The sequence below is a fragment of the Podarcis muralis genome, chromosome 9 (assembly GCF_964188315.1).
Source record: "Podarcis muralis chromosome 9, rPodMur119.hap1.1, whole genome shotgun sequence".
Lineage (NCBI taxonomy): Eukaryota > Metazoa > Chordata > Lepidosauria > Squamata > Lacertidae > Podarcis > Podarcis muralis.
This window is the reverse complement of record NC_135663.1, coordinates 9,666,482-9,738,312: the sequence shown is the minus strand read 5'-3', so window position 1 is coordinate 9,738,312 and position 71,831 is coordinate 9,666,482. Positions and strand designations below refer to the sequence as shown.

Sequence of the window (71,831 nt, the reverse complement as noted above, 5' to 3'; positions counted from 1 at the left end):
GCAGCACCCCTCAGGGCCTGTGTGTACGTGAGTGTGGAGTTTCTATTTTTTAAAAAAATAATTTTTATTAATTTTCCATTTAAACATATATAATCCCATCGTGATTATCCACTTTACTTCTTTGGCTCTTTAGAGCCTAGCGACTTCCTTCCCTCCCACCTCTTGGCTTTCAAAAATAACCTTTATATCACAGCATTATATATATATTTTCCATGTCTAATATAACTCATTACAAAATACCTCAAAATTTAAACAAATGTAGAAAGGTAAAAAAATTCCGCATTACAAATCTTCAGATAACCCTACTAGTGTTGTTAATTGCTTACAATGATCTTTCAAATATTGTGTAAATTTACTCCAGTCTTTTTGGGATTCTTGATCGTGCTAGTTTGGGATTTTTCCTGTCAGCTTTGCCAGTTCCGCAAAGTCCACCATTTTTATCTTCCACTCTTCTTTCATTGGTACTTCTTTTTGTTTCCATTTTTTGGGGCTAAAAGGGTTCTTGTCGCTGTTGTTGCATACATGAACAGTCTTTTATCTTTTTGGGGGGTATCTCTTTGCCTCCTATACCCAGTAAAAAGGCTTCTGGTTTTTTGTTTTTTTTAAACAAAAGTGTTTTAAAACATTTTCTTTAACTCATTATATATCATTTCCCAGAAAGCCTTTACCTCTGTCCAAGTCCACACATATGGTAAAAAATACCTTCCTTTTCTTTACATTTCCAACACTCATTAGATCTTGTCGTTAGCAAGTTTTGATGGTGTTAAATACCATCTATACCTCATTTTCAACACATTTTCTTTAAGTGCACTGCATGCAGTAAAATCAATACCTTCATTCCACAGCCTTTCCCAAGATTCTAACTGAATATTATATCCAAAATCTTTAGCCCATTGTATCATCACCGTGTTTGTGTGTGTAGTTTCTAGATCCAGAAAAGAAAAGAGGTGCTTTTCCTCCTTCCCGCGTTCCTGAAAACTCTGTCCGAGGTGCTATGCTATTGCTATGTTATCTTGAGGGTGGTGGTTCTGGAAAGCAGGAAAAGCAAGGATGCCCACCTGCCCCCTCTTCCCATCTCTTGCCTATTTTTGCTACTTGGAAACTTGGAGGGCAGGAAAAGGGTGTTTGGTGAAGCAGTGGGTGAAAGGAAGTTTGTCACTGGAGGCTCAGGGATTGGGCTCAGAAGGTCCCTGAAGGGGAGGGGGACAGGCTGATGAAATTCAGATTTATTGAGAAAACCCCCCAATCTATTCTTCAATAGCGTATGTGAGAACAGCCTTTCCGAGTCAAGCTAATTCAAGCAGAGATGTTGTGTGTGTTAGGGATCTTGATAACACCCACAGCATTCGTTTAAAGCACATTCAAAGCCCATCGTTTCTCCCAAAGAATTCTGGGAACTGTAGTTTGCCCTTACGGAGCTAAGATTCCCAGCACCCTCAATAAACTATAGGTCTCAGGATCCCTTGGGGGGAAGCCACACACTTTAAATGTGCTTTAAGTGCATGATGTGGGTGTGACCCATTACTGATAGAAAGGCAGTTCCCTAAATTTGCAGCTATTCTGCTGCTGGGATGAGATCTGAAAGCATCTAGTTCTGTTGATATTGGAGGAAAATGTATTTTTTATGTGAAAAAATTAAGTTTTAATTCAATATTTGTTCTGTGGATCTTGTTTATCATGACTAAGTGACTCCGAATCTTCTAAAAGTATTTGCTTTATGCAGTAACTAAAAGACGTTTTATAGGTTAACTGACTTATTACGGCATGCATTTTTACATAGCATTGCTTACCCAAGCAGCAAATGTTGTCAGTCTGTTAACATCAAATGGCTCCAAAGCCTGTCTGTCTGCACTAGGCAAGGAGTTGTTTTGGAAGTGCATGACATGTTCACGGAATGTGAGTGGTTCATTTTACAGCGAAGAATTCAAAGGTCTCCCAAGTTCCTCTCTGTACTTTGCCAAAGGACCCAATGGTTGCTCAGACCCTCTGTGACATCAGGGAAGCTAAGCCAATGTCATCCTGAAGGGCTGCGATGGACCTACTAGCTAAACCTGTTGCCGACATCTGAGCAGCACTGAGTAATCAGGTGAAATGTTGCTTAATTTATTCTCTTTCAAAACAACAAACAAACCTATGGTCACGTAAAGCATACCCAATAAACACACGAGACATAACCGGCTGTGTTCTTAGATAAATAAGGTATACTATTCATGTATCAAATCATAAATTTTAACAGAAGTAACTCGTAAAGTTCAACAAACGAACAAAGCCGAAGACCCAGTGGATCAGATCATTCTCTAGTCAGTTCATGCATAAGGTCCATCTGTGTAATAGTGTCTATTCCACCTGTCTGTTCATAAGGTCCAAACAATCCACATGAAAGGTTATAGCAGTTCCACAGAATCCTTTCACAGAGTCCAAGACAAGGATTTCCGGAATATTGGCCTTGTTTCGCCGTCCTGGGCTTCACCAGTACTTAAAGCTCAGATGTGATATTACAGGACAGTGGATCTTATGGCATAGTAGTAGATCCACTGGGTCTTGTTTGTTGAACTTTATGAGTTACTTCCATTAAAATTTATGATTTGATACATGAATAGTATACCTTATTTATCCAAGAACACAGCCGGTTATGTCTTGTGTGTTAATTTATTCTCTTTGCAGCGACTCTGCAGGATTTTGGTTTCCCTGGCCATGGAACTCAGAGAGGGTCCAGAGAGGGCTAGAGGAGTGCTCTCTGATAGTGGAAGACTGACTTCTACTTCAGAGTTTGTCTTGGTTTCTCGCTAGGAGAATGAGCTCTGATGAGCTTGAGAATTTCCCTCCCTTCTCTAGTCCATAGGTGGTCTTCAGCTAAGTCATACTCAGAGAAGGCTCATTGTAATGACCATGACTAAGTTAGAGTCACTAATTTCAACAGGTCAACTTTGAGTAAAACTTAGTTGGCTACCACCCTTGGTGCTGAGATGTCTAGACACATCACGTGAAAATGGCTTCAGAGAAACCTCTTTGGAGAAATAACATCTGAGGACAGTTCAGTGCCACCCCTGCTCCTTTGACTTTGCTCAGAACTTCAGATTGTGTGTTTATATTTGAAGGCAAGAGACAAATTATTTTCCTTAACCGGCGCTTCTCAAGCAACTCCCTTTTCATGTCTGTGAAATGGAAGCTATCTTAACTAGGAGATGAGCTGGTCAGTTAGCTTAAATTCTTTGGGTCAATAAGAATTATTTTTTTTAAAAAAAACCTCATCCACAAAGTATTATAGTTCGCTACCTTCAATAACTTTATATTAGGAAGGAATGAAATGCTAGGCATTCTAAATATGAATGATGGGTCTTTGAAGCTGTCCTTAGGCATAGGCTGACACATATCAGCAGAAGGAAAAAGGGCTTCTGAGAGTTATTAGGTTCTTTCATAATCTGCGTGCTTCATAAAACAATCTGGAGAAGATGGTTAGAAGCCATGCTGCTCTTAACAACAGGAATCTTCAGCCTTTGGAGAGCTGGCCAGTTCTTTTGATCTCTGTATCAGGCCACGCGATCACATGGTACACCTCTTGATGGGTTATTCCACATCTTTCTGCAGAGAGCTAGGCCACGTTTGTCCAAGGATTAGGGGGTTAGGCTAAGGGTTATGGTCAGGGCTCCCCCCCTCAGCCTCAGCACCAGCACCTCTCAGGTGGGCACCATTGCCATGATAAGAGAGCAAGGGAGGCGTTTGTGGCAAGTTCTGGCATCTCCTTTCTCTAGAAAAATAGAACTGATTATGGTATTGGTTAGGTGTAGACTTTGGGTTAAAGGTAAAGGGACCCCTGACCATTAGGTCCAGTTGTGGCCGACCCTGGGGTTGCGGCACTCATCTCGCTTTATTGGCCAGGGGAGCTGGCATACAGCTTCCGGGTCATGTGGCCAGCATGACTAAGCCGCTTCTGGCAAACCAGAGCAGCACACGGAAACGCTGTTTACCTTCCCGCCAGAGTGGTACCTTTTTATCTACTTGTACTTTGACATGCTTTCGAACTGCTAGGTTGGCAGGAGCAGGGACCGAGCAACGGGAGCTCACCCCGTCGCGGGGATTCAAACCGACAGCCTTGTGATCGGCAAGCCCTAGACTCTGTGGTTTAACCCACAGCGTCACCCGCGTCCTTGGACTTTGGGTTAGGATAGGCTTAAATTTATAAACAACAAGAACGACACAGCTGGGAGAAGGATAGGTCAGAGACTTTTCACCCAACACACACACACACACACACACACACACACACACACACACCTTAAAAATGTGATCTCCCCACCATGTCTTGGTTCCTAACATATTGTTGCATGCCACCCCAATCTCCCAGTGGTGAGTGGTGCCAGGGGTTCCAGGCACTTACCCAGGGTTCAGTTCCCTTGGAATGAGGGACAGTGGAGACTGGGGTGTTTTTATGATGTATGGTTTATCTACACATATATACAACCCGAGCCTACAATGGAGGGGCTCTGTCATGGACTGGTTGGATGCAGAGGAAAGGTGGGAGGAACTAGCTGGGGAACCACCAAGGGAAGAAAGCACAGATCTTGGGGAGTGGTGGTGGGACAATGATGAGTGGTGGTGGGAGAAGAGGGAGAAGACTGGGAGGAGGAGGTGTTGGAAGCTGAGGAGGTAACAGGGCTTAGTGAGCTGGGAGAGTCTGTGGCAGAGAGAAGTCCAGTATCAGAGGCAGAAGCTGAAGCAGGCGAGGGAGGGGAGGAAGGTCAAGAGGCAGAGATGAGTCTGGCTGGTGAAGAGTCACAAGTGTCTCCCCTTCTGCTGCAACAAGCTCCCCTTTCCACTGACTCCCAGAACCAGGAGAGGCATGAAAAAGGTGGAGCAAAGACAGAGGGCACACAAACGCAGTCCCTGGTTACTTGGAAGACCTTGAGAGCCTCAGACCCAGTGCTGGATTTACGGAGAAGCTAAACAAGCTATAGCTTAGGGCCCCACTCTCTTGGGGGCCCCCAAAAAAATTAAAGGAAAAAAACCTGGCTGTACGTTTCCAAAATATAAGATAAAAAACAAATAAAATAAAACCTACATACAGCAACAGTGTTTTGTGTTGTGTAGGCTCCTGTGATGTAAGTAATGGGCCCTGCCTGCTAGCCTGCTCCCTAAAGTATCACGGGTTTGCTCATTTCTATATATAGGGTGCCTACATTCCGCATGTGCAAATGGCTTTAGATACCTATTAGGTCCATAAATTACCATATTCAACACACAAAAAAGAGCGACAATTTGTTGCTGACAAAGGACAGCTGGACATATAAAGGGCCCCATTGCCTTCAGTAGCTTAGGGCCTCATCAAACCTAAATCTGGCCCTGCTCAGACTATAGAGGCAGAACATAGCCTTCATGGCTAGTAGCCATTGATAGACTTACCTTGAATTTGTCTAACACTCTTCTAACGCCACCCAAGTTGGTGGCCATCACTACTTCTTGTGGGAACAAATTCCATAATTCCATGGTTCTCTAATCTGGACTTGAGCTCAACAGCTTGCTCCCCTCCAGTAACTAGTATTCCGAAGCATCCTGCCTCCAACAGTGAAGAGAGAACTGAGCCATTTCCCCCAACATTTGGACATCCTGCCATAGCATCATGGAAACAGCAGTCTGCACACTTCCTCAGCATGCTCTGAGCCAGACTTTTCCTTTCAATATCTAGCTCCATGACCCGTGATATCTTAGAAGCCCAAGGAGCTGACTGTAAGGTGACATTTAACTTGATAGCTCGGCCTTTGCTATTAATAAAACATAACATTACTTCAGTGGTGCAAATCCTGTTCCTTCAGATCATCCCAACCCACTACAAAAATAGAAGAAGAAAAAGGTTGGGGGTTGGGGGTTGGGGGGTGGGAGACAGACTATAAAGAGAAGGTGCCAAAAAAAAGCTTACGCCAGTGTTTGCTGTCAAACAAAACTTTGTGCCAGACGTCCCCAATCGAAACATTACAAGATCACAAGGCTTCTTTTTTCAGGAGAGCCTCTGAATGAGGCACCTAAGCACCAGTATTATGCCCAGGTGGGTCACAATGGGAGATAAATTGAATTCTGTTTGCATTTAAAGGTGTATCAACCAAATCTGCACCTTCCAAAATAATATGCAACACTGAAATGCAGCGATCCTTCAGAATTCGTGTGTTTCTGAATTTTGCAGTTAAGTTCTCTGGCCAAGTAATCCGAACAAGCAACAACAATTTATACCCCGTCTATCTACCTGGGTTTCCCCAGCCACTCTGGACGGCTTCCAACAGAATATTAATAATAAGAAGAATAAAGCGATAAAACATCAAACATTAAAAACTACCCTAAACAGGGCTGCCTTCAGATATCTTCTAAAAGTCAGATAGTTGTTTATTTCCTTGAAATTTGATGGGAGGGCATTCCACAGGGTGGGCACCACTACCAAGAAGGCCCTCTGCCTGGTTCCCTGTAACTTTGTTTCTCTCAGTGAGGGAACTGCCAGAAGGCCCTTGGCGCTGGACCTCAGTGTCCGGACAGAATGATGGGGGTGGAGACGCTCCTTCAGGGACACTGGGCCGAGGCCATTTAGGCCTTTAGAGGTCAGTAACAACACTTTGAATTGTGCATACAATTAAGCATACATTAGGGTGATGTGTCCACAACAATGCATCTGTTGGTGAAAGTAACATGCCCAACTGCATTGTGTTAGAGAATATTGCTTTGCAAAACTGAGCTGGATTAAACTGCTGTACTAGCAGAAGCCAGTGCTCTCCTTCCTGCACACCTCCCACAAATCTACTCTGGGGGGTTGGGAGAAACCCCCAGAACAGGGCATGGTGAGGGGGAGGAGCAGGAAGACACTTCTATCCTCACAGCACCCCGGTGAAGTAGATTCGGCTGAGATATAGTGACGGGTCCAACCACATCCAGTGGGCATCATGGCTGAGTGGGGATTTGAACTCAGGTCTCTCCAAAGTTAGAGCAGTGTTCTGTCAGGCAAATGTTTGAAGGGATTTGCACTACCCTGTTGTAAAAGGAAAAACTCAACACTGTACTGAGACTCAATCAGCACGAGAATTTCTGCTTGCCTAATGAGCATAGCTGTCAACTTTTCCCTTTTCTTGCGAGGAATCCTATTCGGAATAAGGGAATTTCCCTTAAAAAATGGGAAACGTTGACAGCTATGCCAACGAGATGAGGGGAGTTTGGCAGGTTCCCTCCTGCCTATTGGAGGAAGAGGGAAATATAGACTTAATGAACCAAGGCTTGTTGTTGTTGTTTAGTCGTTTAGTCGTGTCCGACTCTTCGTGACCCCATGGACCAGAGCACGCCAGGCACTCCTGTCTTCCACTGCCTCCCCTTCATGGATCATTGCCTTGCCATGGCGAAGGGGCTTGAACAACTCAGAGAAGCTATGAGCTACGCCGTGCAGGGCCACCCAAGATAGACAGGTCATAGTGGAGAGTTTTGACCAAACGTGATCCACCTGGAGCAGGAACTGGCAAGCCACTCCAGTATCCCTGCCAAGAAAACTCCATGGACAAAGACAACAGGCATATAAAAACCAAGGCTTATTTCCATCTATATACTAATAGAAAAGCCACCTTCAGGCTGCCCATTCTTCTGAAGCTCAAATGCAACCATCCACACTGAAGAAGAAGATATCTGCAGGCACGGTGGGGAGACTGGACCCCGAGGGTGGCAAGACAACAGCTTTAGGAAAAAGCTCTAAGAACAAACCCTCCCAAAATGTCCAACAAGAACTGAGCATGCTCAGTGGCCACAAGATGTTGGGTATGTGTTGGGCTGATGGTGGAGACCATGGTTGGTGTGCTAAACTGGAATACTTCACCGTGCAACATTTTGTTGCAGTTCCTACTTGTACCATGGAAAGAAAAGTGACCCAGGGGGTAGGCAGGGCTGTTGCTGCCCCCCAACTTGGCCTGTTGGGAAGCCTAGGGCAGTCACACATCTATTACTATGTGCACAGTGACTGGTTGACATAGGGAGCTGAGTGATGGCAATATTAAGAGGAAGCTTTGCTGAATGGAACAGTTCAGGGATGTCAAAAGTTTCACCTGTAGGTTTCTGCCTGTTCTAGTGCTGTTAAGGGCAGAACGCCTCTATCCACTAGAGACAATAAAAGGCTATTTAAGGAAATATCCCTTTAAAAGAACGAAAAAAGCAAGCCTTAGTTAAAAACCAGCTGCATTTATAGGTCTAAGCAAGTTAATGTTTGATGCATTGATAAACCAAGCTATTCTTCCCACACTTTGAACCGCCCTTTGGTGATATGAGACCGGGATGGAAAGAACATTATTTTAATAAATGATGGAGGTGTTGTTTACTTAGAAACGACAAATGGCATTTTCTCTTTCTCCCTCTCTCTGTTCACGCAATCCTCACTTCCCATGTGATGCCTTCTGGTCTCTGAGAAACTCTACTGACATGGACGCTGCGTAAAAAGGCCGTGATCTCAAGTCAAGATTCTATGCCAGCAATAAATGCTTCCATTCAGATGTCGTGCCCACTCAGCTGGCGGTTATTGATGAGAATTTGAAAAGCAGCTGAAAGATACATGAGCAAGAATCACACTGAATGCAACTGCAAATTTATCACCTGCTTCCCATGTGATTTTTTATTTTTTTATTTTTTTGCATAACTGCCTAGCCTGAACTGTGATGTTAGAGCAGTTAAAACCAATGCCTTCAAGGAACCATGGGTGCCAACTTGAATAAACTTGCCCATCAACTTTGGGCCCCCGGCCCCCTCAAATATTTTATTGGGGGGCCGAAGACCCCTTGGCCCCTAGGATTTGGCTCCTATGGTTCCAAATGTCACATTTTTCACTTAAAGATTAATCTGTAGGGATCAGATAAATGTCAGCCCCCAAAGAAAAAAAGGTTAAAAAGTAAGAAAATGTGGTCAGGAATGCTTGGAGGAAAGGAATCAAAATGCTCTTATTAAAGTATCAAGGTCTCCGAGAACATGCTGTTCAGAAGCTTATACAAAACACTGCACCTAGGCGTTTTTTTGTTTAAAAACACACACCCCCAACTTCAGAACAAATTAAGAAAATCTGTTTTTCCCCCACAGCCATGGGAAAGGGATAAACTAGGGACAAAGAGATGAGTTCTCTAAAAAATCAGTTGCTTCTAAAAGTTGACACATTATGCTGTAATATTTGCACCCCCCCCCCGCAAAAAAACCCCCATACAAGTTAATTTGAAGGCATAGCTTAAACTCTCCAGCACACCCTCACAATCCCCTGTTCTCACATCAGATTTCCAAGGAGAAAAAACAAAAGTTTTTTTCCCCCTGAGTCTAAACTATAGCTCTCTGCATCTTTTCTCAGTCTGCCTCAGACTGCTAGTCTATTCTTTTCACACAGAGATCCAGCTTGGCTTCCCCATCCTTTACTGTCCGCCTCTTTGATTGTTCTGTCCCAAGAAGAAATTGGCCAGCTCTATAGTTCCCATGGCAAGATATCACCCCTAATTTTGCCCAACAAAGGGAAATACTTGCTAGGCCAGGCCAGGGCTACCAAGATATATGGGCCCATGCTGTACTTCTCCCAGCTGATCCTGTTTGTGCCTGGAGATCCTGTATGTCTCTCAGGGATTTCCTTATGATTCCACTCTCCTTTGAAATGTCCCATGCAATTTCTTTTCCTCCTGGCCTGAGGACTGGGTTTATGAGGTCAATGGAATCATTCAGCCAGGACTTGAAAGGAGTTTTTGGTAGAACATTACCTTGGCGCCCCTGCTATAATCCTGTAGCGCTTTTCAAATACCTTCTTCCTATATTGCATATCTGAGAATCATAGAATTAGGAGGGACCTGTCAGCCCCCACTTGCCAATACAGGAAATTCACTTCTACAGCATTCCAGATAGGTTGAACATCCAGATTCTGCCTTTAAAAAGGGTTCTTTGCCATTTCCACTCCTCTTGCTTTCAAATCAGAAGGTCTTTTTTATTGTGCATTCATAAGAAAAGTGAAGTTGGAATGCACTGGAATGTAGACAGGTAACACCTTCTTTGATGCAACATCATCTAAGCACCGTGCAAGCAAATCAGAATGATTGTTCAATAAACAGGTTGTCTGGAAGTGCTTTCAAAAACTGGGGAAAGTGGCCCTGATCCAAATTGTTGCTGTGCATGCCCTGTTCTATCACTCCTTCCATAAATTAGAACTTATGCACAGCTAGCATGGTCCACTATGAGCTTTATCCACAATGTCGGCTTTATTCAAGCTGGTAACATTGACCATGGGCAACGACATATTGAAAGCAGATGTTCAGTGACCTCAAGAACACTCCCTGAGTCTTAGGACTCAGCTACATTAGCCAAAAAATGCATTATAGACATGCAACACCAGATGGTGCTGTAGAGCACAAAACATTTCTATGCGATTTTACGTAGAGTTTTTTTCTTTTGTTATAATGATTTAATTTATTACTTATTTTTAGTGCCCCCCCCCCCGTGTGTCAATTCACCCCTACATGCCCTTTGGCAACTTCTAATCTATTTGCTCTTTTGGTCTCCATCTCAATCTCTGAGCTCTTAGCCGCCTCCTCCTCTCTTGATGCAATTGACTCTGATGTCAGAGTGGAATTTTGCAGAGGTTTTACAGTTTCTTGCATAGGAGCCAACTCCCAGGGGCCAAGGACTCTTTGTCGCCTCCATAAAATATTTGAGGGAGGAGGCAAAGTTGATGGGCATTGCCATTCAAATGGTGTGTGCATGCCGTATCGTGTGATACAATAGAACATTGCGCTATAAAGTGTTATATACCATAAAAAACAATGCAATTGTTTTTCCAGTACCACAAAAAAAAGGAGCATTGCTGGTAAACAGAATATATTGAGACTATGCCTAACAGACTCCAGAGCACAGCAAAGCATGCAGGACAAAACCTGCCCTACTGTTAGGCAGAGAGAGGTGAGCCAGACACTCTCCATAATGAATTCAAGCAGTGGGTCAGATTTTTTCTAAGCTTTCCTTTTGCCCCAAACAGAAGAGACAGGAGGCCAGAGGAAGACTAGAGTTGTGACCTGCAGCTGTTATTTCACAGATAGTGCAATGTTGCCATCTGCAGGCTAAAACAATAATAATACACATTTCTTTATGAAATAAAACTAGGTTTATTGAGGCTTTGGTGGACTAGAGATCTCTTCAAGAATCCTAGGAATCTGATATTCTAGTGCAAGCCCTTACTGAAAACTTAGGTTTTGTTTTAGGGTTGTCACCCACTGCAACCCATTTCACTACACTGGGGGAAACTGTGGCCAGATGATTTGTGTCCTTCTCTCTCTACTGTCTGGGACATGGGTGGCACTGTGGTCTAAACCACAGAGCCTAGGGCTTGCCAATCAGAAGATCGGTGGTTCAAATCCCCGTGATGGGGTGAGCTCCCGTTGCTCAGTCCCTGCTCCTGCAAACCTAGCAGTTCGAAAGCACATCAAAGTGCAAGTAGATAAATAGGTACCACTCCGGCAGGAAGGTAAATGGCGTTTCCGTGCACTGCTCTGGTTCGCCAGAAGTGACTTAGTGATGCCGGCCACATGACCCGGAAGCTGTACGCTGGCTCCCTCGGCCAATAAAGCGAGATGAGCGCCACAACCCCAGAGTTGGTCACGACTGGACCTACTGGTCAGGGGTCCCTTTACCTTTACCTTTTTACCTCTCTACTGTCCAGCTATTTGGAAGAGTACCTCCGTGACCTCCCCCCTCTCTCACAAACCTATATCTCATCTTTCCTCCAAGGAGCTCTAGGTGGTGTACATACCTATCCTCCTACCCATTTTACCCTGCTCCTCCTACCTCCTACCCTGTGAGGTAGGTGAGCGACTGTCCCAAGGTCACCTAGTGAGCTTGATGGCTGAACGAGAATTTAAACCCTGGTCTCCATGGTCCTGGTTCAGCACTCAAAACGCTAGACCACACTGTCTCTTCTTTTTGTGGTTGTCTTTAAATGGACTTGGACCACACAGTCCTCCAAACAGGGTATTCCTTCAAATAGGGACCTGGTGCTAGACTGAGGCCTGTCTGTCTTTGCATGCAGTACATGGGGCTCAGCTTCTGCCAACAGCAGCAACTTTGACTCAACTTAGCTCTGCCTCTTGCGTCCCAAAAGCTTACAGATTCCTCAAACCATGGGAATGGCTAAATAGAGACGTGTTTCATAATAAGGGCTGAGCTCCTTTTCCAATGCTGATTTGTATGGTACAAGTCAACACATATTAAGTACCTTTAGTCTGAGCTGATTAACCTTATGGACCCAGATATACAAACAATGTGAGTGGGAAGGTCTGTTGCCCCTCCTTCCTCCCTGGTTCATTTTCTGCTGGCTGGTCTTCTAGCTTTGCCTTACATAGATGTTGGGAAGTCTTCCAGAACTCAGAGGGCCTATTCCGTTTTCCTTGTGGCATATTGAGATACATCTCATATCTCAAAACCTGCCCTGCATTCTGAAGTTTGATATTTGGGATTCGCTTACCTCTGAAATTTACATGCTACCAGAAAGATTGTCTCCTGAAATCTGCCTCTGATGAAAGGGGACTTCAGTTTGGGACAGTATGTTAGCTCAGGAGGTGTGCATCAGATTAGCTCTTCAAATCAGAATCCACAAAGAACAAGTTCCACAAGCATGCCTATTTCTTCTTGAGGTTAGATTGGTAGCTGCTTGGAGCAGGGCCTTTTCAGTGGTGGCTTCAATTACCCCTATGTACTGTGGACACTCCTGCTCCTGTTGATTTTTAGAAAAAGTTTGAGGATGTCTTTTTAATTTTATTTAATGTGAACACATGCATTAGGCTCAACCTTTCCCCCAGGTCTCTGGAAATGTAGCAAAAAGAACACATCTTACCTCTAGCACATATAAAATGTGTGTGGAAGATTAGTAGGCCAGGCACTGAACAATAGATATTAAAGTACATATGATGGTCACCATTTTCATTTGAGGTGTTCTCCTTGAGGTAGGTCTGCCTGGCTACATCGCCTACTGGGCTTTGTTGTCCTATGAATTTTCTATTTTTATTTTGACAGGGTTTCGAATCTGTTGTCTAGCATGATTCTACTTTTGCCACCACTCCTTTTCTGGCTCAGTTCCCTTGTCTGCAAAATGGGCGTTTTTTGTGTGATGCTGAATCACAACTGCAAAGCATTTTACCCTCTGAAGCAAAAGAGCTATACAAACAACGTAAGTAGAATTCGTAAATTATAATGAATGGGATTATTTTTCTTATCATTTTTAGGTGTGTGCTTAGAAAACTTTTTTTTTAAGGCTCTCCCCCCCCCCCCCACCTGTATTGAAACAATCACAAGGCTGGAAATAGGAATACAGCTTTTATTAAGATGCCAATATGCCCTAATCAGGTTTCTAGAAAACTAGACAAAGAGATGTGTTCAGAGGTCAGCAGTGTTGACTCAGCAAAATCTAGGGTCTGTGTGCAATCTGAAGTCACAGAAAGTCTTTTCTCGCTGCATCTGCAAATATGAAAAAGAACGTTTCTTTCATGGGTATGGGAAAGGGATTAATTAATTAGCAAAGATATGCTTGTGGAGTGTTAGCACTGGATACATTTATGCAGAGAAATACATGATCAGCCTAAAGGATTTGCCATGCTACACTTTTAATTCTCAGTCACTTGCAATAGCACAGGTGTAGCATCCTGTCATGAATGAGCCAGCTCCCAGTGAATGCTTGCAGCCAAATGAAGAAAGCAGCCAGGAACAGAGAGGGTTAACTGCCATGCAGGACGAACGTCGGCTAGTGCCAACTCCCCTGCCCCGGTGGGGAGCTGGCCGGAACCCAACCAATGCTCTCGGGAAGAGCCAATTGGCGTGGACAGAGAAGGAAGCAGTTTGTCAGAACGAGATGAGATGGGAGCTGAGCCAATCGCTTTTAAGACTAGGCTAAGGGTAGGGCTGTTAGACAGAAAACAAAGCAAAAGGTGCAAAGTGAGAAAGTTCAATATCTTCTGTAACCGGAAGAGATCTTCAGAAGGGTCATCTTGATCGATGATGGAGGAGGCTGTGTTAAAGCCATTTGAAGCTATCTGTTTGTTTTGACAATAAATCATCCTTTTTAATTAACTACGCTCACTGTGTTATCAAGCTGGGGACTGGACTCCTGACACATCCCAAAGAGATGTTTGTGAAATAAAAACTTCTCAGTGCATACATAGGCACAACACCATACCCTGCATCACACACAGAGTCTATTTTTGCTTTCGTACCTACCTGAGTCTTCCCCACTCCAGAAGACACAAATCATATTCTCACAATTAGTCCTGGGCCAAGCAGTCATCACCGGTGCATGTATAAGCCACTTCACTTTGAACCTGAAAATAGGGGGGGGGGGGATGTTTCAAAACTCTATTTTCTAGGGTTGCCATATTTCAAAAAGTGAAAATCCAGAAACAAAAAGTCGTTGAACTCTTTTTTGGGGGCAAAGCTGTTGCAAAATCTCAGAAGAGAATGAAGTTTTTATTTTTTATGAAATTTGCCAAAATTTAGACTTATGACATCGGTTGCCATACATCTGGACATACATTTCCTGGACATTTCAGCAATGTCTCCAGTAGGTCCTAGAAACCAGAAATCCAAGGGCTGCTTCCTTGAATTGCTGAGCTGGAGAGACGGCTCCTTACCTTCAACCCGCAATACGATGGAGGTGCGTTCAAATGGCAGCAGGTGGATGCAAACGTAGACCTTTGCTCGACCAGCCCAGAAATGGTATCTTCAGAGGCACTGGGAAGTGCCTTGTGGTAGTGCTCTCTTAGCCTGCAGAATGGGCATAATATCTGACTTAAGAAGGCCTTGCATATTGCAATTTCAGGGGGGGGGGGATGACTCATTCAATATGTGTTTCATGAGGCACTACTAAGCCAATGGACTATACTGCTACATAGTGGATGTTTTTTAATGTAAATTTAGAAACCCAGAGGATGACTGGCAGGTTCCCACCAAATCTGATTTTACTTGGTTCTGATCACATGTGAATATTCATTTCTATTAGCCTACTTTGCATCTATGAAAACAAGATTCCCTTTTTCTTGACTGATCTTGGGTTGAACCTTTTAATGTTCCGAAGTAATATCTACCTATCCATTAGAGAGCTAGAATAGCATGTCACCAACTGGTCCTTTGTTTCGTTGCATCATAATTTTTTTTGATTATTCCGGAAAATATTGAGAAGCAATACGGCTGTGTCGCTAGCACTTTGTATGGAACCCCACCTCCAAATCGAATCCTTAACATCTACATTGCCCATCCTGGCTAATAAAAGCAAGCCGGGAAGGGCTGGGCGATGGGCTCTGCGGGGTGGTGAATGCTTCCCTCTGTGAGGGAACATTCCCAGATCCGCTGAAAGAGGCGGTCATTAAACCGCTTCTTAAAAAACCATCTTTAGACCCGGCCAGTATGGCCAACTATCGCCCAGTCTCAAATCTTCCATTCTTGGGCAAGGTGATTGAGCGTGTGGTTGCTGAACAACTCCAGGCACGCCTGGAGGATGCGGACCATTTGGATCCCTTCCAATCGGGGTTCAGGCCTCATCATGGGACTGAAACTGCCTTGGTTGCACTGGTTGATGATCTCCGGCGAGCTAGGGACAAAGGTGAGAGCTGTTTCCTAGTTCTGCTGGATCTCTCAGCGGCCTTTGATACAATCGACCATAACATCCTTCTGGACCGTCTAGAGGGGTTGGGAGCTGGGGGCACTGTTATACAGTGGTTCCGCTCCTTCCTCCTGGGCCGTGTTCAGAAAGTGGTGGTGGGGGATGAGTGTTCAGACCCTTGGGCCCTCACTTGTGGGGTACCTCAGGGTTCCGTCCTCTCCCCCATGCTTTTTAACATCTATATGAAGCCGCTGGGAGAGATCATCAGGGGGTTTGGACTGGGTGTCCATCAATATGCAGATGATACCCAGCTCTACCTCTCTTTCAAATCAGAGCCAGTGAAGGCGGTGAAGGTCCTGTGTGAGTGCCTGGAGGCGGTTGGAGGATGGATGGCGGCTAATGGGTTGAAGTTGAATCCTGACAAGACAGAAGTACTGTTTTTGGGGGACAGGGGGCGGGCTGGTGTGGAGGACTCCCTGGTCCTGAATGGGGTAACTGTGCCCCTGAAGGACCAGGTGCGTAGCCTGGGAGTCATTTTGGACTCACAGCTGTCCATGGAGGCGCAGGTCAATTCTGTATCCAGGGCAGCTGTCTACCAACTCCACCTGGTACGCAGGCTGAGACCCTACCTGCCCGCGGACTGTCTCGCCAGAGTGGTGCATGCTCTAGTTATCTCCCGCTTGGACTACTGCAATGCGCTCTACGTGGGGCTACCTTTGAAGGTGACTCGGAAACTACAGCTAATCCAGAATGCGGCAGCTAGACTGGTGACTGGGGGCAGCCTCCGAGACCACATAACACCGGTCTTGAAAGACCTACATTGGCTCCCAGTACGTTTCCGAGCACAATTCAAAGTGTTGGTGTTGACCTTTAAAGCCCTAAATGGCCTCGGCCCAGTATACCTGAAGGAGCGTCTCCACCCCCATCGTTCTGCCCGGACGCTGAGGTCCAGCGCCGAGGGCCTTCTGGCGGTTCCCTCATTGCGAGAAGCAAAGCTACAGGGAACCAGGCAGAGGGCCTTTTCGGTAGTGGCGCCTGCCCTGTGGAATGCCCTCCCATCAGATTTCAAAACGATAAACAACTACCTGACATTCAGAAGACATCTTAAGGCAGCCCTGTTCAGGGAAGTTTTTAATGTATGATATTTTAGTGGGGTTTTTGGTTTCTATGGAAGCCGCCCAGAGTGGCTGGGGAAACCCAGCCAGATGGGCGGGGTACAAATAATAAATTATTATTATTATTATTATTATTACATTGGGTTGGGGAACATTTTACAACCCAAGAGCAACTATGTTTTGGGTGGGGGGGGCACATGCCAATGATCAGAAGAGAGAGAGGTAAAGTGGGTGGAGCAATGGATATAATTTTTTACCTTTGTGCACTAGAGTAGTTTCTAACATGCCACCTCTCTACCCTTCATCCCGACAAGCAGGAAACATAATCAGGCACATCCCAACCATGCAAAAGCACTCAAGGGCAGTGAAAAGCAGAGTCAGAATTGGTGTGGCTGATGGAGAGGCATGAGGGCCTGACAGGGAGACTTGGAGGGTGGCCATTGTCAATTGGGATTGAAGTTCTTCACCCCAATCTACAAGGTGAATTAAAATCTTAAGAAATACAGCTAAGCCTATACAGTCATACCTCTTGTTACGTTTGCTTCATGATACGTTTTTTTCAGGTTGCATTCCGTGGTGACCCAGAAGTACCGGAAAGGGTTATTTTTGGGTTTCGCCACTCGTGCATGTGCAGACGCGCAAAATGATGTCACACGCATGCTCAGAAGCGGCGAATCGTGACCCGCACAGATGCAGGTTGCGTTCCTTTCAGGTTGCGAACGGGGCTCCGGAACGGATCCTGTTCGCAACCAGAGGTACCACTGTAAATTACATGGGGGTTACAGTATATTCTGGGGATCATGCCTAAAGCCAATATTGCTTATACAGTTGTACCTTGGTTCTCAAACTTAATCCGTTCCGGAAGTCCGTTTGACTCCCGAAACGTTTGAAAACCAAGGCGCGGCTTCCAATTGGTGCAGGCACCCCAGAAACAATAGCCTACAGCTGCACCGGAAGTTTGGGTCCCAAAAATGTTTGAACACTTACTTCTGGGTTTTCGGCGTTCGGGAGCCGATTTGTTTGTCAACTAAGCTGTTCGATAACCAAGGTTCTACTGTAGTCATAACACACTGGGTTCAATGGTGGCTGGGATCGCCAAAGTCATTTTCCCCAGAACCCAGACCGCTTTCTGCCTCCTATTTATTTATTTATGCCGCGTGCATAACACTGAATGCCCACAAATTTCGGGCTTACTATACAACCACTCCTTATCTAGAAGGTAGCGCTCACCTCTTCTTGAAATCCAGGAAATTATGAGTTGTGTAAGCTCCGCACATTTCGTTTCCTTTCGAAAGCAAATCAAATAACTTTGTCGGTGGTTTCTGGAGTTCACAAGGAAAAATGTAGAACGGCAGTCATATTAAGCAGTATATAAGTGCTTTTTAAACAATAATGAAATTCTGCGATGCTGATGCCACCAGTGAAAAAACCTGTCTCCATGTCACAGCAAGTCAATAATAATCAGGCCGTGTCTAAACTAACTGGGTTCCATTTGCAGTACTAGTTGTTTTAGCATTCCCAGGGATGGGGAACATGTGGTCATACAGTCATTTGTCGGACTACAGTTACCATCATCCTTGACCATGCTGGCTGGGGCTGATGGGGGTTAGAGTCCAACATCTAGAAGCCCACATTGCCCTCATATTTTTAATTTTTTTTTAATGTGAAATGGGGAGCGGAAAGGGTTTTGTTTAGGGCAATTTTTCATGTTAATATGCCATGCATATTCTGGAGAGCCTATGGAGACAGAATATTGCTTGTAACTGGCCCAAGGTAATGCACTGAGATTCACAGTTGTGCGGGGCTTTATCACTGAAATAAAAAATTTAAGGTCATATATATACATATTCATAAATGTACCTACCAACACGCATACATAGATGTGTGGACCACATGTCTGGAGCAGCACAGGAGGACAGCCCTGAAACCATTTTCACTCCCAAACTAACCACATGTTTTCTCTGCAAGGAGGGAGGAGGTGGGGAAGCCTCCCCATTGTCTTTTTATTCACAAATCCTGTCTTAAGGGTATGTCTGTGTATGAATAGGGTGAGCCTGTGACCTGGCTCAGGAACTAAGTATTTGTCATTACAAAAGACTAGCTAGGCTCTCCAGGGTATCCAATCAAGTAACCATTCACAGGTAACTTGCCAGACAGGAGATAAACAACGCACTCAGATTTCTGTTGTAGACCGCCTCTTCTGTGATGTAGGTATGATGTATCTGGGGTGGTGGTGGTCTTGGGCTACACCCCTTCTGTGATGTAGGTATGATGTTTCTGTGGGTGGTCTTGGACTCCAAGGCGGGCAATTTAAAATGTCTATATAAGGGCGGACACACCTTTGTTCTGGGTCCTCCTCCTTTCCTGTGTGTGAGGGGAGCACCCTGTTGCAACAGTTCAATAAAAATCAGGCTTATGAGCTGCTTTGCTTCTCAATATTCTCTGGTTGGCCTCTGTTCTTTTCTCCAACCGAGGGAGAACCTACAAAGGACTCTATAAGGGCTCTTGTGTCCCCCATAAGGGAATAAGGGCAGATTTCCGTTTATTACATCATAGAATCCGAGAGTTGGAAGGGACCACATGGGTCATCCAGTCTAACCGCCCTCTTTTGCCCAACATAGGGATTGAACCCATTACCCTGAAATTAAGAGTGAGGTTGGATAGCCATCTGTCATGGATGTTTTAGTTGAGATTGCTGCAATGCAAGGGGTTGGACTAGATGACCCTTGGTGGATTACTTCCAACTCTATGTCTCTTTCAGACTGAGCTCTTTCAGGTTTTAAAATTAGGGCACACTATATATGGGGCTGCCCTTGACATGCAACCTTCATCTGGTCCAAAATGCAGTTGCTAGCCCCCCCTCTAGGGCCCAGAGCGGGGGAGAGTGCAGTCTCCAAAGGCTGATCAGTTGCCAAATGACTGATATCTGTGGAATAATTATCTACATTGTAATATTGCAAACAGTTTTGCCTAACAATTTAACTTGGAAGGTAAAAAAGGTAAAGGGACCCCTGACCATTAGGTCCAGTCATGGCCGACTCTGGGGTTGCGGCGCTCATCTCACTTTGTTGGCCGAGGGAGCCAGCGTACAGCTTCCGGGTCACGTGGCCAGCATGACTAAGCTGCTTCTGGCGAACCAGAGCAGCGCACGGAAACACCGTTTACCTTCCTGCCGGAGCGGTACCTATTTATCTTCTTGCACTTTGGCGTGCTTTCAAACTGCTAGGTTGGCAGGAGCAGGGATGGAGCAATGGGGGCTCACCCCATTGCAGGGATTCGAACCACCAACCTTCGGATCGGCAAGTCCTAGGCTCTGTGATTTAACCCACAGCACCACCCGCGAAGGTACTGGCTCAATAAAGCTCAAAAGGAAGGTTTGGACAATTAATGTTTGAGAGTTGCTGTGCCATTAAACTTCGGATAACAGACTTGAACAACATCCCGGATTGGAACGGAGACAGAGGAAGCTGCGCTGATAAAAAGACAGTTGGAAAAATATATACTAACAAAGCTGTAGTCGACAGATGAAAGTACATGATGATTGACATGACTGAGAATCGTGGACTCAGGGACGGAGAATTATAAAGCGTCAAAATCGAGATGTGGAAAATATGGAAACAAGGAGGAGAGGCAGGACTGAGATGTGGAGATATGCTTCAGAGATCCAGACTGTGGGGAGCTCTGAAAAATTAATAATTATAATTTGGACTATAATTTGGTTTTTTCTATTTTAGTTTTTTAAAAATTTTAATTGGAGTATTATGGTTGGATATATTAACTGGATGTTTTTTATTGGAAAATCAATAAAAATGATTTAATAAAAAACAAGAAAACAAAAAATGCAGCCGCTGGATTATTGGCTGGGCTTCCGTTAGAAATGAAAAGAAGCTTTCAGAACTATATTGCATCTTACCTTTCCTGCAAAACAAGCAGCGGGGTCCTCTGTGCCACAACAACTGTTTGCCACTGTTAGGCTATCGTCATAGAGAGCAACGAGAAGAGCTTCTGGGGCATACGTGAATGTCTGGGCAAAGTGGTGTATATAGCTGCAACAGAGAGAAAAGCGTCTCAGAACATTTCGCAGTTTGCGCTAGCTCTTCCTACGCTCTTATATCAGGAAGCTAACCAGGACTTTTATTCTTCATGAATCAGTTCTTATAAATCCAGTTACAGATAGGTAGCCGTGTTGGTCTGCCATAGTCAAAACAAAAAAAATTCCTTCCAGTAGCACCTTAAAGACCAACTAAGTTAGTTCTTGGTATGAGCTTTCGTGTGCATGCACACTTCTTCAGATACACTTCTTCTTCTTATAAAGTTTGTTTTAGGAAGGAATTAGTTCCAGTTCATTACAAACGAATTAGTACCCAAGGCTCCGGGCTTGCGCATACACAGAAATGCTAAATCGTGCTTTGCACATGCGCCAAAGCACCAAATCATGTCATGTGCGTGCGCAGACGCGGTGCTGCGGGTTGTGAATGTGCCTCCCACACAGATCACGTTCGTAACCCGAGGTTCCACTGTACTGTTCTCTTTCTATTTTAATTATGGGTATGGGTTTAATCAGTGCTTTCCCCTCCTAAAAAAAATAAAAAATAAAAATGTTTAGTGGTACTCTCATTTTCCTACTCATATTGAAATACTGCCCCTCCATCAGGCCAAACTTAGATTCACAAAATGTTTAGGGGTATGCGTACCCCAGAAAAAAAGCACTGGGTTTAACAGATTTTACATATGTATATAGTTTTAATTTTATCAATGTTTATTTGTTTTTAAATGATTGGTTTCTTTGAGAAAATATTTGTAGTGGTTCTTGTTTTTAACTGTAAGCTGCCTTTAGTCCTTTCCGGGGGAAAATTCAGGTTGTGAAAAATAAATATATAATCATGATAATCAGGGCTGCGTGGCTACTTTTTTCTTCAAAATAAACACATTCGGTTTCAGCGCCTGCATATCACAGCACATCATAGCTTGTCTGGGAGAACTTAAATGCTTTTCCTTGGTGCCTAAGGCCCCAAGTCCTACCACAAGTCCTACCACTGAGGAATTAAGAAATGTCCTGTTACCTTCAAGTTGGGTGGGGGGAAAGCATATAAGTGGGTTCTCCCACCTTTTTGATGCAGGTTTATGTTGAAGTGGGAATTAAGGTCAGTTTGCAGTTTTGAGTTTGGAACCAGCAGGTGTTGCCAATAATAAATAAGCACATTTAAATTACAGCTAATTTAAAAGCTTATCTCTAGGAAAGTGTGTGTGTGTGTGTAGGGGGACACTTACTTATAAATTTCCCGCTGTCTACAGTCCACATTACACAGGCATTCAGGAGTCGGGCGTGCAACATTTGAACTGTCGGTATTCTTGTCCCATGGCAGGGAATATATGCATACGTATTTCTGCAAGGAGCCAGAATTGTCTGCGCAACAGTTGTTAATTCTTTTATCTTGGGTTGAGAGTTTATTGCAGGTTTTGGCAGTGTGGTTCGACACCTGGGGAGGAAAGGCAGCCAATGATTTCGCAACAAAACTGAACCACATGCGATGGTTCGTGTGGAAGGATGCGGGCACCAAGAGACCGATTTCATGTGGCGTGTCCGGCCACAGAGGCCAATTTCAAAGTAATTAACTAACTCGACGTTTTTAAAATCCACCTTTTGGGAAAGGGCCATAGCTCAGTAGTAGAGCATCTGCTTTGCAGGACTGGAAATGTCCACTGTTTGAAACCCCGGAGACTTAACTGCTGGTTAGTGTAGACAATACTAAAGTAGATAAACCAGTGACTTTACTCAAGATAAAAAAGAGCCATAGGTCCCTGCTTCACCTGAAATGTCCCAGGGGAGAACTATACCATCAAGGACTGGCTGAAAAGTAGTGGCAGAACCCCCTAGGGCAGGCACAGGCAAACTCGGCCCTCCAGATGTTTTGGGACTACAACTCCCATCATCCCTAGCTAACAGGACCAGTGGTCAGGGATGATGGGAGTTGTAGTCCCAAACATCTGGAGGACCTATGCCTGTCCTAGGGCGCTATCAGAGGAGGAAGGCTCAGAGCCCAGGGAGTGGTGGTGGGACACTGAGAACAAGTCAGAGGATGAAGCGGGGGCAGAATGATTGGAGGCTGAAGAAGCAGCAGGCTTGAGTGAGAGAGAGGAGCCAGATGCAGAAAGCAAGGCAGACTCAGGACATGAAGCAGAGAAGAAGGGGCTAGAGGCAGCAGAAGCATCCACCGAGCTTGCCTTTCCTATTGCAGCAAGCTCCCCTCTTCCCTTGCCTCTATGTTTAAGGCTGCTTTGGAGGCATCCAGCTGGGGAGGAGAGTTAGTGGGAAGTAGAAGACAGAGACCTTCAGTCCTGGCAACTATTCCTTGGGGGCCAGTCCTTGGTGCTTGGGATGCTGTTTTCTTGAATAAAGAGCTAACTTTCCTGCTCGTCTCTACGTCTTGAGTGCTGACCTACATCTGAACCAGCCCTGACATATACAGTGGTACCTCAGTTTTTGAAAGTCTCCGTTGAAGAACATTTCAGAACTCGAACGCTGAAAACCCGGAAGTCAACGCTTTGGTTTTCGAATGCGCCTCAGAAGTCGAACATGCCACATGGCTTCCGTACTGGGTTTTCCGTATTGAGTTTTCCGTATTGAGTTTTCCGTTTTTGAACGTTTCGGAACTCAAACGGTCTTCTGGAATGGATTACGTTCAAAAACTGAGGTACCACTGTACGTGGTCCAAACCAAAAATGAACTGATTGAAGCATGCCTACCTACCTACAGGTAAACTTTTGGATATTCTTTTTCGGAATTCATAGACTCATTGCACTAAATCCACACTTCTTTGGAAGTAAGTCTCATTGAAATAGGGAGAACTTGCTTCCAGGTATATCAGTAGAACTAGCTGGCTCAATCTGTGTTACGTAGTCGGCATGGTCACATGACACAGCTCTTCCTGTCTTGTACCATTTTGGAACCAGTGGAGGGCGGGATCACATGTCTGAATGCCCCATATAAAAATTGTTCTGCAGATGGAAAACCAGCACATAGAAGACTAGTTGAGAAGGCCCAGTTAAAGCCCGTCTCCCTGATTTGCTACTTTTCTATGTGGAGCTGGAAGCGGTACAACCCAGCAAGAGCTACATCACCTGATTCTGCAGATAAGAGGACTCAGCCATTCCTGCTGGACACAGAATGCTCTACTATTTTCAACAGAATGACAACGGCCATCAGCGTGAAATGGCCCTTTGCTCCTGAATGCTCACCTCCTTCTGGACGCAGTCTTCTTCCAATGAATCGCAGCACTTGGCAAGCACTTCAGAAGCATCTTCAGCGAGGGATAAGATATCCTCAACAGAAGCATTTGGACTTTTCTGAGTATATGTTATGAAATAGCTAGACATGGGCAGAGAAAATAAGTGGGAATTTAAATTAGTGTAGCTATTCCAAAATGGTCCATTCAAAAACCCCTAAAAACTCTGAAACCCCATTTTAAAATACAATATACTCCTATAGAGACTCCTTATACTGAGTTTAAAAACAGAATTGCATTTGGGTAGAAACTGTTTCTCAGATGGCTAGTCCTAGTCTTTGTAACTCTGTAACTTCTTCCAGAAGGCAGAAGCTGAAAGAGATCATTTTCGAGGTGCGCACTATCCTGCGCTATCTCTGCAGCTTTCTTATGGCACCTGGAAGCATAGATTTGATCTAAGGTGGGGGGGAAAGGTGGGAGAAAACCAATGACAAACCTAGACAGCATCTTAAAAAGCAGAGACATCACCTTGCCAACAAAGGTCCGTATAGTTAAAGCTATGGTTTTCCCAGTAGTAATGTATGGAAGTGAGAGCTGGACCATAAAGAAGGCTGATTGCCAAAGAATTGATGCTTTTGAATTATGGTGCTGGAGGAGACTCTTGACAGTCCCATGGACTGCAAGAAGATCAAACCTATCCATTCTGAAGGAAATCAGTCCTGAGTGCTCACTGGAAGGACAAATCCTGAAGCTGAGACTCCAATACTTTGGCCACCTCATGAAAAGAGAAGACTCCCTGGAAAAGACCCTGATGCTGGGAAAGATGGAGGGCATAAGGAGAAGCGGATGACAGAGGACGAGATGGTTGGATAGTGTTCTCGAAGCTACCAGCATGACTTTGACTAAACTGTGGCAGGCAGTGGAAGACAGGAGTGCCTGGTGTGCTGTGGTCCATGGGGTCACGAAGAGTCGGACACGACTAAACAACTAAACAACAACAAGGTGGGAAGAGTGCACCCAATTATTCTCTCTGCAGTCTTTACAACCCTGGACAGTGTTGTTTTTCCCCTGGCCATGCAGCTCCTATTATTATTATTATTATTTGAATTTTTATACTGCCCTATACCCAGAGGTCTCAGGGCAGTTCACAGAATTGCTGCAACATGCCTATTAGCCCTATATGGCATTCTTGTCTGAAGCAGTGTAGGAAAGGGGGCAATGATTGGCTCCATATCCCAAATCCTGATACTCTCTGACCTTCCCACATTTAGTGTGGTGCATTCTAACCATGCTAAGCTAAATGTGTGAAGAATCTCAGTCCCTAATATGTGTCCAGGCAACAATAGGTCTATTGTCGTGATCTGGCTTCAGGCAGTGACCTGGACACAGTGGATGGGAGTACCAAAACGTTTATAGAGGATCTATACTATAGGGAACCTGTGGCCCAACTTGGGAGCTCCTGAGTGAAGCTGGCATCTCACAAAAGGGAGACTGTGGCTCTCCCAGTTTCTCATTTTTCCATTCTTACATTCAGTTCTCCACATTTCTCCAGCAATTTGTGATTTTTTGTTTAAATCCTCATGAAAATTCATTAGCATTTTTGTGTGAATTTCGCCCGGCAAACATTTTTTTGCATGCAGTTTGGGCTAATGTTCAAGTTTTAGCAAACCATTTCCCTTAACATAATGCATGTTTGCATGTTATTTTCGCTAATACATTCATTTTTATGCAAACTCCCCCTTATATTATTGTCTAGTTGAAAATTGCATTGCAAAATTCAGTAAAGTGTGATTTATTTATTTATTGGAACGTTGGTTGTGTTTCAGTTCTCATATTGTTTTGCAAAATGTGAATTAGGTAGGTTTACCTTTAGATATGAAGTGAATCATTTTGTGTGTGCCCTAGACAGAATTCTTATGCACTGCTGCATTTGAAAAACACGACTTGAAAGACACATTTGGAAATGGTAGCAAATTTGGTACTATCCCGTGAAATTCTATTGCAGTTTGCTTCTTTCAACCCAGATAGATCTATCCAAGCTTTCACGATCAACAGGAACTACCAAAAATTCAGAGATTCAACAGGTAAAGTTCTGACCTGCCATAAATACATAGAATGCAGAAGGTTTGCATTGTACCTGAGTTTTGTTTTCTCTTTCCCAAACACGGAATAGCGGGAGCACGCTTTGTTGGACAGATCAGTGAGCATCATGAGAGACTTCCTCTCCAGCTTCTGCAGCGTAAAAGAAAGAGGTGAGATCAAACACTTGACACACTTAGTGAAGGGATCTGCTTCTAGCGGATCTGGAAGTGCCTGTTAACAGGAATCCGAAATATAACAGAGCTTTGCAATCGCAGATTGTCACTCAATTTAGTTGTCAGGGATGTGAGGCAAGTGGCCACGAGGAAGTCCTAGAACTCTGTCGTAGAATACCAACCGTAAAATGGGTGTTAGGAACATTCCTTCCCAGAGTGAAAGAGAGAGCTCCGAGGAACAAGGGGGTGGAAGGAAGGAGGAGACAGAGGGTTGCCTCCTTCACATGCGGAGAGTGAAGCGAGCCCCTCCTTGTTAGGATGCGTCCGAGGAGTCGGTCCAGTATACCTGAAGGAGCATCTCCACCTCCATCGTTCTGCCCGGACACTGAGGTCCAGCGCCGAGGGCCTTCTGGCGCTTCCCTCACTAAGAGAAGCCAAATTACAGGGAACCAGGCAGAGGGCCTTCTTGGTAGTGGCACCTGCCCTGTGGAACACCTTCCCACCAGATGTCAAAGAGAAAAATAACTACCAAACTTTTAGAAGACATCTGAAGGCAGCCCTGTTTAGGGAAGCTTTTAATGTTTAATAGGTCATTGTATTTTAGTGCTTTGTTGGAAGCCACCCAGAGTGGCTGGGGAAACCCAGCCAGATGATGGGCGGGATATAAATAATGAATTATTATTATTATTATTATTATTATTATTATTATTATTAAGCAGGCCCCCAGGTGGCTACAGCCACTGGCTGGCAGCCAGATGAACTCAATCAGCGATTCAAGCCTCAGAGGCCTTCAGAAGCTTAAGCACGGAAGCCAGCAGAGATAAGAACTCTTTGCAATGGAAGTGGCGGACAGAGACATGTGTAAGCATATTTACAGGCATTTATTCAGCTTCAGGAACAAAGGGAAAAACATGTCTGCTTCCCTTTTGTGTCCAAGCAAACAGCAGTATAGCAAAAGCAATATACAACGGAAGTTCCCAGCAGACTGCGCTGGAAGTAAACAGACATGTGACATACAACAATCCACACATCTGTTCCAAAGGTGGAATGGAACTATCCTAACACTCCCATCCTGGAAGGCAAGTCGTAAATTTTCAGGACAGTGTCAGGCAGGCAGAGGGGCCGCAACTCTCAGACATGCTTTAAGGGGAGGGGGCACAAGCTGCTCATGAATCTCCTCGTATTAGAAGGATGGCCAGAGATCAGGCTTGGTGTCAAGCCCACAAAAGGAGGAGCAGATGGCGTATTTCCTTTTGGAAAAGAGCCCACCCCGCATTGGGCTCATCTGACCCTTCGAGTGCGGAAGACTGAGCTGCGTGCTCAGAATGAACTATTGTGTAAATACAAATAAATCTGAAAATTATAAAAACGCAGGCCTGCTGTCTCTTGGTGTGAGAGGGAGATCGTAAATCCTGATGGCGGGAATCAAATATTTACCTCACAGAGATGTGAGAATCTCTACCACCACGTTGATCTCTGTGGTGACTCCCCATCAACTGCATTACAGGCAACGGCCAATTTACGCACATTCAATGGGCATGTGACTGTGAACACGTGCATTGTGCTGAACCCATTAGCGACTTTAAAAATGGCAAAAACGCCCTAAAAGAGCCCAGAAAGGGCAAAATTTGCAAAATCCTAGCAATCCCAGGAGCCTTTGCACTGACCTTTGAGGCCTATGGAGAGTTGGAGTTTGAGCTAGGAGGTTTGGAGGGAGCGATTGTAGTGAGAGTTGGGCATCTGGTAAGTTCTGTTGGGTTTTTCGAGGGCTTCTAGAGATTTAGAGGGTGTTTGCAGGCTTTTCAATGCCAATGGCATTTCCAATATATGCAATTTCACGTAACCGTGCGGTGCCTTGGAACATAACTGCCATGTAAATTGGGAGTTGCCTGCACTTTGAATAGTTCTGCACATGAGTCAAGGACAGCAAAGAGTGAGTTCCACCCAACTTCTCTAATGGAGAAGGTCTGTAGCCTAGTAGAAGAATATCTGATTGCATGCAGGAGGTCCCAGGTTCAAGCCCCAGCATCTCCAGGTAGGTCTGGGAAGATTCCTGGGCTGAAACCCTGGAGAGCCATTGCTAGTCAGTGTAGACAATGTAGACCTAGCACAGGCTTCCTCAACCTTGGCCCTCCAGATGTTTTGAGACTACAGTTCCCATCATCCCTGACCACTGGTCCTGCTAACTAGGGATCATGGGAGTTGTAGGCCAAAAACATCTGGAGGATCGAGGTTGAGGAAGCCTGAGCTAGATGGACCAATGGTCTGGCTCAGTACAAGACAGTATTCTGTGTTCCTAACTCTGTTGGTTTAGGCTTTTGACAGATACAGAGGTTGGGAGCAGGACCAGCCCACCCATGAGACAAGGTGAGGCAACTGCCTCAGGCGGCAAGATCCACATGGGCAGCAGATCCAGACTCCAAGGAATGCACAATGGCAGGGAAGTGTGAGTCCTGACACAACTACTACCATCACTACCACTACTACCACTTCTTCTTCTTCTTCTTCTTCTTCTTCTTCTTCTTCTTCTTCTTCTTCTTCTTCTTCTAAAAACCCATTGCAAATATGCACAACATGGTGCCCTTAGGTGGCTGGCAATGCTACATAAGTGGAACAAATTGCGAAGCATCACTGAGAAGGCATTTGATGTGCTTGGTGCTTAAAGTTCATTCGTCAGGGAAATGGCTGCCGGCATTGGGCTGCAGCTGAATTGGAGGAGAGTTTGTTCGAGCTGTTCAGAGACAAAGAAAGTGCAATGAGTTAGTGCTGAGAAAAGAAAGCACCAACCTCTTTTAAGAAGCAGACCGTGGGTTGCGCATGGGTACAACACGTTCCGACGATGGACAAGTAGGTCGTTGTGGAGGCGATCAAGAGTGGCAAAGGTGTATGGCTATGGTCAATGGAAAACTCATACAGAAACCTAGAAAATGGACCACAAAGGAGAACATAAGGAGATTGCATATCACAAGTGAGGTCAGCGAAATCTTTGCAGCTACTTCCACTGTCAGACTTCTCCGAGTGCCGAGTTTCCACATTCTATGCTGCAAAGGGATGGTAAATTTTAAACTCTACTAACTGGATGTTAACTCATAGAAGTGATAAGAGGAAGGATAAATAATAAATAATATCCTATCCAACCTACAAATCCCTCCAATATTAAATCCCCAGCTCTGCAAAACAACAAGATGAAAACCCGTTTGTGGCTTGAAAGCTCTTTCTCGCTTCACAGACACCTCACTGGAAAGAACTTTGGGCAAACTGGAGAAAAAATAAGTTTCTAGAAGGAAAATATATGGGGTGGTATATTTGCATTATGACAGACCCAGGAAGGAGCCATAGCTCAGTGGGTAGAGCACATCATATGCTTTGAGTGCAGAAGGTCCCAGCTTTTCCTCTCTGTGGTTGAGAGTAGAAAACTAATTCTAGGCTGTTGGTGGACAGGAGTGACCTGAGCTAGCTGGATCAATGATCTTGACTCAGCAGAAGGCAGCTTCATAGGGTGAGATCTGTAAGAACTACAGTGGTACCTCTGGTTGCGAACGGGATCCATTCTGGAGTCCCATTCGCAACATGAGCAGAACGCAACCCACGTCTGCGGTTCGCAATTCGCCGCTTCTGTGCATGCGTGTGACATCATTTTGCGCATCTGCGCATGTGTGAGAGGCAAAACCCGGAAATAACCCTTTCCAGTACTTCCGGGTCGCCGCGGGACGCAACCTGAAAATGTTCAACCTGAAGCAAATGTAACATGAGGTATGACTATATTATGATAGGATAATCAGTAGATGGAGGAGTTAGAACCTTTAGCATTCTCTCCAACAGCAGGGATCTGTCTCCAGGGCTCCCCTGAGTCCATGAGATCTGGACCAGCCATCAGAGTGTGGCCAGAGATGGACTCTGGTGCCTGAATGGGACAGGTAAGTGGCACAGTTGAAATGCACACATGACTCACCTGTCTGCAAAGTCCTGGGGGTCCTTTCTGAAGGCCCCACACAGTTCCTCATTGGATGGCTCCACATATGTATGGAACTCCTTGGGTGGGTGCTTCAAGGCTGCAAGGCAAAGCTTTCGTTCAAGGCCTTCCTCGCGGCAACAGGCAGCTGTCCCTGGATGCTTCGGGAAAGGGTTATTTGGGTCGCAGGATTTGGCCGAGAGTGCTAAAGACTGGGTGGGAGGAAGAGAGAGGGAAGGAGAAAAGAAGAAAAGGTTACAAGTTTGCCTAAGTACTACAGCCTCTGATACATAAGATCACAAGAAAAAACACTGTCTGATCAAAGCAAAGGGAAATCTAGGTGGAATCTACACACGCATAAAAAACACTGTGAAAATGTTTTTTTGAAAAACGTTTTGAAAAATACATTGAATTTTGGGACAGATTACCTTTGCATGTGACTAGAGGTGAACGTGGCCTCACCTGTGCAGGTAACGACAAAAGGACAGGGCAGGGCAGCCACCTCTCTCTCTTTGAATATGTGCATTGAAGAAGCAACATCTGCTTAGCCAAAGATGCTCTCTTGGCCTCCAGCCAAGAGAGGACAAACGGACTGTCTCTTTATGGGATAGTTTCCAGATGTATGTTACTTTTAAGCTAAGTCTGCCTTCTGGGATCCAATTGTGAACAGAACGTGAGTAAACTCTTTTTATACTTTTATAGAAGACTCTGTCGTGTCTTATCTTTAATGAGGGAATAAGGGGAAAATACCAAAACAGTTATTATAGAGGCTTTGGTGAGCCTAAGCAAACGCATCCGCTGAGTTTAAAAAGGGGAATGTTACTCTGCTAAATTGTCGAACTTGTTAACACAAGTTGGAAAGGAAATAATTAAACAATAGATTCTCTCCTGCATCCCTGAACATTCCCACATGACCTTCCTCAAACTCCTCAAACCCCTGCTATAAATCAGTGTTGCATGCCTCTTCTCCTGCAGCGTCAGGAGAAGAGGTGTGTGTGATCTCCACCATTCCTCATCCACCTTGCCCTCTTGAGTCCAATCCCTGACAGTTTGGAATGGAGCAGCACAGCAGGAGTGCATGGGTGAACCAGCAGAGGCAGCCCCATCCCACGGCAGGAACAGCGGCCCCCTTGGGAGCTACCCCGAACTACCACAGTGGTGGTCCAAGCTCTGACAAGTGCGCCTGGCCAGCTGACTGAGGGGAGAAGGGAGGGAGGACAGCAAGTGCCCCGGCCATGATGCTGACATCCATGCTGCCACCAACTGTTGCTCACTGAGCTTGCCTGAGCGCACACTGGCCTGACCTCGATTTGGAAGGAGTGTGGCATGGAGGGGGCAGGGGAACCTGCCATACCTCCCCCCCCCCCAATGTTTTCCTCAAGTTGGTACCACTTACAGTAGCACCGAGAAGGGTTGGGTGCACATATATGCTTGTGGAAGTGTACCTCTGTTGTGTAGCATTCCGGGTCGGCTCCCTCAACACAGCATTTTCCCGCAAGGGCGACAATCTCCACCGCGATACTCTTGACTTCCTCAAAGGTGCTGTTGGTATACTTCCTGCTGTTCATGATAATTGCTCTGCGAACCAACAGGAGGGAAAGGGTATCATAATAATCTTAGTATAATCCAAAGTGCTGGTTTTGCCCTATGGAGCCTTAAATGGCTCTCTCCATATGAACCTACACAGACCCTGAGAGCATCCTCTGAGGTCCTTCTTTGTGTGCCTCCTCCTCAAGAGGTCCAGATGGTGGCAACATGAGAATGGGCCTTTTCTGTGGTGGCTCCCCACTTGTGGAATGCTCTCCCCAGGGTGGTTTGCCTGGCACCTTCATTATATACCTTTATGAGCCAGGCAAATATATTCCTCTTCAACCAGGTGATACGATAACGATACGATACAATACAATACAATATGATAATCTTTATTGTCATTGTCTCATACAGAACAACGAAATTGAAAAAATCTGCATAAGACATTCAAAACCCAACAAGCCTGCTATCCCGGCTATCCCAACCTGGTTAGCTCCTTAAAGACTCTGATACCCCATAATTAAATACAATATACTCCCATAGAGACTCCTTATACCGCGTTTAAAACCAAAATCGCATTTGGATAGAAAGTGTTTCTCAGGTGGCTAGTCCTAGTCTTTGGCTGGTTAACATTTGATACCTTTAAAAATGTGTTTTGGGAAGGGGGTGGGGCTCATTGGTTTACTTTTCTTCCTGTTTTTTATATCATGTACTTTGTGGTTTTTTTATCTTGCATTTTTATGTTGTGAACCGCCCTGAGATCTATGGATGAAGGGCGGAATGCAAAATAAACAGACAGACAGACAGACAGACAAATAAACAAAATGACAAACATGGAATTGTGGAGTTGGGAGGGATCCCAAGGGCTTTGTTGCAATCAAGCAATATATCAATTTTGTTTAATAACAGTATAAATAAAACAAATATTTCCACGCTATACTGTTGCCACCAGCAGCAGCCAGCAAAACCCTAGACACGAAACGCCATTCAATTCCACATTCTGGCAGTCTCCACCCACAATGCAGTAGGTCTAGGACCCTCGTACCTATGGGACCACCTCTCCTGGTATGTCCCACGGAGGATCTTATGGTCTTCAAAGAAAAACTTCTTGGAGATCCCGGGCCACAGAGAGGTTAGACTGGCCTCAACCAGAGCCAGGGCTTTTTTGGCCGTGGCCCCGATCTGGTGGAACGCTCTGTCACAAGAGACTAGGGCCCTGAGGGACTTGACATCTTTCCACAGGGCCTGCAAGACAGAGCTGTTCCACCAGGCCTCTGGCCAGGGCACAGCCTGACCCGCCTCCTTTGGCAATCTTCACAGAACTCTAGCCCAATGGTTGCCATTAATTTGATTCTGAATTGATTTTAGAATGTATTGATTTTAGAATATATTTCAATTACTTGATTGTGATTTTATGTAAACTGTGTTACTTTTATTGTTGTTAGTTGCTCTGAGCCTGGCTTTGGCTGGGGAGGGTGGGATATAAATAAATAATAATAAATAAATAAATAAATAATAATAATAATAATAATAATAATAATAATAATAATAATACATTATTATTATTATTATTATTATTATTATTATTATTATTATTATTTCTCCCTCAGATTCAGCCTGCCTTACCAAATGGCTGTGTGATCCACCAAACTCTCTCCTTATTGGGTTCTGCTCTGGCTCCCCCCACCCGGCTTAGCTCAGTATTTTCGAAACCAAACAGGGGCAGCCCTGTTCAGAAACAGATATTTGATATCTCCCTTTTACGACCAGAGCTTCCCCATTTTGGCTGGTCTGAAGGAGAGCAGGTGCGCGGCTCTGAATAGGCATCGCCTTCAAAAATACGTACAGAGAACGGAATTTGTCTTTCCCCAAGTGGTTGAATTCTTGACAGATTTTGTCTCTCATGTAATCCCGTCCTGAAAAACCAAACAGGAGGAAGAGCAATTAATTCAAAAGCCCGTTTGCATTTCAAAGAGCTACCATATCACCCCAGTTACTGTTATCATCATTGTCACCATGGAAGGGGGGAAGGGGGGAAAATAATGTATGAGACTATATGGTTATGTTGAAATTGCAAATAAAAACATTTTTATTTTTATTTTTTAAAATAGTCTTCCCCTCCATGAATTTGTTTAATCTTCCTTTAATGCAATCTAAGCTGGGGACCATCATTGTTGCCATTGGGAAGAAGTTCCATACTTAAACTCTGTTTTGTGTTCTTTCTTTTGTACGTCACATGTGATGTAGGTGGGGTGGCCCACAACACAACTGAAAGCATTTGTCCATCTCCAGATTCCTGCAAGGTTGCCTGCTTGATAACAAGAAGAACATATGTTTGAAGAAGATTGGGAAATGTTTATTGAATATATGGGGGGAAACTGTGCATATTTGAAAACATGGGCAGCATTCAGATAAATTCAACCGTGTAAATAATTTTGATGGATGCAATAATGGAAGACTCAATGGTTTAGCTTATATAAAATATGCAGGGATTTATGTTATGCAAAATGAACCACGGGAAGAGAAGAAGAAGGGAAGTCATTGATATTTTAAGGTTGTTTAAATGAATAGTCAAAAATGTAAAACAGAAAATTTAATAAACATTGGGGGGGAGGTTGCTTGCTTGATAATGGCCGAGCTTAAATATCCTGAAAGCATGCTGCTGTTTATTCTTCAATAACTCCAGGTTAGGAACAGTTTCTGGAAGATGGCTTACACCTTTGGAGAGGCACAAAAGGACCCCTGAGCATTAGGTCCAGTCGTGACCAACTCTGGGGTTGCGGCGCTCATCTTGCTTTATTGGCCAAGGGAGCCGGCGTACAGCTTCCGGGTCATGTGGCCAGCATGACTAAGTCGCTTCTGGTGAACCAGAGCAGCGCATGGAAATGCAGTTTACCTTTCCGCCGGAGTGGTACCTATTTACCTACTTGCACTTTGACGTGCTTTCGAACTGTTAGGTTGGCAGGAGCAGGGACCGAGCAATGGTAGCTCACCCCCTCACGGGGATTCGAACTGCCAACCTTCTGGTCAGCAAGTCCTAGGCTCTGTGGTTTAACCCACAGCGCCACCTGAATCCCTTGGAGAGGCATACGTCACAACCTAAAGGCAGCTCACTGTTTCAGCAATTGCCACCGAGTGCTTACGGCGCTGAAATGAGTCTTGACAATCACCAAGGGGAAGATATTTTATCCTAAACCCACCTCTCTCATTTCCTCCCCTCCAGGGCCCCAATTTCCACAATTCCTCTCTTCTCTCCTCTTGATTCATTAAGGCTAATAGGGCTGCAAAATGTAATAAAATAAAAAATCCCAGCATCCTTTTTACCGCTGCTTCTTTCATCCTCACTGCATATTTTGGAAATGAGTATGTTATGTTCTAGAAGCAAAAGCTGAGAATTTCTAAGGGAAATTGCTGTTTCTGCTCATTAATTCTGGGCGAAGGCTTCGGGTAGAGAGAGAGAGCATGGAAACCCGAACAATGAAGGAAGGATTTGTGCTCTCTTCTGGGAGCCTCGAGACTGTCATTCTTCGCAGTCGAAACAAAAAAAATAAAATAATAATAATAAAAAAATTCATTCCAGTAGCACCTTAGATACCAACTAAGTTTGTTATTGGTAAGAGCTTTCGTGTGCATGCACACTTCTTCAGATACACTGAAACAGAAGTCACCAGACCCTTATATATAATGAGAGGGTGTGGAGGGGTATTACTCAGAAGGGTGGTGGATTCAAGGACGTTTTGTGCAGTTAAGAGTGGGTGAAAATACTCTGGCAGTTTAAATCCGCTTTAAACAATGGAATTTTTGCCACCTGGTGAGTGAAAAGAGAAATGCCTAGAAAAGTGCCGGGCAAATGAAGATGTATAAACACCCCACATGCAAATCAAGCTGCATGCTCATGAATCGTTGACATCTCTCTGTTGTGAGAGACAATGGAGTGAAGTCAAACAGCTGCATTAGCAGCACTGAAGTGACCTCCCTGGGGTGCAACCCTGGGCAGTGTGTCTGGAGGTGCTGGGCTGCCCAGACAACAAGACCCTTCTCTTGCCCTCGCCGGTGAGGCTCAAAGGAAAGCAGAGCAATACATTTGGCACCAGCTTGGCTCCAGGAGCTGCTGGAAGGTGCCATCCAACGCACCAGGAGTTCAGCCTACACTCGAGTAGGACCCTGGCAGAGACACATGCCTGACTGGCATGTTCCCTCTCTCCTGGTCGATTGTTTGGGAGCTTCAAAAGCTTTCTTCAGCCCAAACATCACAGCGATCGGTGCCAACCGACATCGGCACACTTACGGATCCGCAGAGTTTGCGCCACTTGCGTGGCAGACCTCAGCAACTCAGCATTTTGGCTAATCTACTTTATTTACATATAAACACACACAGAGAACTGCAACATGGCTCCCTCTCTCTCTAGCATCAGACAGCAAAGAGAAAAAGAACAAAGGACAATAGTCCCACTTCACGGAACACAGTAACAAAAACATCCTGTCTCCGTCACTTCCCACTCTGTGGAGTCAAAACATATACTGTCATGTGAAAGACAAAAATCCCATGAGTCCAATCATGGAGCAGGAATTCTAACACAACGATCTTAGGGACTCTACTCCTGATGTGTGTAGGGTTTACTCCATAGCCTTTTCTTTTAGGGTCAGAGTTTTTCTCCTAGATGGGCTACCTACCCAGGTTGACGAGCCCCATCTGCCACTCAGTTCCCTCTACAGAATACAGTGGTGCCTCGCAAGACGAAAAGAATCCATTTTGTGAGTCTCTTCGTCTTGCGGTTTTTTCGTCTTGTGAAGCAAGCCCTTTAGCGGCTTAGCGGATTAGCGCTATTAGCGGCTTAGCGGGCTTAGCGGATCAGCTGATAAGCAGCTTAGCGGCTTAGCGGATCAGCTGTTAAGCGGCTTAGTGGATCAGCTGATAAGCGGCTTAGCGATCAGCTGTTAAGCGGCTTAGCGGATCAGCTGATAAGCGGCTTAGCGATCAGCTGTTAAGCGGCTTAGCGGCTTAGCGGATCAGTTGATAAGTGGCTTAGCGGCTTGGGAAAAAGGGGGGGGGAGGAAAAAAACCCTGCAGGAACTCGCAAGACATTCTCGTCTTGCGAAGCAAGCCCATAGGGAAATTCGTCTTGCGAAGCAACTCAAAAACGGAAAACCCTTTCGTCTAGCGGGTTTTCCGTCTTGCGAGGCATTCGTCTTGCGGAGCACCACTGTATACAGAAACAGCCTTCTCTTGAAAATTGAACCCACTCTTAGTCTCATCCACTCAATTTGCCAGAGCCTGTCTGTGAAGCAGAACCAGTGAGGAGTTTAGTCTAGGATGCTTTCGGAGAGGGCCAGATAGAGAGGTCTGGAGGGCCACTTTTGACCCTGGGAATGACCCCCCCTGCTGCCTTAGAGCAATAATCATGAGAAAACAGAAAGATTACAGTTTCTGTTTTAGGAAGCCATTCAGCACAGAGGCCATGGGCATTGGAGAGTAGAAACTAGCAAAGAGGTAGAGAAACAGACAGGAACAGAAGAATCGATACTGAGTTGGCCTGTATAAGTTTGGAAAGCAAGCATCTTAGAAAAAAAGACTGATAAAATAAATATGCATTCTTAAAAACGCAGGTTAGTCTACAGAAGTGGAGAATAGAGAAAGAGGAGAGAATGCAAAGATGGTATTTCAGGGAAATAATAAAATAAGTAAAACTAAAAGCAACAATATCGGCGCCATCCAGATGCTCCCAGCAGTATTTTCAACGAAGGGAAACAAATGAGTGAAAAGTAGACTCGGCTCCTTGAAAAGAAATGGAGGAGGATGGAGAGGAAAAGAGAGAGGTTCATTAAATGCAGTATAAAAAGAAAACAAGAAAGTATGGGAGTCTTAGAGAATGCAGCATACATAATATTCACTTTGAAGGTGCATTACTCTAGTCTATAAATAAATAAACAGAGGCAATCCATGAAGTGCCAAAAGCTGCAAGAAGCAGGCGGGATTCTTTGTCTTTTTGAAGCAACATTTGAGAAAAGTTAGAATGAGTGCAAGATCTTGCAAAGCAAGTGAGTTCTACAGGCAGGGATGTGGAATCAGTGATTCTTTGGAAGTTGTTAGACTCTGTCTCTCATCAGCCCCAGCCCACACAGCCAGCCATCTGTTGTAGTTCAACAGATAACTAGAAGGCTCCTGGCTCCTCATCCCTGCTCCATACTTGCACCAAATTGAACATTTGAAATTGTTTCACAATGGATATAGGTTCTGCTGAATGATGAATGATGGGGGTGGAGATGCTCCTTCAGGTATACTAGACCAGTGTTTCCCAACCTTTTTTTGGCAAAGGCACACTTGTTTGATGAAAAAAATCTCGAGGCACACCACCATTACAGCCCCATGACGTCAGCGCGCAGCGTCACGCCGGGAGGGACGCACGAAAGTGTAACTTTCAATTTTTTTCCCTCCCCCTTGCCGGGGAACCTCCAAGTGGGGTGTGAAGCGAGCGTACCTCAAGACCGAAACGCCTAATTCCTAGGGGGAAAGCATAACTGGGCGTTAACCGATCGCAAACCCTGTCCTAGCCCATTAACATAGGAAATTAACATATACAACGCGGCAAGACACCGGTTTTGGAATCCGTTCCTTCCCCCTCTCGTCTGCCGAGTTGGTCCCTGCCCCTCTCGCGAGACTCGCCGCCGGGTCCGCTCTCGCGCACATAGCCCGGCGAGAGGGCGCCTCCCCAGCGCGCGCGCCTGTGCGTGCGCCTGCGCGCTCTGTGCCCCCTCCCTCCCCCTTTTCGGCCCAGCGCGCCGCCTTGCCTGTTCGTGCACCGCGCGTGTGAGGCGAGCGGGAAGGCCGCGTAGCCCCCCATGCAGGAGACCCAGGAGAGCCCGGCGGCCGCCGAGACCCCCGCCGCTCTGCCCGCCCAGGACGAGGGGCCCGGAGGAGGAGGAGGAGAGCCCGGCGGCGGTAGCGGAGGAGAAAGAGGCGGCGGCGGCAGCAGCAGCGGCGACTCGGAGGCCGAGCTGCCGGATGGGCCTTCCGCGGAGGAGCCTGAGGGGAAGAAGGAGCCGGAGCCCGAAAAAGGCGGCGGCAAGGAGAAGGAGGAGGCGGAGGAGGAGAAGCCACGAAGCAGCAGCGGCGAGGAAGAGGAGGCCGCTGGTGAGCGTCGGGAGCAGCCGCAACCGTCTTCGCCTCCGGCCGCTGGGCCGCCTTCGCCGCCTCAGGAGCCGCCCGAGGTTGCCGCTGTAGCCGCCGCCGCAGAGGAGCCGCCGGAGCGGCACACCAGGCAACATCTCGCGGCACACTACTGTGCCGCGGAACACCAGTTGGGAAACACTGTACTAGACTGAGGCCAATAACAGAAGCACATTGAGACTGCACTGGGTGCTGAAATTTTGTGCCCCTAACAATTTTGCACCCAGGGCAACTGTTCATGTCACCCCCTCCACACTACTCCTAAGAGGCAAGGGGGTGGTAGAAGGGTCACAGAAGGTGACCCCCCCCTTCATCCCATAAACTCATCCCCTATGCCTCCTACCATTATTCAAAATAGCAGTTTGCACAACCCACTAAGGAAGACAACAACACAATGAAATTCAAGACAGTAACAACTGGGTGCACATTTATTGAAAATCCAGTTGAAACTATTTAGTTTAATTCATTCAACAAAACTAATGAACTTGATTCAGTAATACCAGCTTTTCAAAGTCTCATCGTCATTTACACCTTAGCGTGTCCTCTCAGGTTATTGCACTGCCCCACAGGGGGTGGTACTGCCCACTCTGAGAACCCCGCACTTAACAGATGTGCCTTATCATGCTGGTTTGGGGTCTAGACTATCCTGTTGCTTCTCTTGCCCCTTGCCTGTTAACAAAAGGAAGAAGGAGATTTCTGTTCCGGTAAGAACCCAAAGAGGGCACTATCGCGACGCACATTGTCAAAAGAGCGAGGATTTGCTAGCGCATATTGTTCTGGCTGGAAATATCTTGGAGAAACATACAGAAGTCAATATGATTCCAATGAAATAACACACTGCGTCTCCATTATGAAACCTCAAAAGAGAATATTGCAACTCACGTAGCTTCCATTTGTGCTGAAGGGCTTATTAATGAATAGCTAATCTCACCAAGTAGCTGTGTAAGTGTGCTGGCTCGGCCTCCGGAGAGACGGCCATCAGTTTAAATGCAAGTGGGGAATCTGGGGGAAATGGTGGTGGCTTTTGCATCCACTTTTACATTCAATTCCATGGAGTATTTCTCTCCTGACAAGACTGTTTGAATTGAAACCTGGGATATATTTGCAGATACATACCGTGTTTTGATCTGTATGCTAGACCTCCCCATCCAAACAACACATCTGCAAGTATTTTTTTTCCCGCTTTCAAGTTCCAAGTTTTCAAAAGTTTCTGCTCCTTTTGTGAAGATCAGTCATAGAATCATACAGTTAGAAGGAAACATGAGGATCATCTAGTCCAACCCCTTGCAATGCAGGAATACACAGCTGTCTCTTATGGGAATCGAACCTGCAACCTTGGCATTATTGGCACCATGCTCTAACCAACTGAGCTGTCCACTAACGTAGGTAGGAACACAGGAAGCTGCCTCATACTGAGTCACACTATTGGTCCATCTAGCTCAGTAATGTCTGCCTTGTAGCAGTCAGAGGGATCCTCTAACCCAGCGGTTCTCAACCTGTGGGTCCCCAGATGTTGTTGGACTACAACTCCCATCATCCCTGAGCTCTGGTCTTGCTAGCTAGGGGTGATGGGAGTTGTAGTCCAAAAACATCTGGGGACCCACAGGTTGAGATCCGCTGCTAACCTGAAGATGCCGGGGATTGAACTTTTGGCATGCAAAGCTGATGTTCTGCCACGGAGCTATGACCCTTCCACCCTAACTGGGTTCTGGAATTGTAGCCATGGGAGAGACGGTGGTGCTGCAGAAGGGAGCACAACTCTGGGACATTTTGTAGAGGAGGAATCACAGAATCAGAGCATTCACAGTGCTGGTTTTGACCAATGAAGACTTAAGCGACTCAGGGTCACAATACTTCAAGGACCACCTGTCTCCATGTGAACTGACCTCCACCCTGCGACCATCTTCTGAGGCCCTTCTTTGTGTGCCTCCTCCTCGAGAGATCTGGAGGGTGGCAACACAGGAACACAGTGGATTCCCATTAGTGGAATCCTCTCCCAGGGGAAGTTCACTATTTGAGGATATTTCACCCCTCCCACTGCAAGAATCTGCTGATGTTTCAGAAAGGAGGGGGCGGATTTTGCTCATGACTTATTCCGCTCCAGCCTGACTTCAAAGGGGAAGTCTGAGTGTTATCTGTGTATAGATAAGGTCGCTGCTCATGCAGCTGTAACACTCAGTGCAGTCCAGCGTCTCCATTTAGTCTGTAGTTAGTTTGTATAGTAGCTGTTGAGAATAAAAGAAGTTATTCTACAGAAGCTGTCGTTCGTGTGGTTCATGCTCTGCTGTGCTCCGCTGACTACTGGAAGTGAGTTTGGTGCTCACAGCTCTGAGTTGTGAGTCCACAGCACTTAGACCTGCTTCCTGCGTGAAAGGTCTCTGGAAGTGCTTTCCAGCTCGCCTGACCCAGTCAGGGCTGAAGAGGTTGAGCCCAGTCGGTGGCACTGGCTCAAAGGCGAAGCTGACACTATTCACCTTTAGGCACTAGACAAAATGGCCTCTTCAACCAGCCTTTGGCTGATTAATATCCTACATCCTTTTAAATGTGTTTGTGTGTGGGGAGCAGTATTCATTTGTGCTTTTTTTGTTCTTGGTTTTATTATGTATTTTCTTTTGTTCTTTTTATGTTATTTTGTTCTTTTGTTATTTTGATGCTGTGAATCACCCTGAGATCTACAGAGGAAGGGCAGTATACAATTTTAATTAATAACAAATTTAATTTAATTTGTATCATCATCATAACACAGGAGGTCCCAGGTTCACTCCCAGGCATCACCAATAAGGACTGGGAGAAACAGATCATTGAGACTTTACAGATCTTATAGCGTAGCAGTGGCAGCAATTGGAACAAATGCTATCCAGCAGCAGCAGCAGCAGCAACAACAACAACAACAAGCCTGTTTTTATCTACAGCTTAATAAAGCAAGCATCACTCTGGCACTGACATGCCTCTTATTTCTGGTAAATTGCTGCAAGGATTTCTCAATCTGGCATAGGACTAGTACACCCTGCCCACGTATTTTCTGTTTGGTCAAGGCCGTCTTGTGCAACTGAGAAGGATAGTTATCTCTGGGTCATTGTCCTGCTCTAATGACCTTTGCCTACAAAAACAATTGCTGGATCCACAGGATAACTGGGAAGGAGCTTGCTTCGGGTGGCTAGCCAGGGCTGTGGAGAAAGTCTCAGGTCCTGTTTGCACTCTACATTTTAAGCAGTACCATACCACTTTAAACAGTCATAAAAGGTAAAGGTAAAGGTACCCCTGCCCGTACGGGCCAGTCTTGACAGACTCTAGGGTTGTGCGCCCATCTCACTTAAGAGGCCGGGGGCCAGCGCTGTCCAGAGACACTTCCGGGTCACGTGGCCAGCGTGACAAAGCTGCATCTGGCTAGCCAGCGCAGCACACGGAAATGCCGTTTACCTTCTTGCCAGTAAGCGGTCCCTATTTATCTACTTGCACCCGGGGGTGCTTTCGAACTGCTAGGTTGGCAGGCGCTGGGACCGAGCAACAGGAGCGCACCCCGCCACGGGGATTCGAACCGCCGACCTTTCGATTGGCAAGCCCTAGGCGCTGAGGCTTTTACCCACAGCGCCACCCGCGTCCCTTAAACAGTCATGGTATCCCACAAATAATCATGGGTGCTGTGTTGGCAGCACTGAAGTGATCTCCCTGGGACGCAAGCTTGGGCAGTGTGGATGGAGGTCCTGGGCTGCCCAGACGACAGGACCCCACTCTCGGCCTTGCTGATGTGGTCCAAATGAAAGGAAAACAATACATTTGGCACCAGCTTGGCTGCAGGAGTTGCCTCCCAGAGCTACAATTCTCTGAATTTTCTGGGAAGTGGGATTGATTCTTAAACCACTCTGAGTATTTCAGACCCTCTAAGTACAGTGGTACCTCAGGTTATATACGCTTCAGGTTACATATGCTTCAGGTTACAGACTCAGAAATAGTACCTCAGGTTAAAAACTTTGCTTCAGGATGAGAACAGAAATTGTGCTCCAGTGGCACGGCAGCAGCGGGAGACCCCATTAGCTAAAGTGGTGCTTCAGGTTAAGAACAGTTTCAGGTTAAGAACGGACCTCCAGAACGAATTAAATACTTAACCCAAGGTACCACTGTACTGGATTTACAGAAGCCGTCCTGGTTTCTGATTTTATTCCAGAATGTCCTGCTTTTCCTTAGGACGCCTCTGTTTCCATAGGAGAAATGTTGGAGGGCATGGCAGGACATCCCTATTTTCATCGGAGGGTATGGAGTTATGCGACCCCCCCCCCCCAAGTCAAGGAGATAAGTAACTAAATAAGCTTTAGAAGACATTCGAAGGCAGCCCTGTGTAGGGAAGTTTTTAAAGGTTTAATTATGTTTTTATATATTTTGGAAGCCACCTAGACTGGCTGGGGCAAGCCAGTCAGATGGATGAGGTATAAATAATAAAATTATCATTATTATTTAATAGGACACCCCTATTTTCCTCAGAGAAATGTTGAAGGGTATGGAGTTTTCCTTTCTTAAGCTGAAGAGTAATTTTTGCGATGGTGATAATTTCTATTTAGGCTAGGGATGGCCAATTTTACAATATTGTCATAGGCTTGGTGGCAGGACGGAAAAGGCTTAGGTGTGATGTTGTCTTCCAGCCTGTGGTTTTATATCTGTAAGATGGGCTTCTGCAGCTGAAGGGGATCCTTAAGTGCTCAAACCAATCCATTTATTGAGTTAATGGCTCTAGCCAATTTCGTTAAGTATCTCTTTGCATGACTGAAGGGCGCAGAAGCTACTAGCTAAAGATGCTTTGAGAAGGCAGGTCTTCCTTCACTTCCCTGGCAGGAAGTGAGGTCACTGGCAAACACACGAGAACAAAAGGCCAGAAGTCAGTCTTGTTTAGAGGTCGGGGCTGGGGAGGGGTGGAGGGGTGAGAAAAAGAAAGAAATCTCAGAACATTTCTCCAAAAAATAGATGCTGATAAAATGTGGCTTAGCTCTTAGCCACTTCTGCCTCACCATCTACAAAAAGACCCTGCAAACCTTTCTTGATTTAACGCAATAATGAGATGGGGGGGTGGGGAGTGTGTGTATTATGGAACATGATGACCTGATCAAAAAGCAAATCATTTTTGGTCCCCAGGCAAAATATGGCAAATTGAGCCATTGGAGCACACTATAGACACTGTGGGCTTATTTTACCTTGTGAAATGCCCTAAGCTCTTTGGATGCGGAGTGGTATATAATAATAATAATAATAATAATAAGAAGAAGAAGAAGAAGAAGAAGAAGAAGAAGAAGAAGAAGAAGAAGAAGAAGAAGAAGAAGAAGAAGAAGAAGTTGTTGCTTAGGCCTGGGACACAGCTTAGTCAAAGAGGCTGCAGATGAAGAAGCTCCTGGAACTTTTACTGGCTTTGAAAACACATTTGGCTGCTTAACGTGGAGGCTTCTCCATTTATCACATCAAGAAAATCCAATTAGAGCGTTGATAAAAACAGAGCATCACTTCAACTGCCTTTCCAAAGCAACTGAAGCATTAATTACCATGTAATTTGTAGTCTTTAGGCTCAGGAAAATACTCTGAGGCTTAATGAGGGAGGGCATGAAAGAGATAAAGAGAACGCCTTCTGTCCCAGGAACACATGAACAAATGTGTTTGCCAAATAACCAGAGAGGTGCACTTGCAACGACACAAGAAGCCTCTCCAAAGTAGAGGCAGACGATCTCCTCCTTTAACAAAGGAGATGTGTGCTTGTCCATAGCCTGGCCCTTGGGGAGGGGGCGGGAAAGGAGCTTTGTTCTGCCCCATCACCCTTTCGCCGCCATACACATTGGCCCATTCCATCTACAGTGGCACCTCGGGTTAAGAACTTAATTCATTCTGAAGGTCCGTTCTTAACCTGAAACTGTTCTTAACCTGAGGTACCACTTTAGCTAATGGGGCCTCCTGCTGCTGCGCACCGCTACTGCACAATTTCTGTTCTCATCCTGAAGCAAAGTTCTTAACCTGAGGTACTATTTCTGGGTTAGTGGAGTCTGTAACCTGAAGCGTCTGTAACCCGAGGTACCACTGTATACATTTTGCTCCTGAGGGGGCCGTGGTTGGGACGAGAGAGAGAGAAGTGGTGAGAAGGAAAGTAGCCTGTTATATTTGCTAAGCAAGGGTAAGGCTGAAAGCCCCTTCTGCATATACCTTTAGATCCACGGGGGATGAAGATCCCCGCCTAGAGTTGTGTAGCTATTGCAAATACAGTGGTACCTCAGGTTACATTCGCTTCAGATTACAGACTCTGCTAACCCAGAAATAGTGCTTCAGGTTAAGAACTTTGCTTCAGGATGAGAACAGAAATCGTGCTCTGGCAGTGCAGCAGCAGTGGGAGGCCCCATTAGCTAAAGTGGTGCTTCAGGTTAAGAACAGTTTTCAGGTTAAGAACAGACCTCCGGAACGAATTAAGTACTTAACCTGAGGTACCACTGTAATTTATTTGCTTCTCTTGAGAAATGCCTGTAAGGGCAAGAGGCAGGGGTGAGCAATGGGCAGAGCCCGGGGTGCCATCTCCTGGGGGCCGAGCCCTTTTGGGGACCCCCAATATTTTTGGGGAGGGGCACCCCCATGTTGAATGAGGGGGTCTGTGGGTGGCTCCTTTTCCTCTTGCTGCTTCCGAGGAGCAGGTGTGGGGAAGCAGCCCCGAGGCAGTGGCAGCAGCAGGAGGAGCCACGTTGACGCCATGTCCAGCTCCACCCTCTGGCTCCTTCGATGTCCTGACATCATGCATGCAGCTCTGGCCCCCCAGTTCTCAGTTAGCAGAGGCAGTTCAGTACACCTGCTTTGGCAATGGTATTGCTACCATGTCCTGCAACAGTGATGAGGCAGGGCTGTGGAGACCATGATGCAGTTTGGGCATCCCAATGGGAGTGCCACATGGACTTGTTCAGTGTGCTCAAACTGCCCTGACCTTGCCACCCCCTGCCACCCCCTCCCTATTCTGGTAGGTGGCAGCAACACAGCTGCAAATAGCCCCTCCCCACTGGCAGCTCCTGGTAAGGGGGAACAATCTGCAGCATAGTTGTGGGCTGGGCGGCAACTCCCTCAATAACTGCCTAGCTCAGCTGTGGGGGAATCTTTGACCCACCAAATGTTGCTGGACTACAGCTGCCATCAGCCTCAGCAAGCATGTTGAATGACCAGGGATGATGGGAGTTGAAGTTCAGCAATATCTGGAGGGCCAAGTACAGTGGTACCTTGGGTTAAGAACTTAATTCATTCTGGAGGTCCGTTCTTAACCTGAAACTCTTCTTAACCTGAGGTACCACTTTAGCTAATGGGGCCTCCCACTGCCATCGTGCCACCGATGTGCGATTTCTGTTCTCATCCTGAAGCAAAGTTCTTAACCCGAGGTTCTATTTCTGGGTTAGCGGAGTCTGTAACCTGAAGCGTCTGTAACCCGAGGTACCACTGTATTCCCTATCCCTGGCCTAGCTTGCCTAAATATCATGGGCCTAGCTGTGCTAATGCCACCCTCATACTATATGGCAGGATAACTGTGCATTTTGAAACGCAGATGCAAAAGAGTGCAAGGACATCTTTGTCTTGCAACTGTGAGAGAAACAAAGGGAAAGGTAAAAAAAAAGAAAAGGTAAAAGACCCCTGGACAGTTAAGTCCCGTCAAAGGTGACTATGGGGTTGTGACACTCATCTTGCAGGCTGAGGGAGCCAGCCTTTGTCCACAGACAGCTTTCCAGGTCATGTGGCCAGCAGGACTAAACCACTTCTGGTGCAACAGAACACTTTGACGGGAACCAGAACTCATGGAATATAATAATAATAATAATAATAATAATAATAATAATAATAATAATAATAATAATAAATTTATTTATACCCCGCTCATCTGACCGGGTTTCTCCAGCCACTCTGGGCAGCTTCCAACAGAATATTAAAATACAGTAGCCTATTAAACATTAAAAGCTTCCCTAAACAGGGCTGCCTCCAGATGTCTTCTAAAAGTCTGGTAGTTGTTTTTCTCTTTGACATCTGGTGGGAGGGCGTTCCACAGGGCAGGTGCCACTACCAAGAAGGCCCTCTGCCTGGTTCCCTGTAGCTTGGCTTCTCGCAGTGAGGGAACCGCCAGAAGGCCCTCGGCACTGGACTGTTTACCTTCCAAACACAGTGGTACCTCTTTATCTACTTGCACCAGCATGCTTTCAAACAGGTAGGTTGGCAGGAGCTGGGACAGAACAACGGGAGCTCACCCCATCATGGGGATTTGAACCGCCAACCTTCTGATCGACAAGCCCAAGAGGCTCAGTGGTTTAGACCACAGTGCCACCCACACCATAGGACAGAAGCAGAGCACCCTGTTCCCATACCCAAGACTGCAGGTGGAATCCCATGCATCCTTAAAAGACTCTCATGTTTGTTGCCAGGCTGGTGGAAGCTGCTCTTTCATAGTCCGGTGGAAGACCTGATGCTTTGCTTGCGGAACGTTCCACCTGCAGAGTCTGGGAAGAGGTGAGCTGCATTCAAAGGGACCACAGGCCTCATCTGCCCCACAGACTGAGAGTTCCTCACCCCTGACCACCTTTGGGAGAAGGTCTAATGAAGGCCCCCCATTGTAAGAGCCCAAGAGCCTCTGTCACGCAGCTATACTGATCTAGATCAGTGTTTCCCAACCTTTTTTGGGCAAAGGCACACTTGTTTCATGAAAAAAATCTCGAGGCACACCACCATTACAGCCCCGTGACGTCAGCGCGCAGCGTCACGCCGGGAGGGACGCACGAAAGTGTAAGATTCAATTTTTTCCCGTCCCCCTTGCCTTCCTTCTGTGCCAACCGCCAAAAAGCCAAGAATCGCGGGACCGCCGGCGGAGGGGGGGAGGGCGAGCGGAGGCAGCGGCGAGCCCCGTTCCTCCCCATCCGCCCCATTCCGTGCAAGGAGCGCGAACAGGTGTGAGAAGGGGGTCAAACCTGCGGGTCGGCGCCGGGGAACCTCCAAGCTTTGGGGGTGGGGGGGAGGAGGCAGCAAAGCGAGGCAGGAAGGAGAGCGCGGCTTGGCGAAGTACTCGGCGGCGAAGACCAGCAGGTCCGGCGGCCAGTGCCGCAGCACCTCCACCGTGTAGCCCTGCAGCAGCTCAGTCAGACCCGGCGGGATCTCGATGCTCATCTTGTAGCTGAGGCGCGCGGGAGACTCAACGGACGGGCCCGGGAGAGAGAGAGAGAGAGACACGACGGAGAGAGAGCGGGAGTCCCTGCTCGCCGTCGCCACCGCTACAACTACTATGGCGGTTGGTCGTGGTCGCCGCCGCCGCCCACCTCTATCTATCTCTCCCCCTCAGCTTTCTACGCGGGCCTCGAGCCGGAGGTGGGGGGTGGCCGCCGCCGCTTTCTCCGCCTCCACGTCCTGCCTCCTCCTCCTCGAGCCCTCCGTCAGCCCTGAGGGAACCGCCGCGCTCGCGCCGCCGCTCTCTGACACGCGAGAAAGAGAAAGGAATGGAGCGGCGGGGTAGTCGGGGGAAGGAGGGGCCGGAATGGAAGCGCGAGGCGAGCTGTGCATGCCCAGCAGGAAGCGGCGGAGAGCGCCACAGAGAGAGAGAGAGAAGCAAGGGAGGGCGGGGAGTGGGCGGGAACACGCTTCATGCGTCACAATAACGGACAAGAGGCGCTCGAGGGATAGATTAGGACCTAATTTGACTTTTACAAAAAAAAAAAAAAAAATCTTTCGAATTTTCCCCACGGCACACCAGGCAACATCTCGCGGCACACTAGTGTGCCGCGGAACAGTGGTTGGGAAACACTGATCTAGATGGACCAAAGGTTTGACTCAGAATATGGCAGCTTCATCTCTCCAGCCAGCTGTGAAAGTAACATTGCAGAATAATAATAGAAAAGAGGGACTCACACTGTGAACATAAGAAGAGCTCTGCTGAATCTGGCCAAAGGCAAATCTCACACAGCACTGTGTTCTCACAGTGGCCAGTCAGATGCTTATGGCAGGCATGTCTATGACGTGAGGGCAGTAATGGTCTCCCTTCCTGCAGTTTCCAGCCACTGTATCTGACAGCAGAGGTAGAACTTACTTGTATTGTTTTGTTCCAGTTTTAATATACGTGCTGGTGAAGCAAAGGAAGTATTCTAAGCAGACTCCGCAGTGTTTTTCTTTCTTTTGTTCCAAAACACATTTTTTAAAAAGTATGAATAGCTTCAATACTTAATCCTTCAGTGTGCATATTTAGCTCTTTATCATCTAATCCGCTCCCTGTGTTTTCCCTGTTCCTGTTGGTTAGCTACTTGCAACGTGAAATTGTCACCTTCGTTTGCCTTGGGGAGTTGTATTGTTCTATGGCTGAAAAAGTCTTAAGAGAAAGAGCTTGTCGGTGTCTGAATGCAGATCAAAAGAAGAGAGAATGTGCGATATTATCATGGCAAAGGTGGGTTCATCCTTTTGTGGTTGGAATTCCACCAAATAACGCATTTGCCCTGGGAACGCCTAGAAATAAAATGTGCTTTTAGCAACTGAAGAAGGGGGCACAGCTCAGTGGTAGAGCATCTGTTTTGTCTTCAGAAGGTCCTAAATTCAATCCCTGGCATGTCCAGTTAGGGTTGGGAGAGACTCCTTGGATAGCCATTGCCAGTTACTGGGCTAGAGGGACCAAGGCATCTTATTATATTCCAAGGACTTCTATTCCTTCACTCAGCGTCTGAGCTTGGCTCCGTGCTTGGGGAGAAGGTCCATGCAGAAGATCCCAGGTTCAATCCCTGGCATCTCCAGGTAAGACTGGGAGAAACTTGAGCTTGAAACTCTGGAGAACCACGGACAGACACTGTAGATGATTCTGAGCAAGATGGACTCAGTATCAGGCAGCCTCTTGCCCCGACAGAACTTGCTCACGAAATTTCTGAGGATATGCCTGGAGGTGCAGAGTGTTCTAACACAGGTAAGTGGTGAGGTGAAGGGCAAACAGGGGCACAATTTTACATCAACTGGCATACTGGGATAGGCCAACTAGAATGTTCAAATGCTAGAAGGCTATATCTGATCAGTTGCTAGAAGGCTGCCTGTTTGGATAGCTCAGTTGGTTAGAGCGTGGTGCTGATGATGCCAAGGTTGCAGGTTTGATCCCTCTATGGGATAGCTGCATTGAATGGGGGTTGGACCAGATGATCATCAGGGTCTCTTACTGCAATTCTATGATTCTATGATTTATCTCTTGAATTCAAGGATTGTTGATATCCACTAGATCAGGGGTGGCCAACTCCCAAGAGACTGCGATCTGCTCACAGAGTTAAAAACTGGCCGTGATCTACCCGCTTTTTGGGGGTTCAGGTCAAAGCTGAGTTTTTTCAGGGAGGAAGTAAAATATTGAGCTTTTTTTAGGGGAGCCACAGTTGTTCAGCTTCTTTGGGGGGAGCCAATGATGTACACAGACGTCCAGTGATCTACCAGTAGATCACGATCTACCTGTTGGACATGCCTGCACTATATTGATACCAATACTTATTCTGATTTTCTGAGCATAGAAATAAATATTGGAGTTCAAGGTGTCTTAGAGCAGCCTTCGCCAATGTTGGGTCCTCCAGACAGCCATCTTAGATTTGACCATTAAAGATAGACTTGCATATTAAAAACAAATCAGGTATTGCAGGAGGGGTATTCTTTTACAAATGCAGCAAGGTTGGGGTCACATTTAGACTTCTTTCCTGGCTGAACTTTCTTTTATAATTGCTCTCTAATCCAACATTAATTTTCTACTGGAATCTCACCCTTTTGCAAGGAGCCTTCCACCCTCCCCTTTCCCTCTCCCACTACTTCTCACATTTAATTAATATTTTCCCTTTGTGTCAAAATGCTTCAAAAGAAATACTTTTTCAAAACTGGTATTTACTGGGAAATATGGGTTTGGTAGAGGAATTGAGTGGGTGGCTGGCTTTGTAAATCAGGAGACAGTAAGAAAAAAATTCTCTTTGCTTAACTCTAGTTCTACAAGTGAAATCTTTGCCACTTGTTAAATTCAATTCTATATTAGCAATAACAAAAAAATATTATACCCACCAGTGAGCATAATTGGGGATTGTGTGCATGTAGAGGTTCAGGTTTCAGTGAAACAGCTTTGTTGAATTCTTTTTAGGATGAATTAGGAAACTGTTATTTCATCTTTAGAGGGGATATCAAATTCAGGCTTCCCCAACCTGGTGCCCTCAAGATATTGCTGAACGACAATTCCTATCAGCCTCAGCTGGCATGGCAAATGGGCAAGGAATACGGGAGTTGTTGTTCCAGACATTGGGTGGAATTTGATGTCATGCAGAGATGAATGTTCTGCCTGCAGAAGCACATCACCTTTCTGGATGGAGCTATCCTTCCCATGTGCTTTTCTGGGGGGCTCTCTCGACTGCCCCAGAGCCAATTTTGGGGTGTGCAAGGTGCTTGGGGCGGGAGGAGAGTGGGCTCATTTAATCTGGTAAACTGATACGCTTGTGCAGATGGAACATTCATCTAGTGCGACGGTGAATTCTTCTGAGAGAGGATGGGGGGGGGGGGAGAGCCCCATTGTACAAATGAAAATATTTGCAAGGGAGTTCTGCTTATGGAGTTTGATAGGTGAATCCTGTATGAACATATAGAGGATGGGCATGCCTGCCTGGACTCTGGACATTTATATAATATGAGGATGAGGAACCGGTGGCCTTCCAGATGTTGCTGAAATCCAAATTCCAGTATCCATGGCAAAACGTTACTCTGTAACCAGGACTCTAACTATCTGTGGCCTATTAGAAGCAGATGGAATGTTTTTACCCGCAACACTCTGTTTTAATGTATCTATGTGTGGTGGGGTTTTTTGTTTTGGTTGTATGGCGCTTTGATTTGCCTTGGGCAAGATAAAGCAACTAACAAATTTAATAAATATTCGAAGCTAAATAATGATTGGTCTTGCTAGCTAGGGCTAATGGGAGTGAGCATAAAATTTTATTCATTTCAATTTTTTATTACATTACAGTGGTACCTCGGGTTACATACACTTCAGGTTACATACGCTTCAGGTTACAGACTCCACTAACCCAGAAATAGTGCTTCAGGTTAAGAACTTTGTTTCATGATGAGAACAGAAATCGTGTAGTGGCGGCGCGGCGGCAGCAGGAGGCCCCATTAGGTAAAGTGGTGCTTCAGGTTAAGAACAGTTTCAGGTTAAGTACGGACCTCCGGAATGAATTAAGTACTTAACCTGAGGTACCACTGTATGTTATATATTTATTAATATTTATAAATTGTTTTATTTATTAATTAAATGGACCCAAGGTTCATAGAAGTTCAAAGGTCTCCATCCTCTAAGTTCTGAACAAGCCGGGGCGCCAATGATACATGCAGGTGAGCAAAATCATTTTCACAAATTGTGACCTGGGACGGGTCTCTTTCAGACCTTTTAACATACATGTGGGCACACACAATCTAGGAGTTCATATAATGCCCAAGCAATTCACACACACACACACACACACACACACACACACACACACAGAATATTTCTCTTCAGAACACTCTTACAAATTCACCTGCTTAACACATTTTTCCCAAGCAAGTGATAATGAGTTTCTTTCTCACTGCCAAGCAAGGACCAGAAGCAATCAGTGTAGTTTACGAACCCATTGAAACAGCAATTTCTTGTTCAAGCGCAAGGAAATCCTCTCAAACGTTTCTGCTCGTATTATGAAGCTCTTGACACGGTCTTAGAAAGAACAAAATCGAACCCTTTCTCTTTGCTGTCGGAGGCAACCCAAAATTTCCCATGGAAGTTTCCACAGCAGCAACACACAACGTGTGCCTGCATACATATGTATATTTTAAAAAAATCCTTACCTCTCTCGATTGCATGGCTATACGTTAACATGAGCAGCAAGGCGGTTATGATGACGGCCTTCATTTTTGTCCCCTGACAATTGCACAAGTTTAAAGGGAAAATGATACGATCGTGGTTTGCTTCCCGGGGGCTGCTTCACAAAGGCGGCGGAAAAGTTTGCCATGCCACTTATATCTATTTACTCCCGATTTTTTGATCAATCATTAATTTTGGAGTGGGGCAGGGGGCATGCATCCTTGGCCTGACTGAGATAATCTGAAGCTTCTTCAGCAGGCAAACAGACCCTGGTGGGTGCTGACAGACTCCAGACCATATTCCATTTTAAACATTAACTTAAGAATGCTCGGTTTTGGCACATAAAAGAGAGAGGACCTATGTGGTCCTTCTGCTGCAGAATCTTGTTTCTGACAATACTCTCCGCATCAAATGTGGCACATTTATCTAATAAAAGAGTAGACTCTAGAACCATGCACCAGATTTGTCCTGAATCCCAATGCAAATCAGGCCTGTTTGGAGGGAACTGGGCCTCAGACAACTTGGACTGAGACAGCCACAGATCTCCGTGGGTCAGTTTGGATGGCCCAAAGGGATCCAGGGCTGCCAGTGGATGGGGCATCAGGCAGGAAGGAGAGCTAGGCATCGCATTTCCCTGTGAAAAGACCTCCCTGACTACCAGCTGCATCTTCCCAGAAGAAGCTAGACCACCTTTAAATGCAAACGAAATCAATTTTCTCCCCATCCCTAGACTGTACTACATTCAGTATCAGAGGCAGTGTGCCTCTGAATAACAGTTGCTGTAGATCTTTAGTGGAAGAGTCTAAAGAACTCATGCTTATGGGCATTCCATGGGTATCTGATTGCCACTGGGAGAGAAGAATCGGCTCTTTAGTCTGATCCAGCAGGGCTTTTCTAACGTGAAAATGACACAGTGCATTAATGCTACACACAGAGATAATTAAGATATAATATCAATATTGTGAGTTAACCAGTCTCATACAACCAACATATTGTAGTCTAATTAATGCACAAAGGGGTTAACACCATAGAGTAAGCTGTCCTGACAGGCTTAGCTCCCCTTGGGAGGGACTAGGTGATGAAGCTTCCAATCTACCAGAGAAGCTCAATGTGTGAGGAGGTCAGAGCTGGTTGCTGCAGCTCAGACTGAATGGGTCTTAAAAGTCACTCTTGAGTTCCTAGACCAATAATTTAGGAACTTTCACCACTGATGCTCAGCCAAGTTTTACTGCGTGTGTAACTTTTCTAAATGTTGTATAGATATGCACATGAACTTGACCTTTGGAGAGTGTGTAAGTAAAGTATTTTAAACTTACCAAATATGTAGTCTTTTTCTATGTGGGGGAAGAGGGGAATTTTTTTGAAAGAACTCACAAGGGTTTTAAGGCTTTAATAGCCTCTATCTCCACACTTTACTTTGCTGCATGTTTCGTGTTTTTAAATCTATGCTGGAGTTTTCTCACCAAAAGCACTTGCCCCAAATCTGGATCATGCCATTCAGAGAATTATCCTTTTTATATATCTGTATTTTTCATTGCCATTAACAAATATCAGGTATAATATATAAAAAGACATTATATTACAGATTGTTCTGCAAAAAGAACATGCATATGGGGGAAACCCAGTAAGATGGGTGGGGTATAAATAATAAATTATTATTATTATTATAATTGTTCAAAATTCCACGCAGATGTGAATATGAGGAGACACTGGCGCTAAATTACTGGTGAATTTTCATGGGGACTTAAAAAAAAAAAAGAAATCACAAGCTGATGTGGAAATGTGGAGATCTTAATTTAAGCCTGGAAAAATAAGAAACAGAGAGGAAACTGAAACTGACAGATTCACACACCCCTAAGACAAACCTATCATGACTAGCAGTTATTGCTAGCCTCATTCCCCATGACAGCCTCCCTTTAGGAATAAGGTGTGAAGCATGGTGCCCCATCATTTCTGTGCTTCTGGTGCATGCTGAAAACCTTTCTCTCCAAACAGGGTGAATGGTCACGGGGACCCTGCATTAGAGAACACCAGCCTATACCCCCCTATTGCTCAGCACCAGCGACCGGAGCAAGCACAGATTGCTGTTACTATGGCTTTTTGCTGGAGTCTTTCAGGCACTGCCCTGGATCGGTCCCAGAAAAATATCTTTAAACGAACCATAAGGGCAGTGGCAACTAAAAACGATCTAAACTCTATGTACACATCTACATGCGCCCCATTATATTTTAAACTTAGAGAGGCCTATGAACATTCATCTTATTTTAATGAATTGACTTTTGTACAACTTTGGAAAGCTTTTACAGGGTTACAATAAACCCTGCTTATAGAGATGGGAGACACGGAGGCATACCAACAAACGAACGTGTTTGCATTAGGGGATGTCCTGAAGTAGAGGACCTTATGCATTATATCTTGCGCTGCCCCTTATATAATGAAGCAAGAGAAAGATTTTTAGCACCTATAATCACAAGGTCCCCTGTCCAAAACACCTCTGACATGGTTTTATATCTCCTCGCAGACACAGATAAGTATGTGACCTGGCCAAGGTAGCCACCAACTGTAAAGGAGATGAATTTATTTGACCTTATCTACATCAAGCTATAGTCTATCTTCATCACCAAACTCCGAATATAATTGCACATTGTATCAATTAACATTATTTCTTAATATATTAGTGGCCATGTGATAATTTTAGCTTATAAATTTTATTTTTTAATGTCTTAACTTGTATATTAAGGTACTTTTATAGCTCTGTTTAGAGTGGGCAATGTCTTGATAATATAACCGTTTTAAGTTTTTTGTATCAATCCAGTATATTTTCTTTTAATTGTTGAATGTTTCTGTGTACATTGCGGCAGCCTCTGGCTATGTGCAATAAAACTGCCTGCCTGCCTGCCCTGGATCTGTCATTCACTCTTCCTGATGGCTCCATCCAGGTACCATGACTTGGGAAATCAAAAACTGGCAATCTGCTCCTGGGCATTTGTGAATTCTTGTCTTCAAATCCAGGAGCTGAACCTACAAGCTGTGATGGACAGGGCAGAATCTCTTGCCACTCGGGGTACTGTAAGAGCTGGAGGAGAAGAGCTATAGCAGAGCACTTGCTTTGCATGGATGCAGAAGGTCTCAGGGCATCTTCTGAGACTCCCAGCTGAAAGGACCTCTGGCAGCAGAGCTGAGAAACAGAGACATCTCCTTTAGACGCCAAAGAATTGCTGTCAGCCAGGCTAGATCAGTCCTGCAACCACAAATGTTACAAACCCACTCTCTGATACATGTATGGATAAACCCTTTGACCCTGAACAGCAGCTGAGCCCTATTCTGAAACCTTGTGAAATGCGCCTGCAAAAATAATAATAAACCAAGATAACTGACAATAAAATTGAATGTGGTGCTCTTGGTTTCAGCTGGCTTGGTTGAATTGCTCTTGGTTCAGGGGAGATGAACGCATGGGGTGGGAAAGCAATGTGCAGGCAGTATGGCCAATGCGTAGGGATGGTGGGAGCTGCAAGACGACAACATTTGGAGGACCACAGGTCCCCCACCCTAGCTGTTCTGAACTAGATGGTCTTGACACTGTATAAGGTTGCATATGCACACACAAACACACACCCCAAGAGGTCCACAGCTTCTAACGAAAGGCAAGCAAGCGGAGTGAGTGAGCCCAGCTTTTTAAATAAAACATTTGCATGTACAATGCAGAGCTAATCTCCTCCTGAGACAAAGGTTGAAGTCTAGTCTGCCAGATATCATGGTGCTTATATAACACATCGTAAACATCCAATGCAGATTGGAGGGCTGATCCCATTACAAATATCCTATTCAGTCCCCTGACATAGAGATCTCTTGATATATTTCAGGAGACATTCTAACTGTGTTTTAATGGAATGTACACCTTCCTTTTCTATCCTGGGTAGTAAGAGTGGCAAGAGCAAGGGACAGAGGCAAGGGACCTTAGGCTGAATTTGTTTGCACATTTTTTAGAAATAGGGAATGATGAGCTCGTCCTTGCCTAGCTCTGTTTCATGAAAAATACTTTCTGGGGTGAACCAGACGCTTCTAGAAGTATTTTACAGTCTGGTTTTCTTTAGCAGTTTTCTTTAGTGGGGGGGGGGGAGAGGGAGACCGCTTGCACCTCAAGGTGCACATTATCTTCTAGACAACCTTCTGGGAGGGGCACATTCCTGTGGTGGGTGGGGCCAGAGACAAAATGGACTGTGCAACCAACCTAAATTTTACCTTTTATATGAGTTGGCTAGCTTTTCTTATTTTCTTTAAAAATCAAGTCTTCACCCAAAGGCTTTATTAATTCCTCTTCCACCACAGCCTGTTATTTCTTGACACCCCCCCCCCCGATTTTCATCCTTTCACCCCAATCATAGTCATTTCTTTGCTTCAACTCCCTAGAAGACCCCCTCATCTTTTCACCTCTCCCCTAGTCCGTGCCATTACTTGACCCTTGCTCAGCATATGGCTCTAGCTTTTTCTATGTGTAGGCTAATTTTGACACACATTTGCACGCCCCTCACTATCCTTTATCCAGGCAGGCAAGAGCTATTAGAGTGTTCGAGGATATATTCCAGATAGGCAAACAACAATAACGACACTCAATGAAGATGTGGCTGAGCAGGGTGTGTGGTCTGGGGACATTTCCAAGGGCCAAACAGAACAGGCCAGGGGGACCTCAGTTGGCCTCTGAGCCTGAGGTTCCCCATTCTGCCAGTGTGGTGTAGTGGTTAGAGTGCTGGACTAGCACCAGGGAGACCAGGGTTCAAATCCCCACTCAGCTCATTGGGTGACCTTGGGCCAGCCACTCGCTCTCAGATGAACCCACCTCACAGCGTCGTTGTGATGATACAATGGGCAGGAGGGAAAGTATCAAGCTCTCTGGAGGAAAGGTAGCATATAAATGGAATCAACAAAAGAATATGTGAGGGGGGCTTCAAATCTTCACCCCACATTCTGTGACATGACTGCTTCTCACCTGTTGCAAAGAGGGAGATTGCTGCACTTTGTTTCCCAACCCAGTCATTCATCCACGGGGTTTCAAACCTCCATCACAGTCTATGCACTCTGTGCATTCTTCTTACATTCAGTATTGACTGAACAAGCTCAGCTGGGGAAAGTGCCTGGATTTCGCTTTAATCAGAGCAAATGGGACCTTTTGTGTTCATCCTTTATGTAAGAGCTCACCCCTCGGTCAAGCCGCCACTTGACCTTTTTCAATAAAACTTAGCAGGTCGAGGCTATTAAAATCTTTCATCGCAAGACATCTCCCATAGCTCTTAAACAATCTCTTTTCTTCTTTTCACAGGTCAAAAGGTCTTTAAAAAAAAACAACCCTTATGAGACACGACGAGGTATACTGGGCAAGGATCAATGATGGTAAGGATGGCCCTTTAAAATAGGGCTGATTCAAGGAAATTGGTGCTTGACCTGAGTTGGATCAAGATAACTCTAAATCATCCTAGGTTAGTTTGGGCCACCCAGAATGATCCAGGACTGCCAGAGTGTTGGGTGGGAAGACTGAAGGGGTCTGCTATCAGTCAGCTGACTCCATCATGACAGCTGACACCATCACGACCCACCTACCCATCAAAGCTGACACCATCATGACCCACCTACCCATCAAAGCTGGTCCGTGCAGGGAGACAAAGATCTGACTCCCTTGGCCAAACGTGGGCCACCCCTAGGCCACCCATGACTTATAGGGAAGAGCAGAATAACCTAGATGCTCATATAAGCAAGCAGTTGGGAGATCAGACTGGGAACTCACGGTTTTGTATACAGCTGCCACACGTGGTGAAGCATCTTCCTAGCTAGAAAAGGTGTCCCAGCTACAGGAGTGAATCTACTTAGCCAAGCTGACCATTTGCTGTTCTGAGTGTTTATTATTTTATAATTTCATCACTTTCACAAAGGAAAGGGCAACAAAGCCTTCCTGTTCATGATAGGACCTAGGCTGAGCAATGATAGCCCTTAGAGGTAGAGAATTTCAAGGGAAGCCCAGCAAATAAAGGTGTGTTCCAAAGCCATGGGAACATAGGAAGCGGCCTTATACTGAGCCGGACAATTGGTCCATCTAGCTCTGAGTGGTCAACACTGACTAGCAGTGGCTCCCCAAGGTTTCTGGCAGGGATCCTTATTCCAGCCCTTTCTGGAGATGCTGAATTTGGGACCTTCTGCATGCAAAGGCAACTGATCTACCATTGAGCCTTGTAGGCATCAAGAATGCTAAGTCCCCAGTCCTAAGCCTATTTCGTAGACGTTCCTGTTGAATTCTGTTGGGCTTAACTTTGAGTGAATGGGATTGGATTGTAGAACATACTCTGCCTACAAAGTAGATCAATTAAAACCACATTAAAAAAACCACAGTACGAAGACTAAAAAAGCCCAGCTAATTCATGTTATTTCCCAGAAGCAACTTCATAAGCAATGCTTATGAAGAAGGCTCTTGGATTTGAACATGACAATGACTCTCTTTCAGCATCGTGACTCGATGAAGACTAAGGAACTCCACTCAGTGGAAACAGCTTCCATTTTTCTTCCTTTCCATTGCACTTGCATGAGCTTTTGGAATGGATGCAATTTTCCAGCTCAGTCAATTTTCTCAAGATCACTGTCTTGTCCTCTGATTTATTTACTGCATTCCAAAGCATGGTGCAATCTGTCCTGGAGTTTATCAGTAATTATTCATATCTTCCTTGGAGGAATGAGGGTGTGCTTTGTTTGCAAGGCTATGGGGAAGAGAAAGGCAGTGAGACAGCCTACTGCAACTCATATTATGGGCTAGGATGTCTGCATTAAATGACCTTGAATGTATTCCTTTGCTGGGCCTGATGGTATTATTTTATTAATTTTTAAAAATATCAGCTGTATCATTAAAAAATTGATCAAAACAGCTTACAATGATACATGTAAATAATAAAGGCATGTGCAAATTTAAAACCAGAAGCCATCAACTAACCATTATAGAAATATGTACTTTTAATTGCCAGTGTAAGTTGGGCAGGACAGTAAAGTTTTAGGCAGCTGTTTAAAGGTTGAAAGAAAAAGTCCCTGGTGCATCTCTATTGGCTGAGTATTCCAAGGACTGGACCAATGATGCTTGAGCCTCACCATCAGGGGACAACCCATGATGCTTCTGTATACAATTTCTTTATGAAGAGCAAAATGTCACTGTGTCAGGTGAGGCATAGTGAGACAAGGGTCCCTTTCATTTATAACAGCTGTAAATGGGAGAAAGGGAATGCTAACAATGGCAAAAGGGTTGACACAAAGGCACTGCATTTGTCTGTAATACTGTGCTTGCGTTTAGAAAGATTAACATGGCATTACAATGAGGAGCTGACATTTCTCATTTTAAGTAAAGAGGGTTTTAATCGCCATCTAATAAGGATTAACATTTCTAAAGCAGCTGGTAAAAGGTAACTTCCCCACAAGCTCCAAAGACATCTAATGAAGCTGGTTGGCTTTTATAATAGTATAATCTTGATGGAGCCCAGGAAGTCCCTGAAGAAAGAGAAAGATCAATTCTCCCACTTCAAATTCCAACAGGAGCAGAGAGAAATGATGATCCCCCATTAGCAAGAGAGAGGACTCAGCCCTGAACAAATAAAAGAAAGAAAGTTTGTGGGTCAATCCATGAAGGTAAGAGGAATAAATGAAGTTTTAATGAAAATTTGCACAAGTTTTTAAAGGGGGGAGGGGGATCCCAAACTTTCAAAGTAAACTTTATTTCTAGAAGAAAACTGCTGGAACTGCGGGATAAATAAATACAATGGAATCGAACCTTTCATGCTACTTTCTTAAAATAAGCTTCAAACACTTTTGGATCTCCGCTCCACAGAAAATCCCAAACTGGCAACCAGAATTGGCTGGACAAGAATCCAGGCTGTACAGCAATATCCACCTCCTGCCAAATGAAGGGCCCTGAAAGGGGACCAGCAATACCAGTAATGTAAGCAGTGGTGTAAGCAGAGCCTTGCTGGTTCAGGTCAAAGGACAATCTTAGACCATCGCTCTGTTTTCACAGAGGCCAACCAGAAGTCTAAGGGAAGTCCTCAAGCCTTCTCCTCACTAGAGATTTCCAGGAATTGATATTCAGAGGCACACTGCACCCAACGTTCTCAAATGCCAACTCAATAACTGAGTAATGACAGTCACCGAAACATGCCAGAACTGCTTTGTTTCCTTGCCACAAAACAAATATTGCCACCAAGAAGTTCAGATACATCATCACCATCATCATCATGGGAGCCAGTGTGGTGTAGTGGTTAAGAGCGGTAGTCTTGTAATCTGGTGAACCAGGTTTGCTTCCCCGCTCCTCCACATGCAGCTGCTGGGTGACCTTGGGCTGGTCACACTTCTCTGAAGTCTCTCAGCCCCACTCACCTCACAGAGTGGTTGTTGTGGGGGAGGAAGGGAAAGGAGAATGTTAGCCACTTAGAGACTCCTTCAGGTAGTGATAAAGCGGGATATCAAATCCAAACTCTTCATCATCATCATCATCATCATTTTATTTGTATGCCGCCTTTCTACAGTTAAAACAATGCTCAAGGCGGCTTACAATATGAAAAGATTTACACAATTACAAATAAAGCAAAGTAGTCCTAAAAATAAAAAAATAAAAACATTAAAAACTACATAACCGAACTGAACAATTTTCACATAAAAATAAAGATACAAAAAGTTAATATCACTAACAACAGCAAAAACTCCCCCCCCCCAAACTTTTCCCCAAATACCCCAGTCCTTGCTGGGCAGTAGCTGCAGCCGCAGTCCTTGTGAGGCCAGTCAGGCCCCGCCCTGGGCCAGGTGGAGAGAGGCAGGAACAGGGCCCTCAGGCACTCAGCAGGGGAGTCGCTGTGGAGGAACAGGCTCATCTTGAGCCTTCCTCAAGAGGGAATGGACCTTCTGATTATTGAGGGTGACGTGGGTGAGTTCCTCATCAATGGCACCTGGGTTGGCTACCCAGAGCCAACATCCACTTTACCGCCGGCAGCAGGCCCAAGTGCCCCATCATCTCCACCATGGCCAGCTACCTGAGGACCCCAGGTCACAGAGCATCTGGCTGAGCTGGCTCAGCAACAGGGATTGTGTGTATTTTCATGAACTGAACAGAGTGAAAAAATATAAGTCATGGAGGTGTGGAGAGTGTGTGTATGAACTTAGCAGCACTTAGCTTGTTGTTTTTTTAGTTGCTTCTTTGCTAATGTTGCTAATAATGTTTTATAGATTATAAATGCTGTATTGAATTGTTAGTCACATAATATGACTTTTGCGGTAATTAGCTTCGCGGGTGGCGCTGTGGGTAAAAGCCTCAGCGCCTAGGGCTTGCCGATCGAAAGGTCGGCGGTTCGAATCCCCGCGGCGGGGTGCGCTCCCGTTGTTCGGTCCCAGCGCCTGCCAACCTAGCTGTTCGAAAGCACCCCCGGGTGCAAGTAGATAAATAGGGACCGCTTAGTAGCGGGAAGGTAAACGGCGTTTCCGTGTGCGGCTCTGGCTCGCCAGATGCAGCTTTGTCACGCTGGCCACGTGACCCGGAAGTGTCTCCGGACAGCGCTGGCCCCCGGCCTCTTGAGTGAGATGGGCGCACAACCCTAGAGTCTGTCAAGACTGGCCCGTACGGGCAGGGGTACCTTTACCTTTACCTTTAGCTTATTTTTTAGTTACTGCCTTCATAGAATAATAGAATTATGCAGTGTCCTGCATGGGGATCGAACCTGCAACCTTCTTTGTTAATAGTGTTTTATAGATTGTAATTGTTCTACTGAAGATTTGTGAATTATTTTACATTATTTATGCCGTACTTGTGATGTTCTATGCTCTACTATGTTAGTGTTATTTATTGTTTAGAAGCTGCTTTGGGATTCATCCCTGATCAGGAGATCCATTTTTGTTGTATCCTTCACTCTTGTCCCTTCTGCCTCTGCACTGTCCCCTCCCACCCTATGTTTAGCCGCACAGGAAATGGATTTGACAAGTTGTAGTTTGTCATCTCTTCTCTGACCCCAGAAATGGAGCCTGAGATAGCCTATTCCTCAAAAGGGTCATTGGTGCCAGGTTGTCCCTGGCTTATGCAAGTTGGCAGGTTGCCAGGCCAAACAAAGTGCCCATGTGATGAAGCATAGCTTTGGAGAAAGTTCTGTATCTCGAGCCAAAGGACTGCAGCACTTGTGGACATCTTCATTTGGAGTGAAGCTTTTGAATTAATAATAATACCTCTGTTTTCCAATCTCAGTAAATTTGGGATTTTTCAGGATAGAGACAAGGTGAGCAAGAGGCAACACGACTGAAGTATATACAGTGGTACCTCGGGTTAAGAACTTAATTCATTCTGGAGGTCCGTTCTTAACCTGAAACTGTTCTTAACCTGAGGTACCACTTTAGCTAATGGGGCCTCCCGCTGCCGCCGTGCGATTTCTGTTCTCATCCTGAAACAAAGTTCTTAACCTGAGGTACTATTTCTGGGTTAGCGGAGCCTGTAACCTGAAGCGTATGTAACCCGAGGTACCACTGTATTCCCTATCCCTGGCCTAGCTTGCCTAAATATCATGGGCCTAGCTGTGTTAATGCCACCCTCATACTATATGGCAGGATAACTGTGCATTTTGAAACGCATAGTAATGTATGGCATGGAGAAAATTTGATAGAGACAATGAAGCTGGACATTGGGAAATTCAGGACAGATAAAAGAAAGTACTCTTTCACACAATACACACAATGAACTATGGAATCCACTCCCAGAAGAGGCAGTGATGACCAACAGCTTGGATGGCAGTAAAAGAGGATTAGACAAATTCATGGAGGATGAAACTACAAATGGCAGAGGCCGTATGCTTGCAAACACCAGTTGCTGGAAAGCGCAGGAAGGGAGAGTTCTCTTGTGCTCAGATTCTGCTTGTGTGCTTCCCATGGTGGGCAACTGGTTGGCCACTGTGAGAATGGGATGTTGGATAGCATCTCCAAGTAGGGTTGCGATGGGAATGCCTCCTGCCCAAAACCCTGAACAGCCACTGCCAGCCAGTTTTACCAATGATCTGACACAGTCTCTGACAACTTCCCATGTGTATCCAGACACGAAGAGCATTGTTCTTCACACTGCCACTCTCCCACCTTCCCACCCACATCAAACCCAGTGTGGTGTGGTGATTGTTTTCTTAGGGGAACACTTAGGGTCAGAGGCACCAGTTTACAAGGGCGATTGGAGAAAGGCTGATGTTGACTTCCTGACATCATGCTTCTGAGCATCTTGCCTCCCTCCCTAAGCCAGACAGAACCTTCCCAGGCTTTGGGAAGGAGGCACCAGGCACCTGATAGGATACTGGAGTCCTCCTGCCTCCTTCTCAAAGCTGTACAGGTCTTGGGAAGGTGGTGGGAAGGCTCCTGTCTCCCATCGGAGCCCACCTTACTAGGTTTTCAGAAGAAGGCACCAGGTTTTAATACAGTGGATGCTCGGGTTGCGAACATGATCTATGCGGGATGCACATTCGCAACCCGCAGTGGCGTGTCTGCGCATGTGCGGATTGCGATTTGGCACTTCTGCGCATGCACAAAGTGCAATTTAGTGCTTCTGTGCATGTGCGACCCCCGAAACCTGTAAGTAACCCGTTCCGGTACTTCCGGGTTTCAGCGGGTCCGTAACACAAAAAAACGCAACCTGAAGCGTCTGTAACCCGAGGTATAACTGTACTTCAATTTACCGGGCACATTTAGGGGACTAGCCTAGTCTAAGGTTACCAGACATCCCCGTTTCCTGGGGACAGTCCCCGTTACAGATGAGTCCCCATACAAAATCCATTGAAGTGTCCCCGGATTAATTGGAATAAGTCTGGTAACCTTAGCTAGTCCCCCTAGTTCACTGGCTGCATGTCACTGATCAAACCCAAAGCAATGCAGGTGCCACTGTATTCTTAGCCTGTCCCTTGTAAATAAGAGGGAGAACTGGAACATCGGAAGCTGCCTTATATTCAGTCAGTCCATTGTTTCACCTAGTTCACTATTGTCTACACTGATGGGCAGTGGCTCTCCAGAAATTCAGGAAGGAATCTCTGGAGCTCTACCTGCAGACTTCCGGGACTGAACCTGGCAGCTCCTGACAGTCTTTAGCAGTTGGAGCACATTAGGTACCTGCCATTTCTTCTGTTGCTCTGGATAGTTAACCATTAACAGTGAATTGTTGTCAAAACCTTTGAGTCCCGTTCTCTCTCTCTCCCCCCCCCCCCCGCATTTGCCTGGGACCTCCTTGGGGAAAGATTAGGTGCATTATGGATGATGGCATGTGATATATCAGCTCTTTACCTTTGAAGGGATGGAGCGGAATCCCCCAAAGACATTTCAAAAGGCCAAACCTGATGCTCAGGACACTTGTTGGTAAAGATCAGTAATCCTTGTGGGATATCGGATCGGTCCATTTCAGAATAAATGTCCTGATGTGAAATCCGTGCATATGGCAAGCACGGAAAGGGCAGTCAAGAGCAAAGCTTAAACTAAAGGAAAGTGAAAACAAGCCTTCCCTGGAGGTTTAAGTAGTAGTCTAAATGCACAGCTAATTTTAGCAAAATCACAGTAGCAAGAGAGATTCCTGGACCATTTATCCCAGGTGATTGGGATATGGTAAAGCCACTGAAAACAAAACAAAATAAAGTTGGCATAAATATGTACTTTTTATTATAATTATATCTTTCCTCTAAAATGAGCACAGGGTAGCAAACAGCAATTGATCAAACTATAAAGACATCTTTTTTAAAAAAAGAATTCTACCACAGATGCAGGGTGAGAAATATCTTAGATACGAAACAAAATATATGTTATATGAAAGGAAGAACACCTTTGACATTTTATTTTTAAAACTCTGTTGTTTTAAATAAAAACTCCAATAAGGTTTTTATTTTTAAGAACTTTGAAGGCCGAAGTAGACAGGGGTTCCATGTGAACAGCAGTTGAACATGGACCAGTCGTTTCTTCAGGATAGGCGAATATTGTTCCAAAGAGATGGGCGATGGCTCCATTGCCCTCGGTCAATTGAAAGAATCGAAAGATTCAGAGGTGGGCACTGCAATGTGGTAACACAAGCAATCCCAAAGAAGCCAGCGAGAGCCCCAGGGCAAGTCCTCTTTTTTTGTGGCACAGTAAAACAAAAGAACAAAAATAAGTGAGTGTGCTTATGTCAGGCGTGGAGTATCCTCTCTTCCCCTGCTAGCCTCAGAGGCAAGAAGAACAAACAGTTCGTATTTAATGGCTTTTTCTTCAGTCATCTGGTTACAAGATAAAAGATCCATGTCTCCACACATAGGAGAAGTTGGCTATTCCGAGTCCCTCCTCTTCCGTCTCCCACAACATCCTGGAAACCTATAGGAAGAAGAAGAAGAAGAAGAAGAAGAAGAAGAAGAAGAAGAAGAAGAAGAAGAAGAAGAAGAAGAAGAAGAAGAGTAGTAGTAGTAGTAGTAGTAGTAGTTTGGATTTGATATCCTGCTTTATCACTACCTGAAGGAGTCTCCAAGCAGCTAACAATCTTCTTTCCTTTCCTTCCCCACAACAAACACTCTGTGAGATGAGTGGGGCTGAGAGACTTCAAAGAAGTGTGACTAGCCCAAGGTCACCCAGCAGCTGCATGTGGAGGAGCGGAGACGCGAACCCGGTTCACCAGATTACGAGTCTACTGCTCTTAACCACTACACCACACTGACTGGAAGTCACAGGAGTCACATTCCTCCGCATTCTCTGTTCTTGAATGTGGAGGGACCAGCGAGCCCTTGGACTAGAAAGGTCTCCCATACCCTCCAGGGAGGTCTCTGCTGTCTGCTCTCTAACTTCCCCCTCCTCATCCTCCACTATCTCGTAACTAGGCATTTCCTCATTCAGCTCTACATCATCCCTGTCTCCCTCTCTTCCTGAAACAGCTGGAGTCAGGGAAGACAAAACTTCCCACTCTTCCTCCTCTTATGAGAGGAGCTGATCAGACTAAGGGCTCATTTCCCATTCCTCCTGTCCAGTCCAGTCCCTGACAGCTTATAATTCACAGTCCCATCCCCATCAAAATTAGCCTCCACCTCTTAATCAACTAAACCTTCAGTTGATTAACTTCACAGGTAAAATACTCATTCATCCCTGCTTCCTAGTAAGCTTGCTTAGTAGTGTAGCCTTAGCTGACTAGGACTCAACTTTTAAGTTGCTGATTGATTTGCCATTTATAGTTGCAGACTTACGGCTGTTCTGCTCATCCTAAATGTAGGAGTAGCCAATGGGGAATCCTCCTGATGTTGTTAGACTCTAGCTCCCGTCGCCTGTGACATTTGGCCATGCTTCCTGGGGCTGATGGAGTTCGACAACATCTGAAGAACTTCACCTAAGTTTCCCTTGACCACAGTGTTCTGTACACCAGCCAGGTTTCCTCTTATACTGTGTTGTACACATCCTGCCCTTAGCTGTAAGAATTGCCGGGAAATTATACATCTAATTATCACAGTGGCTATAATTGTGTTAACGTTGCTGTCAATTACTGCTCCTTTCCCACAAATATAACTGCTTGTATTTTCCCCCCTTTTCGGCTGTTTTTAATTATCTCCCTTCTTCCCCTGCAGAGCAGCTTTCCCATTACGCTAAGCCTTTCCACGTTGTTCCAAGGCAAACACCTCTGGCCCATTTTTATCACCTGTGTTTCATGGCTCAACCTGTTCCTTCTCTTACATAAAGTTTCACTTGTTAAATCATTTCTATGTGCTCCAAGCCTTGATGGGATTAGTCTAATTTCTTGCATGCCACGAGCCATCTGACACATGCATTTGATATTCTTGAAACTAACTTCACTCCTAGTGTTCTGCATGATTTATGACTGCAGATTTGGTACAGAGTGTAGGTATGGAAGTACACAGTGAAATGCTCCTGGTACTTCTTCTTTTTTAAACTCACTGCATGTAGAAATCTAGCCTCTTAGGAAGAAGGCTAGGCTAGAATCCTCTTTCTGGCATGCTAGTATGCCTAAGAAAAAGTGTGCTCCTTTTACAGAGTTTCTGAGGGCACAGGTCGGTGCTGTGGCTCAGTGCAAAATGACTTTTGCTATACAGTGGTACCTCAGGTTACAGATGCTTCAGGTTACAGACGCTTCAGGTTACAGACTCCGGTGGCACTGTGGGTTAAACCACAGAGTCTAGGACTTGTCAGAAGGTCGGCGGTTCGAATCCCCGCGACGGGGTGAGCTCCCGTTGCTCGGTCCCTGCTCCTGCCAACCTAGCAGTTCGAAAGCACATCAAAGTGCAAGTAGATAAATAGGTACTGCTCCGGTGGGAAGGTAAATGGCGTTTCCATGCACTGCTCTGGTTTGCCAGAAGCGGCTTAGTCATGCTGGCCACATGACCTGGAAGCTGTCTGCAGACAAACGCCGGCTCCCTTAGCCAGTAAAGCGAGATGAGCGCCGCAAACCCAGAGTCGGTCACGACTGGACCTAATGGTCAGGGGTCCCTTTACCTTTACCTTTAACCCAGAAATAGTACCTCGGGTTAAGAACTTTGCTTCAGGATGAGAACAGAAATCGTGCGGTGGCAGTGCGAGGCCCCATTAGCTAAAGTGGTACCTCAGGTTAAGAACAGTTTCAGGTTAAGAACGGGCCCCCAGAATGAATTAAGTTCCTAACCCGAGGTACCACCGTAAAGCAGAACCTCGGTTGCCGAACGCTTCGGAAGCTGAACAATTCGGAACCTGAAAGCTGACAACCCGGAAGTGAATGCTTCCGTTTTCAAATGCACCTCGGAAGTCAAACGGCTTCCGAGGCACATTTCTCCATTTTAAAAAAAGGAATTTGCTGACTGGCAATTGAGCCTCAGTTACTGAACATTTTGGAAGTCTGAGGGTCGTCTGGAATGGATTACATTCCACAACCGAGGTTCCTCTGTAATAGCACTCCACCTACTTTGTGAGCCTCCCAACAAGTCTTACGGTTTCATCTTCTGTGCAGCCAGCGCCTGCACAGAGTAGTCGTGATGGGAGTGGCCTCCGTGTGGGTTCAACAATTAGCTTCCTGAAGAGCTTAGGAGCTGGCTGATCTCACCAGGAGAATCCGCGACCAGAAAGAAGAGGAACATCAAGAAGACTGGAAGAAATTTTAAGACTATTTGAATAAATATTGTAATATTAAAGATATGTAACCACTTGAAAGAAACAATTAGGCCTAGGACTAACTGGAATTAAACCTATAAACAAGAAAATATACGCTAAGGAAAGTCATGTAATATGATTAGGACTGTGATATGGTTTTTTGAAATATTGATATTGGAAACTGCTACATATAATTACTAAGAAATTCAGATGGAAGAGATCTGAGGAAGTCAAATACTATGTTTATGAAGATGGATGATATTTAATTTTAATTAATTAAGTGGTAATATGCTGTATGTATCTTTTTTTTCTTTTTTCTTTCTTTTATCTTTTCTCTGTTTTATTCTCTGCTTGTTTTTATTACTGTTAATTCTTTTTTTTTATTATGTTTATCTACTGAAAATAATAAATATTATTTTAAAAAAAGAGAGAAGAGCTTTGGGACAACTGAGGCTTTCCAGGCTACTCTTTCCCCACCTAAAAAGAGAAGGAGAATTGTGTTGCAAAATATTGAGCTACAAAAGTGCTTAACAGATGCAAGGGACCTTTATAATAACAGCCTTTTAACCAGCTAGGGTGATGTTCATCACTTTGCACCATTAGCAGCTCTGGGGACTTCCATTGCTAAGTTAACATTTCAGTGGCGCTTTTGCAGAGCTGGTTAAATATTTTCTCATTTCTCTGACACTTTGCTCAAATCCCGTAAGCGCGCCATTCAACAAACAGGGAGGAGGTCAATGTACTTCTGGCTCTCGTTCTCTCTCCCTGTGATCTCCTTTGGGCTGTTTGCACAGTGAGTACACAGCATCAGATCTAATCATTAATAAACTTCCTTTCAAAAGGCACTCCCCAGCGGCTGGGTCTGCTTGAACCCGCTGACACCACATCCGGCTTTAAACGATGATGTTAGGGAAATGGTGCTCCGGGGAGCCTGGAGGTGCAGACAAAAAGCCATGTTTGAAATGGTCTTTAAATTGCCAGAAGACACAGCTGGGCATAATGCTAATGACCAGTTGGTCAAGGGAGGGAGCCAACATGCTAGTTTTGAGAGTGCGGGACTGCCACCTGCTGCAGAAACACATCACAAACAATGAGGGAAACTTGGCTCAGCATCCCAGATCACTTGGGTCAAAGGACGTTGATTCAAAGGGTTTCTAGAATGAGATGCATGCTGAGCTGAATCACACAAATAAATCAAGAACATAAGAAGAGACTGCTATATCAGCCCATCCTAGGCTACCCATCTTGTGCTCACAACCTGATGCCTATGGGAAGCCCACAAGAAGGATGTGAGCACAACAGTACTCCCTCCAACATTGGAGGCAGAACAGAGCCATCATTACCCTGAGGTAAGACTCCTCTTCTTTAGGGGATGAGGCTGGGAATTCAGACTGTGAAAGGGAATTGCCCTCAGGATCGGTCCCAGAGGTACATAGCAGATTGAAAGCATTTGTGCAAGCCATTGTGCCATTCCCTTAGCCCAAGAAGGTTGCATTGCCCTCCTCTGAATACACATCAGAAGCCCTAGTGGAACCTCAGTCACCCACACTGATGGAGTGTCAATTACAGTGGTACCTCGGGTTACATACGCTTCAGGTTACATACGCTTCAGGTTACAGACTCCGCTAACCCAGGAATAGTGCTTCAGGTTAAGAAATTTGCTTCAGGATGAGAACAGAAATCGTGCAGCGGCGGCGCAGCGGCAGCAAGAGGCCCCATTAGCTAAAGTGGTGCTTCAGGGTAAGAACAGTTTCAGGTTAAGAACGGACCTCCGGAACGAATTAAGTACTTAACCTGAGGTACCACTGTACTGCTCAAGCAGGCTTGATCCCTTTTCAATGAAGAGACTCCTTTCATGGAAGGCAGAGCGAGCTACTGAGATACAGCTGCAGCTCCTGTTTAAGGCTCAGTCCAAGGATGACTGCTGCTGAAACAACACTCTAGTCCAGCCTGAGCTCTACATAGAGCTGTCCCAGGTACTGTACTGCTGAATCCATTGCTCAAAACAGAGCAGTACTCTAATCAGGCAGGTGGGCCTGGGAACAACTGAGAACCAGGACAATGATACTAGCTCCTGGTGAGTGGGTTCCTGAGTGGTTCAGGGCCTAAAAAACTGGCCGTCTCCCTGTCTCTAACAGAGGTCATTAATTTATAGGTGGTTTTCTCTGTAATTATCCTTCCTACTTATATCTGTCCTTCCTGTTGCTGCTTGTTCCAGAGCTAATTTATAATTCCCGAGAAACAAATTTTTGTTTTCAGAGAACATTATGAACAGCTTGAACTGCTTAAGGGTACTTATCCGAAGGAGCAAAACTAAAATAAACAAAGTTGTTAAAAGAAAAATGGAACACTATTATAAACCAAGGTGGCTATGTGAAGCCCCTTTGCCTGATTAGCTGATTGTTAGTGCCTGCAGATCTCTTTTTTGCTGAGCAAGGTCTTGCACTTTACATCATATATGATATCTGGGGTTGGGCAGGTAGGTGTGGTTTGGCCAAAATGGCTTGTGGGCTAAATGAGGAGTGCCTTATTAGACCTGTGGTCCTGAGGTTCCCCACCTCTGCTGTGAATTAACACTAGATTTTTGCTAGCATGGTCACTGGTTTTGTCATCCAGGGCCAAGACAAAAAATGTCATTGGAAAATGTATTAAATCACATTGACTATACATGATATTTCACTAGTGTCCAGACAGGACACTAATAGTTCTAATAACCTCTGCTGTTCTCAGCTATGGAAGGTGTGGTTGCTTTGGTCTGGTCCATACATATCACTTAGCCACAGTTGTTAAAACCATGGTTTATTTAGCAGTCTATGAAGTTTAAACAAACCATGGCTTATTTCTTGGGGGGGGGTGTTCTGCCTTGTGGCTTTGTAACTTACTGGGGTGGCCAAACAAACCTTGATTAAGGAAGGGTCTTCAGTTCACACATAACACCAAGTCATAGTTAAAACAAGCCAAGGTCCATAAACTAACAAGAAACCATGTTTACAGATTGTGGTTTCTTTGCAGTAAACAAACCATAGTTAAGCTG

At 45.4% G+C, this 71,831-nt stretch overlaps 1 protein-coding gene and 1 long non-coding RNA gene across 2 annotated transcripts; both read right to left on the bottom strand.

Annotated features, from left to right (window-relative positions):
* Nucleotides 1–13,316: 13,316 nt before the first annotated feature.
* GC (GC vitamin D binding protein) lies at nt 13,317–52,839 on the bottom strand. The gene is made up of 13 exons (XM_028744811.2): nt 52,684–52,839; nt 33,529–33,598; nt 31,598–31,730; nt 30,153–30,364; nt 28,988–29,120; nt 26,083–26,177; nt 23,959–24,088; nt 21,991–22,199; nt 20,633–20,765; nt 17,950–18,041; nt 14,637–14,769; nt 14,227–14,327; nt 13,317–13,470 (listed from the first exon to the last, which is right to left on the bottom strand). The coding sequence occupies exons 1-12, from the start codon at nt 52,745–52,747 to the stop codon at nt 14,271–14,273; spliced, it is 1,461 nt and encodes a 486-aa protein (XP_028600644.2). The 5' UTR covers nt 52,748–52,839; the 3' UTR covers nt 13,317–13,470; nt 14,227–14,270.
* Nucleotides 52,840–65,351: 12,512 nt separating this feature from the next.
* On the bottom strand, nt 65,352–67,007 carry LOC144328935 (uncharacterized). The gene is made up of 2 exons (XR_013394317.1): nt 66,913–67,007; nt 65,352–66,055 (listed from the first exon to the last, which is right to left on the bottom strand). It is a non-coding gene; the product is annotated as an uncharacterized LOC144328935 (long non-coding RNA).
* Nucleotides 67,008–71,831: the final 4,824 nt, after the last annotated feature.

Excerpts from the sequence above, each read along its gene's own strand:
- GC (XM_028744811.2), bottom strand. The coding sequence starts at position 52,747 with ATGAAGGCCGTCATCATAACCGCCTTGCTGCTCATGTTAACGTATAGC. Across the intron at positions 29,121-30,152 it reads CCCCAGGACTTTGCAGACAG|GTTTCTGTATGAGTTTTCCA; the intron begins GTGAGTCATGTG and ends TCCATTTTCTAG. Across the intron at positions 22,200-23,958 it reads AAGACTGCGTCCAGAAGGAG|GTGTCGAACCACACTGCCAA; the intron begins GTGAGCATTCAG and ends TTTCCTCCCCAG.